Here is a 70994-nt window from a genome sequence, read left to right on the forward strand (position 1 = left end):
GCCTCGTCTTTCACTCAATCTCACTGTGTGCTGTGATATCTTTGTAACATCGCTTGTTGCCGGAAAAAAAGGAAAGGATGGATAGTATTTTTATTCTTTTACAACAAAACCCAAAATGCATCGGCTTGCTTGCTCATTAAGTTTACAAGGCCAGCTGCTTTTGAGATATTATAATTATAGTGGTTATTCGACGTTGTAGGTAAGAGAGTTTTTTTAGGTCTGGTCGTTCCTTCTGCTTCAAATTACTTGAGCTCATGTCAACAAAGTAACAACAAAACATAGCCAACGGTTCGTTGCTCAAGCCTTCCCTACTGCGCCTTCCAATGTCTCTCCTGCCGACCACAGTGCAGGAAATCTGAGTTTGCATTTGCGCGAAGAGACGTACAACACAAGAAGGCGCGCTTTTGTGCGCCGGGCACCACCCGGCCTGTGCATTCCTCACTGTCGTGAGATCAGTTTACTCAGCAGAGCATGACGCTGCAATTGGTTAGTAGGGCAGGCCTGACCAGAATAGTATATTTCGGGTCATGTTTTTGATTGCATTTTTAAAACAGTAACAGAACTTAACTGCAATGTTTAAATAGGTCTAGACATATTTAAACAGTGTCAATTTAATAGAAGAATTGTGGACAATTCAGAGGGGAGGCACCAATGCTTTTTTTCCCCATTGGGTGGATGCGGCATTAAAGAGTTTGAAGACCACTGGTCTAAGTGGACACTAATATACCTGGATGCTCCTGAATCCTCGCAACAGATGGCAGCAAACCTGGCTGGAGAGCTACTGTGTTGGACTGATCCTGTTGATTCAAGTGGTCTTTCCTAGAGAGTCGGAGGTCATGGAAATAGATGGAGTTGATGGTAATCTTCAGGGCTTTGAAGTTTTCCCATCATCATCTGTCTCAAAAAAATGTGCTAGTAAAGACAGAGAATAAGGTAGCTGTCTTTTACATTAACCAACAGTGAAGTATGCATTCAAAATCCCTCAATGCAATAGCAGAACAATTGGGTTATTGGGCAGAGATCAACCTGTTGCACACGTCGGCAGTACACATCAAGGGCACCGACAATGTGATGGCAGACAGCTGGAGGTTTTCCAATTTTGCTGGAGTTGACGTTATCTAGGTCGTTGTTTTGAGAGATATGCCGAGAGTTTGTGAAACCCTTTCTGGATCTCTTTTCAACCAAGGACAATGCTCATCTTTGTCGATTCTGATCCAGGCTTCCGGAACAAGGAGCCTAGGTAGTGGACGTATTGGTGATAAAGTGGCTGAGAAGTCTCCTTTATACATTCCCCCACTTTTTATTGATCCAGATGGATCTCTTCAAGTCTCAGCAGGGGGAGGGAACTTTATTCTTGTGGGCCCTTATTGGCCAGAGATGTCATGGTTTCCTCTTCTGAACCCCTGGCTCTTCTACCTCCTTGAGTACTGCTCACGTGTGTCTCTCTCAGAACGTCGTCCCTGACCTTCTTGCTCCAACTCACTCTATCGCTTTGGAGGTTGAGAAGTCTGGACTGCTAGCAAAGGGTCTTTCCTCTTCCTTAGTGGAATTAATTCAGCACTCCAGCAGGCCTTCTACTTAGAAGTCTTACTCAAAGAACTGGAAGTCTTTTGAGACGTGATGTTCTGCTCATGATTTTTTGGCACCTACCTGTAGTTTGTCTGCTATTTTGCATTTTCTTCTGAATGGGTTTCAGTCGAATCTCTTTCCACTCTGAAAGCTCATTGCTTTGCGATAAAGGTTTTTAGGGACTTTTCTGTACCTTCGTCGATGTTACAATCTTTGGTGTCTAGACTGTTCTGATCTTTTGTCAATTGTAAGAACAGTTGAAAAATCCCTTTTCTCCAACTCAGAATCTTCCTACTCTTTTATAGGCTTTGCAATTTTATCTCTTTGAGGATCTGGACACTGCATACATAAAGATTGTTTCCTATAAAGTTATTTTCCTATTTCCTATCACCTTCCTGAGAACAATTGGGGAGCTGGGAGCCTTAAAATGCTGTCCTCTCTTCAGTTGATACTTTGGAAGATGGGGTAACTTTAAGGCCTAGCCTTACCTTTGCTGCAAAGGTTAAGTCTATTTTTGATAGATCTTAGGAAATAATTCTTCCTTCTTTCATTCCCTCTCCTTCCTCTCCGGAGGAACATTTGCTGAATACACTTGATGTTTAAAGAGCTCTTTTCATTTATGTCACCAGGCCTCTGCAGTTCAGGAAAACCGACTCCTTGTTTGTGACTTTTGGACAGCCTGGAAAAGACAAGAAGGTGACTTTTATGACTCTAAGTAGGTGGATTAAGTTGTCAATTTTTCTGGCTTTGCAAGGCTTTTTAGAATATCTTCCAGTTCAGGGATGGTCTACGAGAGGAATGGCCACCTCCTGGGTTGAATTCCAGTGAGTAACAATCTAGGAAATTCCTAGGGTGGCTACTTGGTCCTCAGAGCATACATTTGTCAAGCATTATGGCTTAATAATTTTTCTGTTTTGCATTTGAGTACCAATGTTTTGAACTCTGCATTACCCTTAGTCCATCTTGTCTTTGTCACAAACATTACATCCTGCCCACCTTCCTATCAGTCCTTTGGCAAGGGCTTGGCACCCAGGTTGGGAGCATGGGGCTAGCATTTAAGGATCCTCCTGTTCTTTCTTCCTGTTGGAAGGTGACATCACCTTACTTTGTAATGACTGTCACAAGGACGCAATGGACTAAGGCTAATGAAGATTACCAATAAGTAACCAACGCATCACCATTCTTTCTGAATGTGCGTGGCTCATTCCGCAGGACTTGTTCTTTGTATGATTCCTGGATTTTCAGAAGCCCTTTGATGGCAGCACCCCCACACTGAAAATTGTTTCAGCACCACTGTACAAGGGTCAGTTGTCATGCTCATCTGCGGCGTAAATTTGCATTGAAGTAGTCTAACTCCCCAGGCTTTGTCTTTTGCTCAATTTGCCTTTGTGAGTTTTCTCTCAATCACTGTCGACTTCCTTTGATCTTTCTTTCTTCTTTTACTTCACCTTCGCCTTCAGTGTATCTTTCGGCCCTCTTAAGAGACACACCCCCTTGTAGCCACTTCTATACTTCTGTCACCTAATTATTTTCCTATCCTTTCCCCTGTAACGTTGCTGATCCTAGCTATAGCATCACTATCCAGAATCTGTTCACCTGAGTTATGTTCCTCTTATCCCCACGCATCTAATAATCAGCTCTTGGTCTCCCTCCACCTCTCACGAGACATAGTCTGAGGCAGTGTCTCCATCTTGGAGAGACAATCCCTTGCACTTGTGTTGTTCTACTGGCACTGCCGGCTTGAGCTTTGGTCAGCAGTGGCAAAAGAAGGACTAATGGAAAGTGAACGTATACTGGAGCAACAGAGTGTATGGATTTATAAGAGCTTGATTAAATGAGAAAAAAAGAGTTTAGTTGAGAGAAAAAATGCAACCTGGCCCATACGGGGATTGAACCCGCGACCTTGGCGTTATTAGCACCATGCTCTAACCAACTGAGCTAACCGGCCATGAGTACTAAATATATCCTTTTTCCATGTAATGCAGATAGATAGAAGAGTTGGTCTCACTATCGCAATTCCTTCCTACTTTTCTCCTTCCGCCCCCTGTCTGCATTTCAATAACAAGAGCTGTGGAGTGCTGCACGCCAGCCTCAGTGCCTCGTCTTTCACTCAATCTCACTGTGTGCTGTGATATCTTTGTAACATCGCTTGTTGCCGGAAAAAAAGGAAAGGATGGATAGTATTTTTATTCTTTTACAACAAAACCCAAAATGCATCGGCTTGCTTGCTCATTAAGTTTACAAGGCCAGCTGCTTTTGAGATATTATAATTATAGTGGTTATTAGGCGTTGGAGGTAAGAGAGTTTTTTTTAGGTCTGGTCGTTCCTTCTGCTTCAAATTACTTGAGCTCATGTCAACAAAGTAACAACAAAACATAGCCAACGGTTCGTTGCTCAAGCCTTCCCTACTGCGCCTTCCCATGTCTCTCCTGCCGACCACAGTGCAGGAAATCTGATTTTGCATTTGCGCGAAGAGACGTACAACACAAGAAGGCGCGCTTTTGTGCGCCGGGCACCACCCGGCCTGTGCATTCCTCACTGTCGTGAGATCACTTTACTCAGCAGAGCATGATGCTGCAATTGGTTAGTAGGGCAGGCCTGACCAGAATAGTATATTTGGGGTCATGTATTTGATTGCATTTTTAAAACAGTAACAGAACTTAACTGCAATGTTTAAATAGGTCTAGACATATTTAAACAGTGTCAATTTAATAGAAGAATTGTGGACAATTCAGAGGGGAGGCACCAATGTTTTTTTTCCCATTGGGTGGATGCGGCATTAAAGAGTTTGAAGACCACTGGTCTAAGTGGACACTAATATACCTGGATGCTCCTGAATCCTCGCAACAGATGCCAGCAAACCTGGCTGGAGAGCTACTGTGTTGGACAGATCCTGTCGATTCAAGTGCTCTTTCCTAGAGAGTCGGAGGTCATGGAAATAGATGGAGTTGATGGAAATCGTCAGGGCTTTGAAGTTTTCCCATCATCATCTGTCTCAAAAAAATGTGCTAGTAAAGACAGAGAATAAGGTAGCTGTCTTTTACATTAACCAACAGTGAAGCATGCATTCAAAATCCCTCAATGCAATAGCAGAACAATTGGGTTATTGGGCAGAGATCAACCTGCTGCACACGTCGGCAGTACACATCAAGGGCACCGACAATGTGATGGCAGACAGCTGGAGGTTTCCAAATTTGCTGGAGTTGACGTTATCCAGGTCGTTGTTTTGAGAGATATGCCGAGAGTTTGTGAAACCCTTTCTGGATCTCTTTTCAAACAAGGACAATGCTCATCTTTGTCGATTCTGATCCAGGCTTCCGGAACAAGGAGCCTAGGTAGTGGACGTATTGGTGATAAAGTGGCTGAGAAGTCTCCTTTATACATTCCCCCACTTTTTATTGATCCAGATGGTTCTCTTCAAGTCTCAGCAGGGGGGAGGGAACTTTATTCTTGTGGGCCCTTATTGGCCAAAGATGTCATGGTTTCCTCTTCTGAACCCCTGGCTCTTCTACCTCCTTGAGTACTGCTCAAGTGTGTCTCTCTCAGAACGTCGTCCCTGACCTTCTTGCTCCAACTCACTCTATCGCTTTGGAGGTTGAGAAGTCTGGACTGCTAGCAAAGGGTCTTTCCTCTTCCTTAGTGGAGTTAATTCAGCACTCCAGCAGGCCTTCTACTTCGAAGTCTTACTCAAGGAACTGGAAGTCTTTTGAGACGTGATGTTCTGCTCATGATCTTTTGGCACCTACCTGTAGTTTGTCTGCTATTTTGCATTTTCTTCTGAATGGGTTTCACTTGAATCTCTTTCCACTCTGAAAGCTCATTGCTTTGCGATAAAGGTTTTTAGGGACTTTTCTGTACCTTCGTCGATGTTACAATCTTTGGTGTCTAGACTGTTCTGATCTTTTATCAATTGTAAGACCAGTTGAAAAATCCCTTTTCTCCAACTCAGAATCTTCCTACTCTTTTATAGGCTTTGCAATTTTATCTCTTTGAGGATCTGGATAGTGTAGACATAAAGATTGTTTCCTATAAAGTTATTTTCCTATTTCCTATCACCTTGCTGAGAACAATTGGGGTGCTGGGAGCCTTAAAATGCTGTCCTCTCTTCATTTGATACTTTGGAAGATGGGGTAACTTTAAGGCCTAGCCTTACCTTTGCTGCAAAGGTTAAGTCTATTTTTGATAGATCTTAGGAAATAATTCTTCCTTCTTTCATTCCCTCTCCTTCCTCTCCGGAGGAACATTTGCTGAATACACTTGATGTTTAAAGAGCTCTTTTCATTCATGTCACCAGGCCTCTGCAATTCAGGAAAACCGACTCCTTGTTTGTGACTTTTGGACAGCCTGGAAAAGACAAGAAGGTGACTTTTATGACTCTGAGTAGGTGGATTAAGTTGTCAATTTTTCTGGCTTTGCAAGGCTTTTTAGAATATCTTCCAGTTCAGGGATGGTCTACGAGAGGAATGGCCACCTCCTGGGTTGAATTCCAGTGAGTAACAATCTAGGAAATTCCTAGGGTGCCTACTTGGTCCTCAGAGCATACATTTGTCAAGCATTATGGCTTAATAATTTTTCGGTTTTGCATTTGAGTACCAATGTTTTGAACTCTGCATTACCCTTAGTCCATCTTGTCTTTGTCACAAACATTACATCCTGCCCACCTTCCCATCAGTCCTTTGGCAAGGGCTTGGCACCCAGGTTGGGTGCATGGGGCTAGCATTTAAGGATCCTCCTGTTCTTTCTTCCTGTTGGAAGGTGACATCACCTTACTTTGTAATGACTGTCACAAGGACGCAATGGACTAAGGCTAATGAAGATTACCAATAAGTAACCAACGCATCACCACTCTTTCTGAATGTGCGTGGCTCATTCCGCAGGACTAGTTCTTTGTATGATTCCTGGATTTTCAGAAGCCCTTTGATGGCAGCACCCCCACACTGAAAATTGTTTCAGCACCACTGTACAAGGGTCAGTTGTCATGCTCATCTGCGGCGTAAATTTGCATTGAAGTAGTCTAACTCCCCAGGCTTTGTCTTTTGCTCAATTTGCCTTTGTGAGTTTTCTCTCAATCACTGTCGACTTCCTTTGATCTTTCTTTCTTCTTTTACTTCACCTTCGCCTTCAGTGTATCTTTCGGCCCTCTTAAGAGACACACCCCCTTGTAGCCACTTCTATACTTCTGTCACCTAATTATTTTCCTATCCTTTCCCCTGTAACGTTGCTGATCCTAGCTATAGCATCACTATCCAGAATCTGTTCACCTGAGTTATGTTCCTCTTATCCCCACGCATCTAATAATCAGCTCTTGGTCTCCCTCCACCTCTCACGAGACATAGTCTGAGGCAGTGTCTCCATCTTGGAGAGACAATCCCTTGCACTTGTGTTGTTCTACTGGCACTGCCGGCTTGAGCTTTGGTCAGCAGTGGCAAAAGAAGGACTAATGGAAAGTGAACGTATACTGGAGCAACAGAGTGTATGGATTTATAAGAGCTTGATTAAATGAGAAAAAAAGAGTTTAGTTGAGAGAAAAAATGCAACCTGGCCCATACGGGGATTAAACCCGCGACCTTGGCGTTATTAGCACCACGCTCTAACCAACTGAGCTAACCGGCCATGAGTACTAAATATATCCTTTTTCCATGTAATGCAGATATATAGAAGAGTTGGTCTCACTATCGCAATTCCTTCATACTTTTCTCCTTCCGCCCCCTGTCTGCATTTCAATAACAAGAGCTGTGGAGTGCTGCACGCCAGCCTCAGTGCCTCGTCTTTCACTCAATCTCACTGTGTGCTGTGATATCTTTGTAACATCGCTTTTTGCCGGAAAAAAAGGAAAGGATGGATAGTATTTTTATTCTTTTACAACAAAACCCAAAATGCATCGGCTTGCTTGCTCATTAAGTTTACAAGGCCAGCTGCTTTTGAGATATTATAATTATAGTGGTTATTCGGCGTTGGAGGTAAGAGAGTTTTTTTTAGGTCTGGTCGTTCCTTCTGCTTCAAATTACTTGAGCTCATGTCAACAAAGTAACAACAAAACATAGCCAACGGTTCGTTGCTCAAGCCTTCCCTACTGCGCCTTCCAATGTCTCTCCTGCCGACCACAGTGCAGGTAATCTGAGTTTGCATTTGCGCGAAGAGACGTACAACACAAGAAGGCGCGCTTTTGTGCGCCGGGCACCACCCGGCCTGTGCATTCCTCACTGTCGTGAGATCAGTTTACTCAGCAGAGCATGACGCTGCAATTGGTTAGTAGGGCAGGCCTGACCAGAATAGTATATTTCGGGTCATGTTTTTGATTGCATTTTTAAAACAGTAACAGAACTTAACTGCAATGTTTAAATAGGTCTAGACATATTTAAACAGTGTCAATTTAATAGAAGAATTGTGGACAATTCAGAGGGGAGGCACCAATGCTTTTTTTCCCCATTGGGTGGATGCGGCATTAAAGAGTTTGAAGACCACTGGTCTAAGTGGACACTAATATACCTGGATGCTCCTGAATCCTCGCAACAGATGGCAGCAAACCTGGCTGGAGAGCTACTGTGTTGGACTGATCCTGTCGATTCAAGTGGTCTTTCCTAGAGAGTCGGAGGTCATGGAAATAGATGGAGTTGATGGTAATCTTCAGGGCTTTGAAGTTTTCCCATCATCATCTGTCTCAAAAAAATGTGCTAGTAAAGACAGAGAATAAGGTAGCTGTCTTTTACATTAACCAACAGTGAAGTATGCATTCAAAATCCCTCAATGCAATAGCAGAACAATTGGGTTATTGGGCAGAGATCAACCTGTTGCACACGTCGGCAGTACACATCAAGGGCACCGACAATGTGATGGCAGACAGCTGGAGGTTTTCCAATTTTGCTGGAGTTGACGTTATCTAGGTCGTTGTTTTGAGAGATATGCCGAGAGTTTGTGAAACTCTTTCTGGATCTCTTTTCAACCAAGGACAATGCTCATCTTTGTCGATTCTGATCCAGGCTTCCGGAACAAGGAGCCTAGGTAGTGGACGTATTGGTGATAAAGTGGCTGAGAAGTCTCCTTTATACATTCCCCCACTTTTTATTGATCCAGATGGATCTCTTCAAGTCTCAGCAGGGGGAGGGAACTTTATTCTTGTGGGCCCTTATTGGCCAGAGATGTCATGGTTTCCTCTTCTGAACCCCTGGCTCTTCTACCTCCTTGAGTACTGCTCACGTGTGTCTCTCTCAGAACGTCGTCCCTGACCTTCTTGCTCCAACTCACTCTATCGCTTTGGAGGTTGAGAAGTCTGGACTGCTAGCAAAGGGTCTTTCCTCTTCCTTAGTGGAATTAATTCAGCACTCCAGCAGGCCTTCTACTTAGAAGTCTTACTCAAAGAACTGGAAGTCTTTTGAGACGTGATGTTCTGCTCATGATTTTTTGGCACCTACCTGTAGTTTGTCTGCTATTTTGCATTTTCTTCTGAATGGGTTTCAGTCGAATCTCTTTCCACTCTGAAAGCTCATTGCTTTGCGATAAAGGTTTTTAGGGACTTTTCTGTACCTTCGTCGATGTTACAATCTTTGGTGTCTAGACTGTTCTGATCTTTTGTCAATTGTAAGACCAGTTGAAAAATCCCTTTTCTCCAACTCAGAATCTTCCTACTCTTTTATAGGCTTTGCAATTTTATCTCTTTGAGGATCTGGACACTGTATACATAAAGATTGTTTCCTATAAAGTTATTTTCCTATTTCCTATCACCTTCCTGAGAACAATTGGGGAGCTGGGAGCCTTAAAATGCTGTCCTCTCTTCAGTTGATACTTTGGAAGATGGGGTAACTTTAAGGCCTAGCCTTACCTTTGCTGCAAAGGTTAAGTCTATTTTTGATAGATCTTAGGAAATAATTCTTCCTTCTTTCATTCCCTCTCCTTCCTCTCCGGAGGAACATTTGCTGAATACACTTGATGTTTAAAGAGCTCTTTTCATTTATGTCACCAGGCCTCTGCAGTTCAGTAAAACCGACTCCTTGTTTGTGACTTTTGGACAGCCTGGAAAAGACAAGAAGGTGACTTTTATGACTCTAAGTAGGTGGATTAAGTTGTCAATTTTTCTGGCTTTGCAAGGCTTTTTAGAATATCTTCCAGTTCAGGGATGGTCTACGAGAGGAATGGCCACCTCCTGGGTTGAATTCCAGTGAGTAACAATCTAGGAAATTCCTAGGGTGGCTACTTGGTCCTCAGAGCATACATTTGTCAAGCATTATGGCTTAATAATTTTTCTGTTTTGCATTTGAGTACCAATGTTTTGAACTCTGCATTACCCTTAGTCCATCTTGTCTTTGTCACAAACATTACATCCTGCCCACCTTCCTATCAGTCCTTTGGCAAGGGCTTGGCACCCAGGTTGGGTGCATGGGGCTAGCATTTAAGGATCCTCCTGTTCTTTCTTCCTGTTGGAAGGTGACATCACCTTACTTTGTAATGACTGTCACAAGGACGCAATGGACTAAGGCTAATGAAGATTACCAATAAGTAACCAACGCATCACCATTCTTTCTGAATGTGCGTGGCTCATTCCGCAGGACTTGTTCTTTGTATGATTCCTGGATTTTCAGAAGCCCTTTGATGGCAGCACCCCCACACTGAAAATTGTTTCAGCACCACTGTACAAGGGTCAGTTGTCATGCTCATCTGCGGCGTAAATTTGCATTGAAGTAGTCTAACTCCCCAGGCTTTGTCTTTTGCTCAATTTGCCTTTGTGAGTTTTCTCTCAATCACTGTCGACTTCCTTTGATCTTTCTTTCTTCTTTTACTTCACCTTCGCCTTCGGTGTATCTTTCGGCCCTCTTAAGAGACACACCCCCTTGTAGCCACTTCTATACTTCTGTCACCTAATTATTTTCCTATCCTTTCCCCTGTAACGTTGCTGATCCTAGCTATAGCATCACTATCCAGAATCTGTTCACCTGAGTTAGGTTCCTCTTATCCCCACGCATCTAATAATCAGCTCTTGGTCTCCCTCCACCTCTCACGAGACATAGTCTGAGGCAGTGTCTCCATCTTGGAGAGACAATCCCTTGCACTTGTGTTGTTCTACAGGCACTGCCGGCTTGAGCTTTGGTCAGCAGTGGCAAAAGAAGGACTAATGGAAAGTGAACGTATACTGGAGCAACAGAGTGTATGGATTTATAAGAGCTTGATTAAATGAGAAAAAAAGAGTTTAGTTGAGAGAAAAAATGCAACCTGGCCCATACGGGGATTGAACCCGCGACCTTGGCGTTATTAGCACCACACTCTAACCAACTGAGCTAACCGGCCATGAGTACTAAATATATCCTTTTTCCATGTAATGCAGATAGATAGAAGAGGTGGTCTCACTATCGCAATTCCTTCCTACTTTTCTCCTTCCGCCCCCTGTCTGCATTTCAATAACAAGAGCTGTGGAGTGCTGCACGCCAGCCTCAGTGCCTCGTCTTTCACTCAATCTCACTGTGTGCTGTGATATCTTTGTAACATCGCTTGTTGCCGGAAAAAAAGGAAAGGATGGATAGTATTTTTATTCTTTTACAACAAAACCCAAAATGCATCGGCTAGCTTGCTCATTAAATTTACAAGGCCAGCTGCTTTTGAGATATTATAATTATATTGGTTATTCGGCGTTGGAGGTAAGAGAGTTTTTTTTAGGTCTGGTCGTTCCTTCTGCTTCAAATTACTTGAGCTCATGTCAACAAAGTAACAACAAAACATAGCCAACGGTTCGTTGCTCAAGCCTTCCCTACTGCGCCTTCCCATGTCTCTCCTGCCGACCACAGTGCAGGAAATCTGATTTTGCATTTGCGCGAAGAGACGTACAACACAAGAAGGCGCGCTTTTGTGCGCCGGGCACCACCCGGCCTGTGCATTCCTCACTGTCGTGAGATCACTTTACTCAGCAGAGCATGACGCTGCAATTGGTTAGTAGGGCAGGCCTGACCAGAATAGTATATTTGGGGTCATGTATTTGATTGCATTTTTAAAACAGTAACAGAACTTAACTGCAATGTTTAAATAGGTCTAGACATATTTAAACAGTGTCAATTTAATAGAAGAATTGTGGACAATTCAGAGGGGAGGCACCAATGTTTTTTTTCCCATTGGGTGGATGCGGCATTAAAGAGTTTGAAGACCACTGGTCTAAGTGGACACTAATATACCTGGATGCTCCTGAATCCTCGCAACAGATGCCAGCAAACCTGGCTGGAGAGCTACTGTGTTGGACAGATCCTGTCGATTCAAGTGGTCTTTCCTAGAGAGTCGGAGGTCATGGAAATAGATGGAGTTGATGGTAATCGTCAGGGCTTTGAAGTTTTCCCATCATCATCTGTCTCAAAAAAATGTGCTAGTAAAGACAGAGAATAAGGTAGCTGTCTTTTACATTAACCAACAGTGAAGCATGCATTCAAAATCCCTCAATGCAATAGCAGAACAATTGGGTTATTGGGCAGAGATCAACCTGTTGCACACGTCGGCAGTACACATCAAGGGCACCGACAATGTGATGGCAGACAGCTGGAGGTTTCCAAATTTGCTGGAGTTGACGTTATCCAGGTCGTTGTTTTGAGAGATATGCCGAGAGATTGTGAAACCCTTTCTGGATCTCTTTTCAAACAAGGACAATGCTCATCTTTGTCGATTCTGATCCAGGCTTCCGGAACAAGGAGCCTAGGTAGTGGACGTATTGGTGATAAAGTGGCTGAGAAGTCTCCTTTATACATTCCCCCACTTTTTATTGATCCAGATGGTTCTCTTCAAGTCTCAGCAGGGGGGAGGGAACTTTATTCTTGTGGGCCCTTATTGGCCAGAGATGTCATGGTTTCCTCTTCTGAACCCCTGGCTCTTCTACCTCCTTGAGTACTGCTCAAGTGTGTCTCTCTCAGAACGTCGTCCCTGACCTTCTTGCTCCAACTCACTCTATCGCTTTGGAGGTTGAGAAGTCTGGACTGCTAGCAAAGGGTCTTTCCTCTTCCTTAGTGGAGTTAATTCAGCACTCCAGCAGGCCTTCTACTTCGAAGTCTTACTCAAAGAACTGGAAGTCTTTTGAGACGTGATGTTCTGCTCATGATTTTTTGGCACCTACCTGTAGTTTGTCTGCTATTTTGCATTTTCTTCTGAATGGGTTTCAGTTGAATCTCTTTCCACTCTGAAAGCTCATTGCTTTGCGATAAAGGTTTTTAGGGACTTTTCTGAACCTTCGTCGATGTTACAATCTTTGGTGTCTAGACTGTTCTGATCTTTTGTCAATTGTAAGACCAGTTGAAAAATCCCTTTTCTACAACTCAGAATCTTCCTACTCTTTTATAGGCTTTGCAATTTTATCTCTTTGAGGATCTGGACACTGTAGACATAAAGATTGTTTCCTATAAAGTTATTTTCCTATTTCCTATCACCTTGCTGAGAACAATTGGGGAGCTGGGAGCCTTAAAATGCTGTCCTCTCTTCATTTGATACTTTGGAAGATGGGGTAACTTTAAGGCCTAGCCTTACCTTTGCTTCAAAGGTTAAGTCTATTTTTGATAGATCTTAGGAAATAATTCTTCCTTCTTTCATTCCCTCTCCTTCCTCTCCGGAGGAACATTTGCTGAATACACTTGATGTTTAAAGAGCTCTTTTCATTTATGTCACCAGGCCTCTGCAGTTCAGGAAAACCGACTCCTTGTTTGTGACTTTTGGACAGCCTGGAAAAGACAAGAAGGTGACTTTTATGACTCTGAGTAGGTGGATTAAGTTGTCAATTTTTCTGGCTTTGTAAGGCTTTTTAGAATATCTTCCAGTTCAGGGATGGTCTACGAGAGGAATGGCCACCTCCTGGGTTGAATTCCAGTGAGTAACAATCTAGGAAATTCCTAGGGTGGCTACTTGGTCCTCAGAGCATACATTTGTCAAGCATTATGGCTTAATAATTTTTCGGTTTTGCATTTGAGTACCAATGTTTTGAACTCTGCATTACCCTTAGTCCATCTTGTCTTTGTCACAAACATTACATCCTGCCCACCTTCCCATCAGTCCTTTGGCAAGGGCTTGGCACCCAGGTTGGGTGCATGGGGCTAGCATTTAAGGATCCTCCTGTTCTTTCTTCCTGTTGGAAGGTGACATCACCTTACTTTGTAATGACTGTCACAAGGACGCAATGGACTAAGGCTAATGAAGATTACCAATAAGTAACCAACGCATCACCACTCTTTCTGAATGTGCGTGGCTCATTCCGCAGGACTAGTTCTTTGTATGATTCCTGGATTTTCAGAAGCCCTTTGATGGCAGCACCCCCACACTGAAAATTGTTTCAGCACCACTGTACAAGGGTCAGTTGTCATGCTCATCTGCGGCGTAAATTTACATTGAAGTAGTCTAACTCCCCAGGCTTTGTCTTTTGCTCAATTTGCCTTTGTGAGTTTTCTCTCAATCACTGTCGACTTCCTTTGATCTTTCTTTCTTCTTTTACTTCACCTTCGCCTTCAGTGTATCTTTCGGCCCTCTTAAGAGACACACCCCATTGTAGCCACTTCTATACTTCTGTCACCTAATTATTTTCCTATCCTTTCCCCTGTAACGTTGCTGATCCTAGCTATAGCATCACTATCCAGAATCTGTTCACCTGAGTTATGTTCCTCTTATCCCCACGCATCTAATAATCAGCTCTTGGTCTCCCTCCACCTCTCACGAGACATAGTCTGAGGCAGTGTCTCCATCTTGGAGAGACAATCCCTTGCACTTGTGTTGTTCTACTGGCACTGCCGGCTTGAGCTTTGGTCAGCAGTGGCAAAAGAAGGACTAATGGAAAGTGAACGTATACTGGAGCAACAGAGTGTATGGATTTATAAGAGCTTGATTAAATGAGAAAAAAAGAGTTTAGTTGAGAGAAAAAATGCAACCTGGCCCATACGGGGATTGAACCCGCGACCTTGGCGTTATTAGCACCACGCTCTAACCAACTGAGCTAACCAGCCATGAGTACTAAATATATCCTTTTTCCATGTAATGCAGATAGATAGAAGAGTTGGTCTCACTATCGCAATTCCTTCATACTTTTCTCCTTCCGCCCCCTGTCTGCATTTCAATAACAAGAGCTGTGGAGTGCTGCACGCCAGCCTCAGTGCCTCGTCTTTCACTCAATCTCACTGTGTGCTGTGATATCTTTGTAACATCGCTTGTTGCCGGAAAAAAAGGAAAGGATGGATAGTATTTTTATTCTTTTACAACAAAACCCAAAATGCATCGGCTTGCTTGCTCATTAAGTTTACAAGGCCAGCTGCTTTTGAGATATTATAATTATAGTGGTTATTCGGCGTTGTAGGTAAGAGAGTTTTTTTTAGGTCTGGTCGTTCCTTCTGCTTCAAATTACTTGAGCTCATGTCAACAAAGTAACAACAAAACATAGCCAACAGTTCGTTGCTCAAGCCTTCCCTACTGCGCCTTCCAATGTCTCTCCTGCCGACCACAGTGCAGGAAATCTGAGTTTGCATTTGCCAGAAGAGACGTACAACACAAGAAGGCGCGCTTTTGTGCGCCGGGCACCACCCGGCCTGTGCATTCCTCACTGTCGTGAGATCAGTTTACTCAGCAGAGCATGACGCTGCAATTGGTTAGTAGGGCAGGCCTGACCAGAATAGTATATTTGGGGTCATGTTTTTGATTGCATTTTTAAATCAGTAACAGAACTTAACTGCAATGTTTAAATAGGTCTACACATATTTAAACAGTGTCAATTTAATAGAAGAATTGTGGACAATTCAGAGGGGAGGCACCAATGCTTTTTTTCCCCATTGGGTGGATGCGGCATTAAAGAGTTTGAAGACCACTGGTCTAAGTGGACACTAATATACCTGGATGCTCCTGAATCCTCGCAACAGATGGCAGCAAACCTGGCTGGAGAGCTACTGTGTTGGACTGATCCTGTCGATTCAAGTGGTCTTTCCTAGAGAGTCGGAGGTCATGGAAATAGATGGAGTTGATGGTAATCTTCAGGGCTTTGAAGTTTTCCCATCATCATCTGTCTCAAAAAAATGTGCTAGTAAAGACAGAGAATAAGGTAGCTGTCTTTTACATTAACCAACAGTGAAGTATGCATTCAAAATCCCTCAATGCAATAGCAGAACAATTGGGTTATTGGGCAGAGATCAACCTGTTGCACACGTCGGCAGTACACATCAAGGGCACCGACAATGTGATGGCAGACAGCTGGAGGTTTTCCAATTTTGCTGGAGTTGACGTTATCTAGGTCGTTGTTTTGAGAGATATGCCGAGAGTTTGTGAAACCCTTTCTGGATCTCTTTTCAACCAAGGACAATGCTCATCTTTGTCGATTCTGATCCAGGCTTCCGGAACAAGGAGCCTAGGTAGTGGACGTATTGGTGATAAAGTGGCTGAGAAGTCTCCTTTATACATTCCCCCACTTTTTATTGATCCAGATGGATCTCTTCAAGTCTCAGCAGGGGGAGGGAACTTTATTCTTGTGGGCCCTTATTGGCCAGAGATGTCATGGTTTCCTCTTCTGAACCCCTGGCTCTTCTACCTCCTTGAGTACTGCTCACGTGTGTCTCTCTCAGAACGTCGTCCCTGACCTTCTTGCTCCAACTCACTCTATCGCTTTGGAGGTTGAGAAGTCTGGACTGCTAGCAAAGGGTCTTTCCTCTTCCTTAGTGGAATTAATTCAGCACTCCAGCAGGCCTTCTACTTAGAAGTCTTACTCAAAGAACTGGAAGTCTTTTGAGACGTGATGTTCTGCTCATGATTTTTTGGCACCTACCTGTAGTTTGTCTGCTATTTTGCATTTTCTTCTGAATGGGTTTCAGTCGAATCTCTTTCCACTCTGAAAGCTCATTGCTTTGCGATAAAGGTTTTTAGGGACTTTTCTGTACCTTCGTCGATGTTACAATCTTTGGTGTCTAGACTGTTCTGATCTTTTGTCAATTGTAAGACCAGTTGAAAAATCCCTTTTCTCCAACTCAGAATCTTCCTACTCTTTTATAGGCTTTGCAATTTTATCTCTTTGAGGATCTGGACACTGCATACATAAAGATTGTTTCCTATAAAGTTATTTTCCTATTTCCTATCACCTTCCTGAGAACAATTGGGGAGCTGGGAGCCTTAAAATGCTGTCCTCTCTTCAGTTGATACTTTGGAAGATGGGGTAACTTTAAGGCCTAGCCTTACCTTTGCTGCAAAGGTTAAGTCTATTTTTGATAGATCTTAGGAAATAATTCTTCCTTCTTTCATTCCCTCTCCTTCCTCTCCGGAGGAACATTTGCTGAATACACTTGATGTTTAAAGAGCTCTTTTCATTTATGTCACCAGGCCTCTGCAGTTCAGGAAAACCGACTCCTTGTTTGTGACTTTTGGACAGCCTGGAAAAGACAAGAAGGTGACTTTTATGACTCTAAGTAGGTGGATTAAGTTGTCAATTTTTCTGGCTTTGCAAGGCTTTTTAGAATATCTTCCAGTTCAGGGATGGTCTACGAGAGGAATGGCCACCTCCTGGGTTGAATTCCAGTGAGTAACAATCTAGGAAATTCCTAGGGTGGCTACTTGGTCCTCAGAGCATACATTTGTCAAGCATTATGGCTTAATAATTTTTCTGTTTTGCATTTGAGTACCAATGTTTTGAACTCTGCATTACCCTTAGTCCATCTTGTCTTTGTCACAAACATTACATCCTGCCCACCTTCCTATCAGTCCTTTGGCAAGGGCTTGGCACCCAGGTTGGGTGCATGGGGCTTGCATTTAAGGATCCTCCTGTTCTTTCTTCCTGTTGGAAGGTGACATCACCTTACTTTGTAATGACTGTCACAAGGACGCAATGGACTAAGGCTAATGAAGATTACCAATAAGTAACCAACGCATCACCATTCTTTCTGAATGTGCGTGGCTCATTCCGCAGGACTTGTTCTTTGTATGATTCCTGGATTTTCAGAAGCCCTTTGATGGCAGCACCCCCACACTGAAAATTGTTTCAGCACCACTGTACAAGGGTCAGTTGTCATGCTCATCTGCGGCGTAAATTTGCATTGAAGTAGTCTAACTCCCCAGGCCTTGTCTTTTGCTCAATTTGCCTTTGTGAGTTTTCTCTCAATCACTGTCGACTTCCTTTGATCTTTCTTTCTTCTTTTACTTCACCTTCGCCTTCAGTGTATCTTTCGGCCCTCTTAAGAGACACACCCCCTTGTAGCCACTTCTATACTTCTGTCACCTAATTATTTTCCTATCCTTTCCCCTGTAACGTTGCTGTTCCTAGCTATAGCATCACTATCCAGAATCTGTTCACCTGAGTTATGTTCCTCTTATCCCCACGCATCTAATAATCAGCTCTTGGCCTCCCTCCACCTCTCACGAGACATAGTCTGAGGCAGTGTCTCCATCTTGGAGAGACAATCCCTTGCACTTGTGTTGTTCTACTGGCGCTGCCGGCTTGAGCTTTGGTCAGCAGTGGCAAAAGAAGGACTAATGGAAAGTGAACGTATACTGGAGCAACAGAGTGTATGGATTTATAAGAGCTTGATTAAATGAGAAAAAAAGAGTTTAGTTGAGAGAAAAAATGCAACCTGGCCCATACGGGGATTGAACCCGCGACCTTGGCGTTATTAGCACCATGCTCTAACCAACTGAGCTAACCGGCCATGAGTACTAAATATATCCTTTTTCCATGTAATGCAGATAGATAGAAGAGTTGGTCTCACTATCGCAATTCCTTCCTACTTTTCTCCTTCCGCCCCCTGTCTGCATTTCAATAACAAGAGCTGTGGAGTGCTGCACGCCAGCCTCAGTGCCTCTTCTTTCACTCAATCTCAATGTGTGCTGTGATATCTTTGTAACATCGCTTGTTGCCGGAAAAAAAGGAAAGGATGGATAGTATTTTTATTCTTTTACAACAAAACCCAAAATGCATCGGCTTGCTTGCTCATTAAGTTTACAAGGCCAGCTGCTTTTGAGATATTATAATTATAGTGGTTATTCGGCGTTGGAGGTAAGAGAGTTTTTTTTAGGTCTGGTCGTTCCTTCTGCTTCAAATTACTTGAGCTCATGTCAACAAAGTAACAACAAAACATAGCCAACGGTTCGTTGCTCAAGCCTTCCCTACTGCGCCTTCCCATGTCTCTCCTGCCGACCACAGTGCAGGAAATCTGATTTTGCATTTGCGCGAAGAGACGTACAACACAAGAAGGCGCGCTTTTGTGCGCCGGGCACCACCCGGCCTGTGCATTCCTCACTGTCGTGAGATCACTTTACTCAGCAGAGCATGACGCTGCAATTGGTTAGTAGGGCAGGCCTGACCAGAATAGTATATTTGGGGTCATGTATTTGATTGCATTTTTAAAACAGTAACAGAACTTAACTGCAATGTTTAAATAGGTCTAGACATATTTAAACAGTGTCAATTTAATAGAAGAATTGTGGACAATTCAGAGGGGAGGCACCAATGTTTTTTTTCCCATTGGGTGGATGCGGCATTAAAGAGTTTGAAGACCACTGGTCTAAGTGGACACTAATATACCTGGATGCTCCTGAATCCTCGCAACAGATGCCAGCAAACCTGGCTGGAGAGCTACTGTGTTGGACAGATCCTGTCGATTCAAGTGGTCTTTCCTAGAGAGTCGGAGGTCATGGAAATAGATGGAGTTGATGGTAATCGTCAGGGCTTTGAAGTTTTCCCATCATCATCTGTCTCAAAAAAATGTGCTAGTAAAGACAGAGAATAAGGTAGCTGTCTTTTACATTAACCAACAGTGAAGCATGCATTCAAAATCCCTCAATGCAATAGCAGAACAATTGGGTTATTGGGCAGAGATCAACCTGTTGCACACGTCGGCAGTACACATCAAGGGCACCGACAATGTGATGGCAGACAGCTGGAGGTTTCCAAATTTGCTGGAGTTGACGTTATCCAGGTCGTTGTTTTGAGAGATATGCCGAGAGATTGTGAAACCCTTTCTGGATCTCTTTTCAAACAAGGACAATGCTCATCTTTGTCGATTCTGATCCAGGCTTCCGGAACAAGGAGCCTAGGTAGTGGACGTATTGGTGATAAAGTGGCTGAGAAGTCTCCTTTATACATTCCCCCACTTTTTATTGATCCAGATGGTTCTCTTCAAGTCTCAGCAGGGGGGAGGGAACTTTATTCTTGTGGGCCCTTATTGGCCAGAGATTTCATGGTTTCCTCTTCTGAACCCCTGGCTCTTCTACCTCCTTGAGTACTGCTCAAGTGTGTCTCTCTCAGAACGTCGTCCCTGACCTTCTTGCTCCAACTCACTCTATCGCTTTGGAGGTTGAGAAGTCTGGACTGCTAGCAAAGGGTCTTTCCTCTTCCTTAGTGGAGTTAATTCAGCACTCCAGCAGGCCTTCTACTTCGAAGTCTTACTCAAAGAACTGGAAGTCTTTTGAGACGTGATGTTCTGCTCATGATTTTTTGGCACCTACCTGTAGTTTGTCTGCTATTTTGCATTTTCTTCTGAATGGGTTTCAGTTGAATCTCTTTCCACTCTGAAAGCTCATTGCTTTGCGATAAAGGTTTTTAGGGACTTTTCTGAACCTTCGTCGATGTTACAATCTTTGGTGTCTAGACTGTTCTGATCTTTTGTCAATTGTAAGACCAGTTGAAAAATCCCTTTTCTACAACTCAGAATCTTCCTACTCTTTTATAGGCTTTGCAATTTTATCTCTTTGAGGATCTGGACACTGTAGACATAAAGATTGTTTCCTATAAAGTTATTTTCCTATTTCCTATCACCTTGCTGAGAACAATTGGGGAGCTGGGAGCCTTAAAATGCTGTCCTCTCTTCATTTGATACTTTGGAAGATGGGGTAACTTTAAGGCCTAGCCTTACCTTTGCTTCAAAGGTTAAGTCTATTTTTGATAGATCTTAGGAAATAATTCTTCCTTCTTTCATTCCCTCTCCTTCCTCTCCGGAGGAACATTTGCTGAATACACTTGATGTTTAAAGAGCTCTTTTCATTTATGTCACCAGGCCTCTGCAGTTCAGGAAAACCGACTCCTTGTTTGTGACTTTTGGACAGCCTGGAAAAGACAAGAAGGTGACTTTTATGACTCTGAGTAGGTGGATTAAGTTGTCAATTTTTCTGGCTTTGTAAGGCTTTTTAGAATATCTTCCAGTTCAGGGATGGTCTACGAGAGGAATGGCCACCTCCTGGGTTGAATTCCAGTGAGTAACAATCTAGGAAATTCCTAGGGTGGCTACTTGGTCCTCAGAGCATACATTTGTCAAGCATTATGGCTTAATAATTTTTCGGTTTTGCATTTGAGTACCAATGTTTTGAACTCTGCATTACCCTTAGTCCATCTTGTCTTTGTCACAAACATTACATCCTGCCCACCTTCCCATCAGTCCTTTGGCAAGGGCTTGGCACCCAGGTTGGGTGCATGGGGCTAGCATTTAAGGATCCTCCTGTTCTTTCTTCCTGTTGGAAGGTGACATCACCTTACTTTGTAATGACTGTCACAAGGACGCAATGGACTAAGGCTAATGAAGATTACCAATAAGTAACCAACGCATCACCACTCTTTCTGAATGTGCGTGGCTCATTCCGCAGGACTAGTTCTTTGTATGATTCCTGGATTTTCAGAAGCCCTTTGATGGCAGCACCCCCACACTGAAAATTGTTTCAGCACCACTGTACAAGGGTCAGTTGTCATGCTCATCTGCGGCGTAAATTTACATTGAAGTAGTCTAACTCCCCATGCTTTGTCTTTTGCTCAATTTGCCTTTGTGAGTTTTCTCTCAATCACTGTCGACTTCCTTTGATCTTTCTTTCTTCTTTTACTTCACCTTCGCCTTCAGTGTATCTTTCGGCCCTCTTAAGAGACACACCCCCTTGTAGCCACTTCTATACTTCTGTCACCTAATTATTTTCCTATCCTTTCCCCTGTAACGTTGCTGATCCTAGCTATAGCATCACTATCCAGAATCTGTTCACCTGAGTTATGTTCCTCTTATCCCCACGCATCTAATAATCAGCTCTTGGTCTCCCTCCACCTCTCACGAGACATAGTCTGAGGCAGTGTCTCCATCTTGGAGAGACAATCCCTTGCACTTGTGTTGTTCTACTGGCACTGCCGGCTTGAGCTTTGGTCAGCAGTGGCAAAAGAAGGACTAATGGAAAGTGAACGTATACTGGAGCAACAGAGTGTATGGATTTATAAGAGCTTGATTAAATGAGAAAAAAAGAGTTTAGTTGAGAGAAAAAATGCAACCTGGCCCATACGGGGATTTAACCCGCGACCTTGGCGTTATTAGCACCACGCTCTAACCAACTGAGCTAACCGGCCATGAGTACTAAATATATCCTTTTTCCATGTAATGCAGATAGATAGAAGAGTTGGTCTCACTATCGCAATTCCTTCATACTTTTCTCCTTCCGCCCCCTGTCTGCATTTCAATAACAAGAGCTGTGGAGTGCTGCACGCCAGCCTCAGTGCCTCGTCTTTCACTCAATCTCACTGTGTGCTGTGATATCTTTGTAACATCGCTTGTTGCCGGAAAAAAAGGAAAGGATGGATAGTATTTTTATTCTTTTACAACAAAACCCAAAATGCATCGGCTTGCTTGCTCATTAAGTTTACAAGGCCAGCTGCTTTTGAGATATTATAATTATAGTGGTTATTCGGCGTTGTAGGTAAGAGAGTTTTTTTTAGGTCTGGTCGTTCCTTCTGCTTCAAATTACTTGAGCTCATGTCAACAAAGTAACAACAAAACATAGCCAACAGTTCGTTGCTCAAGCCTTCCCTACTGCGCCTTCCAATGTCTCTCCTGCCGACCACAGTGCAGGAAATCTGAGTTTGCATTTGCCAGAAGAGACGTACAACACAAGAAGGCGCGCTTTTGTGCGCCGGGCACCACCCGGCCTGTGCATTCCTCACTGTCGTGAGATCAGTTTACTCAGCAGAGCATGACGCTGCAATTGGTTAGTAGGGCAGGCCTGACCAGAATAGTATATTTCGGGTCATGTTTTTGATTGCATTTTTAAAACAGTAACAGAACTTAACTGCAATGTTTAAATAGGTCTAGACATATTTAAACAGTGTCAATTTAATAGAAGAATTGTGGACAATTCAGAGGGGAGGCACCAATGCTTTTTTTCCCCATTGGGTGGATGCGGCATTAAAGAGTTTGAAGACCACTGGTCTAAGTGGACACTAATATACCTGGATGCTCCTGAATCCTCGCAACAGATGGCAGCAAACCTGGCTGGAGAGCTACTGTGTTGGACTGATCCTGTCGATTCAAGTGGTCTTTCCTAGAGAGTCGGAGGTCATGGAAATAGATGGAGTTGATGGTAATCTTCAGGGCTTTGAAGTTTTCCCATCATCATCTGTCTCAAAAAAATGTGCTAGTAAAGACAGAGAATAAGGTAGCTGTCTTTTACATTAACCAACAGTGAAGTATGCATTCAAAATCCCTCAATGCAATAGCAGAACAATTGGGTTATTGGGCAGAGATCAACCTGTTGCACACGTCGGCAGTACACATCAAGGGCACCGACAATGTGATGGCAGACAGCTGGAGGTTTTCCAATTTTGCTGGAGTTGACGTTATCTAGGTCGTTGTTTTGAGAGATATGCCGAGAGTTTGTGAAACCCTTTCTGGATCTCTTTTCAACCAAGGACAATGCTCATCTTTGTCGATTCTGATCCAGGCTTCCGGAACAAGGAGCCTAGGTAGTGGACGTATTGGTGATAAAGTGGCTGAGAAGTCTCCTTTATACATTCCCCCACTTTTTATTGATCCAGATGGATCTCTTCAAGTCTCAGCAGGGGTAGGGAACTTTATTCTTGTGGGCCCTTATTGGCCAGAGATGTCATGGTTTCCTCTTCTGAACCCCTGGCTCTTCTACCTCCTTGAGTACTGCTCACGTGTGTCTCTCTCAGAACGTCGTCCCTGACCTTCTTGCTCCAACTCACTCTATCGCTTTGGAGGTTGAGAAGTCTGGACTGCTAGCAAAGGGTCTTTCCTCTTCCTTAGTGGAATTAATTCAGCACTCCAGCAGGCCTTCTACTTAGAAGTCTTACTCAAAGAACTGGAAGTCTTTTGAGACGTGATGTTCTGCTCATGATTTTTTGGCACCTACCTGTAGTTTGTCTGCTATTTTGCATTTTCTTCTGAATGGGTTTCAGTCGAATCTCTTTCCACTCTGAAAGCTCATTGCTTTGCGATAAAGGTTTTTAGGGACTTTTCTGTACCTTCGTCGATGTTACAATCTTTGGTGTCTAGACTGTTCTGATCTTTTGTCAATTGTAAGAACAGTTGAAAAATCCCTTTTCTCCAACTCAGAATCTTCCTACTCTTTTATAGGCTTTGCAATTTTATCTCTTTGAGGATCTGGACACTGCATACATAAAGATTGTTTCCTATAAAGTTATTTTCCTATTTCCTATCACCTTCCTGAGAACAATTGGGGAGCTGGGAGCCTTAAAATGCTGTCCTCTCTTCAGTTGATACTTTGGAAGATGGGGTAACTTTAAGGCCTAGCCTTACCTTTGCTGCAAAGGTTAAGTCTATTTTTGATAGATCTTAGGAAATAATTCTTCCTTCTTTCATTCCCTCTCCTTCCTCTCCGGAGGAACATTTGCTGAATACACTTGATGTTTAAAGAGCTCTTTTCATTTATGTCACCAGGCCTCTGCAGTTCAGGAAAACCGACTCCTTGTTTGTGACTTTTGGACAGCCTGGAAAAGACAAGAAGGTGACTTTTATGACTCTAAGTAGGTGGATTAAGTTGTCAATTTTTCTGGCTTTGCAAGGCTTTTTAGAATATCTTCCAGTTCAGGGATGGTCTACGAGAGGAATGGCCACCTCCTGGGTTGAATTCCAGTGAGTAACAATCTAGGAAATTCCTAGGGTGGCTACTTGGTCCTCAGAGCATACATTTGTCAAGCATTATGGCTTAATAATTTTTCTGTTTTGCATTTGAGTACCAATGTTTTGAACTCTGCATTACCCTTAGTCCATCTTGTCTTTGTCACAAACATTACATCCTGCCCACCTTCCTATCAGTCCTTTGGCAAGGGCTTGGCACCCAGGTTGGGTGCATGGGGCTAGCATTTAAGGATCCTCCTGTTCTTTCTTCCTGTTGGAAGGTGACATCACCTTACTTTGTAATGACTGTCACAAGGACGCAATGGACTAAGGCTAATGAAGATTACCAATAAGTAACCAACGCATCACCATTCTTTCTGAATGTGCGTGGCTCATTCCGCAGGACTTGTTCTTTGTATGATTCCTGGATTTTCAGAAGCCCTTTGATGGCAGCACCCCCACACTGAAAATTGTTTCAGCACCACTGTACAAGGGTCAGTTGTCATGCTCATCTGCGGCGTAAATTTGCATTGAAGTAGTCTAACTCCCCAGGCTTTGTCTTTTGCTCAATTTGCCTTTGTGAGTTTTCTCTCAATCACTGTCGACTTCCTTTGATCTTTCTTTCTTCTTTTACTTCACCTTCGCCTTCAGTGTATCTTTCGGCCCTCTTAAGAGACACACCCCCTTGTAGCCACTTCTATACTTCTGTCACCTAATTATTTTCCTATCCTTTCCCCTGTAACGTTGCTGATCCTAGCTATAGCATCACTATCCAGAATCTGTTCACCTGAGTTATGTTCCTCTTATCCCCACGCATCTAATAATCAGCTCTTGGTCTCCCTCCACCTCTCACGAGACATAGTCTGAGGCAGTGTCTCCATCTTGGAGAGACAATCCCTTGCACTTGTGTTGTTCTACTGGCACTGCCGGCTTGAGCTTTGGTCAGCAGTGGCAAAAGAAGGACTAATGGAAAGTGAACGTATACTGGAGCAACAGAGTGTATGGATTTATAAGAGCTTGATTAAATGAGAAAAAAAGAGTTTAGTTGAGAGAAAAAATGCAACCTGGCCCATACGGGGATTGAACCCGCGACCTTGGCGTTATTAGCACCACGCTCTAACCAACTGAGCTAACCGGCCATGAGTACTAAATATATCCTTTTTCCATGTAATGCAGATAGATAGAAGAGTTGATCTCACTATCGCAATTCCTTCCTACTTTTCTCCTTCCGCCCCCTGTCTGCATTTCAATAACAAGAGCTGTGGAGTGCTGCACGCCAGCCTCAGTGCCTCGTCTTTCACTCAATCTCACTGTGTGCTGTGATATCTTTGTAACATCGCTTGTTGCCGGAAAAAAAGGAAAGGATGGATAGTATTTTTATTCTTTTACAACAAAACCCAAAATGCATCGGCTTGCTTGCTCATTAAGTTTACAAGGCCAGCTGCTTTTGAGATATTATAATTATAGTGGTTATTCGGCGTTGGAGGTAACAGAGTTTTTTTTAGGTCTGGTCGTTCCTTCTGCTTCAAATTACTTGAGCTCATGTCAACAAAGTAACAACAAAACATAGCCAACGGTTCGTTGCTCAAGCCTTCCCTACTGTGCCTTCCCATGTCTCTCCTGCCGACCACAGTGCAGGAAATCTGATTTTGCATTTGCGCGAAGAGACGTACAACACAAGAAGGCGCGCTTTTGTGCGCCGGGCACCACCCGGCCTGTGCATTCCTCACTGTCGTGAGATCACTTTACTCAGCAGAGCATGATGCTGCAATTGGTTAGTAGGGCAGGCCTGACCAGAATAGTATATTTGGGGTCATGTATTTGATTGCATTTTTAAAACAGTAACAGAACTTAACTGCAATGTTTAAATAGGTCTAGACATATTTAAACAGTGTCAATTTAATAGAAGAATTGTGGACAATTCAGAGGGGAGGCACCAATGTTTTTTTTCCCATTGGGTGGATGCGGCATTAAAGAGTTTGAAGACCACTGGTCTAAGTGGACACTAATATACCTGGATGCTCCTGAATCCTCGCAACAGATGCCAGCAAACCTGGCTGGAGAGCTACTGTGTTGGACAGATCCTGTCGATTCAAGTGCTCTTTCCTAGAGAGTCGGAGGTCATGGAAATAGATGGAGTTGATGGAAATCGTCAGGGCTTTGAAGTTTTCCCATCATCATCTGTCTCAAAAAAATGTGCTAGTAAAGACAGAGAATAAGGTAGCTGTCTTTTACATTAACCAACAGTGAAGCATGCATTCAAAATCCCTCAATGCAATAGCAGAACAATTGGGTTATTGGGCAGAGATCAACCTGCTGCACACGTCGGCAGTACACATCAAGGGCACCGACAATGTGATGGCAGACAGCTGGAGGTTTCCAAATTTGCTGGAGTTGACGTTATCCAGGTCGTTGTTTTGAGAGATATGCCGAGAGTTTGTGAAACCCTTTCTGGATCTCTTTTCAAACAAGGACAATGCTCATCTTTGTCGATTCTGATCCAGGCTTCCGGAACAAGGAGCCTAGGTAGTGGACGTATTGGTGATAAAGTGGCTGAGAAGTCTCCTTTATACATTCCCCCACTTTTTATTGATCCAGATGGTTCTCTTCAAGTCTCAGCAGGGGGGAGGGAACTTTATTCTTGTGGGCCCTTATTGGCCAAAGATGTCATGGTTTCCTCTTCTGAACCCCTGGCTCTTCTACCTCCTTGAGTACTGCTCAAGTGTGTCTCTCTCAGAACGTCGTCCCTGACCTTCTTGCTCCAACTCACTCTATCGCTTTGGAGGTTGAGAAGTCTGGACTGCTAGCAAAGGGTCTTTCCTCTTCCTTAGTGGAGTTAATTCAGCACTCCAGCAGGCCTTCTACTTCGAAGTCTTACTCAAGGAACTGGAAGTCTTTTGAGACGTGATGTTCTGCTCATGATCTTTTGGCACCTACCTGTAGTTTGTCTGCTATTTTGCATTTTCTTCTGAATGGGTTTCACTTGAATCTCTTTCCACTCTGAAAGCTCATTGCTTTGCGATAAAGGTTTTTAGGGACTTTTCTGTACCTTCGTCGATGTTACAATCTTTGGTGTCTAGACTGTTCTGATCTTTTATCAATTGTAAGACCAGTTGAAAAATCCCTTTTCTCCAACTCAGAATCTTCCTACTCTTTTATAGGCTTTGCAATTTTATCTCTTTGAGGATCTGGATAGTGTAGACATAAAGATTGTTTCCTATAAAGTTATTTTCCTATTTCCTATCACCTTGCTGAGAACAATTGGGGTGCTGGGAGCCTTAAAATGCTGTCCTCTCTTCATTTGATACTTTGGAAGATGGGGTAACTTTAAGGCCTAGCCTTACCTTTGCTGCAAAGGTTAAGTCTATTTTTGATAGATCTTAGGAAATAATTCTTTCTTCTTTCATTCCCTCTCCTTCCTCTCCGGAGGAACATTTGCTGAATACACTTGATGTTTAAAGAGCTCTTTTCATTCATGTCACCAGGCCTCTGCAATTCAGGAAAACCGACTCCTTGTTTGTGACTTTTGGACAGCCTGGAAAAGACAAGAAGGTGACTTTTATGACTCTGAGTAGGTGGATTAAGTTGTCAATTTTTCTGGCTTTGCAAGGCTTTTTAGAATATCTTCCAGTTCAGGGATGGTCTACGAGAGGAATGGCCACCTCCTGGGTTGAATTCCAGTGAGTAACAATCTAGGAAATTCCTAGGGTGCCTACTTGGTCCTCAGAGCATACATTTGTCAAGCATTATGGCTTAATAATTTTTCGGTTTTGCATTTGAGTACCAATGTTTTGAACTCTGCATTACCCTTAGTCCATCTTGTCTTTGTCACAAACATTACATCCTGCCCACCTTCCCATCAGTCCTTTGGCAAGGGCTTGGCACCCAGGTTGGGTGCATGGGGCTAGCATTTAAGGATCCTCCTGTTCTTTCTTCCTGTTGGAAGGTGACATCACCTTACTTTGTAATGACTGTCTCAAGGACGCAATGGACTAAGGCTAATGAAGATTACCAATAAGTAACCAACGCATCACCACTCTTTCTGAATGTGCGTGGCTCATTCCGCAGGACTAGTTCTTTGTATGATTCCTGGATTTTCAGAAGCCCTTTGATGGCAGCACCCCCACACTGAAAATTGTTTCAGCACCACTGTACAAGGGTCAGTTGTCATGCTCATCTGCGGCGTAAATTTGCATTGAAGTAGTCTAACTCCCCAGGCTTTGTCTTTTGCTCAATTTGCCTTTGTGAGTTTTCTCTCAATCACTGTCGACTTCCTTTGATCTTTCTTTCTTCTTTTACTTCACCTTCGCCTTCAGTGTATCTTTCGGCCCTCTTAAGAGACACACCCCCTTGTAGCCACTTCTATACTTCTGTCACCTAATTATTTTCCTATCCTTTCCCCTGTAACGTTGCTGATCCTAGCTATAGCATCACTATCCAGAATCTGTTCACCTGAGTTATGTTCCTCTTATCCCCACGCATCTAATAATCAGCTCTTGGTCTCCCTCCACCTCTCACGAGACATAGTCTGAGGCAGTGTCTCCATCTTGGAGAGACAATCCCTTGCACTTGTGTTGTTCTACTGGCACTGCCGGCTTGAGCTTTGGTCAGCAGTGGCAAAAGAAGGACTAATGGAAAGTGAACGTATACTGGAGCAACAGAGTGTATGGATTTATAAGAGCTTGATTAAATGAGAAAAAAAGAGTTTAGTTGAGAGAAAAAATGCAACCTGGCCCATACGGGGATTGAACCCGCGACCTTGGTGTTATTAGCACCACTCTCTAACCAACTGAGCTAACCGGCCATGAGTACTAAATATATCCTTTTTCCATGTAATGCAGATAGATAGAAGAGTTGGTCTCACTATCGCAATTCCTTCATACTTTTCTCCTTCCGCCCCCTGTCTGCATTTCAATAACAAGAGCTGTGGAGTGCTGCACGCCAGCCTCAGTGCCTCGTCTTTCACTCAATCTCACTGTGTGCTGTGATATCTTTGTAACATCGCTTGTTGCCGGAAAAAAAGGAAAGGATGGATAGTATTTTTATTCTTTTACAACAAAACCCAAAATGCATCGGCTTGCTTGCTCATTAAGTTTACAAGGCCAGCTGCTTTTGAGATATTATAATTATAGTGGTTATTCGGCGTTGGAGGTAAGAGAGTTTTTTTTAGGTCTGGTCGTTCCTTCTGCTTCAAATTACTTGAGCTCATGTCAACAAAGTAACAACAAAACATAGCCAACGGTTCGTTGCTCAAGCCTTCCCTACTGCGCCTTCCAATGTCTCTCCTGCCGACCACAGTGCAGGTAATCTGAGTTTGCATTTGCGCGAAGAGACGTACAACACAAGAAGGCGCGCTTTTGTGCGCCGGGCACCACCCGGCCTGTGCATTCCTCACTGTCGTGAGATCAGTTTACTCAGCAGAGCATGACGCTGCAATTGGTTAGTAGGGCAGGCCTGACCAGAATAGTATATTTCGGGTCATGTTTTTGATTGCATTTTTAAAACAGTAACAGAACTTAACTGCAATGTTTAAATAGGTCTAGACATATTTAAACAGTGTCAATTTAATAGAAGAATTGTGGACAATTCAGAGGGGAGGCACCAATGCTTTTTTTCCCCATTGGGTGGATGCGGCATTAAAGAGTTTGAAGACCACTGGTCTAAGTGGACACTAATATACCTGGATGCTCCTGAATCCTCGCAACAGATGGCAGCAAACCTGGCTGGAGAGCTACTGTGTTGGACTGATCCTGTCGATTCAAGTGGTCTTTCCTAGAGAGTCGGAGGTCATGGAAATAGATGGAGTTGATGGTAATCTTCAGGGCTTTGAAGTTTTCCCATCATCATCTGTCTCAAAAAAATGTGCTAGTAAAGACAGAGAATAAGGTAGCTGTCTTTTACATTAACCAACAGTGAAGTATGCATTCAAAATCCCTCAATGCAATAGCAGAACAATTGGGTTATTGGGCAGAGATCAACCTGTTGCACACGTCGGCAGTACACATCAAGGGCACCGACAATGTGATGGCAGACAGCTGGAGGTTTTCCAATTTTGCTGGAGTTGACGTTATCTAGGTCGTTGTTTTGAGAGATATGCCGAGAGTTTGTGAAACCCTTTCTGGATCTCTTTTCAACCAAGGACAATGCTCATCTTTGTCGATTCTGATCCAGGCTTCCGGAACAAGGAGCCTAGGTAGTGGACGTATTGGTGATAAAGTGGCTGAGAAGTCTCCTTTATACATTCCCCCACTTTTTATTGATCCAGATGGATCTCTTCAAGTCTCAGCAGGGGGAGGGAACTTTATTCTTGTGGGCCCTTATTGGCCAGAGATGTCATGGTTTCCTCTTCTGAACCCCTGGCTCTTCTACCTCCTTGAGTACTGCTCACGTGTGTCTCTCTCAGAACGTCGTCCCTGACCTTCTTGCTCCAACTCACTCTATCGCTTTGGAGGTTGAGAAGTCTGGACTGCTAGCAAAGGGTCTTTCCTCTTCCTTAGTGGAATTAATTCAGCACTCCAGCAGGCCTTCTACTTAGAAGTCTTACTCAAAGAACTGGAAGTCTTTTGAGACGTGATGTTCTGCTCATGATTTTTTGGCACCTACCTGTAGTTTGTCTGCTATTTTGCATTTTCTTCTGAATGGGTTTCAGTCGAATCTCTTTCCACTCTGAAAGCTCATTGCTTTGCGATAAAGGTTTTTAGGGACTTTTCTGTACCTTCGTCGATGTTACAATCTTTGGTGTCTAGACTGTTCTGATCTTTTGTCAATTGTAAGACCAGTTGAAAAATCCCTTTTCTCCAACTCAGAATCTTCCTACTCTTTTATAGGCTTTGCAATTTTATCTCTTTGAGGATCTGGACACTGTATACATAAAGATTGTTTCCTATAAAGTTATTTTCCTATTTCCTATCACCTTCCTGAGAACAATTGGGGAGCTGGGAGCCTTAAAATGCTGTCCTCTCTTCAGTTGATACTTTGGAAGATGGGGTAACTTTAAGGCCTAGCCTTACCTTTGCTGCAAAGGTTAAGTCTATTTTTGATAGATCTTAGGAAATAATTCTTCCTTCTTTCATTCCCTCTCCTTCCTCTCCGGAGGAACATTTGCTGAATACACTTGATGTTTAAAGAGCTCTTTTCATTTATGTCACCAGGCCTCTGCAGTTCAGTAAAACCGACTCCTTGTTTGTGACTTTTGGACAGCCTGGAAAAGACAAGAAGGTGACTTTTATGACTCTAAGTAGGTGGATTAAGTTGTCAATTTTTCTGGCTTTGCAAGGCTTTTTAGAATATCTTCCAGTTCAGGGATGGTCTACGAGAGGAATGGCCACCTCCTGGATTGAATTCCAGTGAGTAACAATCTAGGAAATTCCTAGGGTGGCTACTTGGTCCTCAGAGCATACATTTGTCAAGCATTATGGCTTAATAATTTTTCTGTTTTGCATTTGAGTACCAATGTTTTGAACTCTGCATTACCCTTAGTCCATCTTGTCTTTGTCACAAACATTACATCCTGCCCACCTTCCTATCAGTCCTTTGGCAAGGGCTTGGCACCCAGGTTGGGTGCATGGGGCTAGCATTTAAGGATCCTCCTGTTCTTTCTTCCTGTTGGAAGGTGACATCACCTTACTTTGTAATGACTGTCACAAGGACGCAATGGACTAAGGCTAATGAAGATTACCAATAAGTAACCAACGCATCACCATTCTTTCTGAATGTGCGTGGCTCATTCCGCAGGACTTGTTCTTTGTGATGGCAGCACCCCCACACTGAAAATTGTTTCAGCACCACTGTACAAGGGTCAGTTGTCATGCTCATCTGCGGCGTAAATTTGCATTGAAGTAGTCTAACTCCCCAGGCTTTGTCTTTTGCTCAATTTGCCTTTGTGAGTTTTCTCTCAATCACTGTCGACTTCCTTTGATCTTTCTTTCTTCTTTTACTTCACCTTCGCCTTCAGTGTATCTTTCGGCCCTCTTAAGAGACACACCCCCTTGTAGCCACTTCTATACTTCTGTCACCTAATTATTTTCCTATCCTTTCCCCTGTAACGTTGCTGATCCTAGCTATAGCATCACTATCCAGAATCTGTTCACCTGAGTTATGTTCCTCTTATCCCCACGCATCTAATAATCAGCTCTTGGTCTCCCTCCACCTCTCACGAGACATAGTCTGAGGCAGTGTCTCCATCTTGGAGAGACAATCCCTTGCACTTGTGTTGTTCTACAGGCACTGCCGGCTTGAGCTTTGGTCAGCAGTGGCAAAAGAAGGACTAATGGAAAGTGAACGTATACTGGAGCAACAGAGTGTATGGATTTATAAGAGCTTGATTAAATAAGAAAAAAAGAGTTTAGTTGAGAGAAAAAATGCAACCTGGCCCATACGGGGATTGAACCCGCGACCTTGGCGTTATTAGCACCACACTCTAACCAACTGAGCTAACCAGCCATGAGTACTAAATATATCCTTTTTCCATGTAATGCAGATAGATAGAAGAGGTGGTCTCACTATCGCAATTCCTTCCTACTTTTCTCCTTCCGCCCCCTGTCTGCATTTCAATAACAAGAGCTGTGGAGTGCTGCACGCCAGCCTCAGTGCCTCGTCTTTCACTCAATCTCACTGTGTGCTGTGATATCTTTGTAACATCGCTTGTTGCCGGAAAAAAAGGAAAGGATGGATAGTATTTTTATTCTTTTACAACAAAACCCAAAATGCATCGGCTAGCTTGCTCATTAAGTTTACAAGGCCAGCTGCTTTTGAGATATTATAATTATATTGGTTATTCGGCGTTGGAGGTAAGAGAGTTTTTTTTAGGTCTGGTCGTTCCTTCTGCTTCAAATTACTTGAGCTCATGTCAACAAAGTAACAACAAAACATAGCCAACGGTTCGTTGCTCAAGCCTTCCCTACTGCGCCTTCCCATGTCTCTCCTGCCGACCACAGTGCAGGAAATCTGAGTTTGCATTTGCGCGAAGAGACGTACAACACAAGAAGGCGCGCTTTTGTGCGCCGGGCACCACCCGGCCTGTGCATTCCTCACTGTCGTGAGATCACTTTACTCAGCAGAGCATGACGCTGCAATTGGTTAGTAGGGCAGGCCTGACCAGAATAGTATATTTGGGGTCATGTATTTGATTGCATTTTTAAAACAGTAACAGAACTTAACTGCAATGTTTAAATAGGTCTAGACATATTTAAACAGTGTCAATTTAATAGAAGAATTGTGGACAATTCAGAGGGGAGGCACCAATGTTTTTTTTCCCATTGGGTGGATGCGGCATTAAAGAGTTTGAAGACCACTGGTCTAAGTGGACACTAATATACCTGGATGCTCCTGAATCCTCGCAACAGATGCCAGCAAACCTGGCTGGAGAGCTACTGTGTTGGACAGATCCTGTCGATTCAAGTGGTCTTTCCTAGAGAGTCGGAGGTCATGGAAATAGATGGAGTTGATGGTAATCGTCAGGGCTTTGAAGTTTTCCCATCATCATCTGTCTCAAAAAAATGTGCTAGTAAAGACAGAGAATAAGGTAGCTGTCTTTTACATTAACCAACAGTGAAGCATGCATTCAAAATCCCTCAATGCAATAGCAGAACAATTGGGTTATTGGGCAGAGATCAACCTGCTGCACACGTCGGCAGTACACATCAAGGGCACCGACAATGTGATGGCAGACAGCTGGAGGTTTCCAAATTTGCTGGAGTTGACGTTATCCAGGTCGTTGTTTTGAGAGATATGCCGAGAGTTTGTGAAACCCTTTCTGGATCTCTTTTCAAACAAGGACAATGCTCATCTTTGTCGATTCTGATCCAGGCTTCCGGAACAAGGAGCCTAGGTAGTGGACGTATTGGTGATAAAGTGGCTGAGAAGTCTCCTTTATACATTCCCCCACTTTTTATTGATCCAGATGGTTCTCTTCAAGTCTCAGCAGGGGGGAGGGAACTTTATTCTTGTGGGCCCTTATTGGCCAAAGATGTCATGGTTTCCTCTTCTGAACCCCTGGCTCTTCTACCTCCTTGAGTACTGCTCAAGTGTGTCTCTCTCAGAACGTCGTCCCTGACCTTCTTGCTCCAACTCACTCTATCGCTTTGGAGGTTGAGAAGTCTGGACTGCTAGCAAAGGGTCTTTCCTCTTCCTTAGTGGAGTTAATTCAGCACTCCAGCAGGCCTTTTACTTCGAAGTCTTACTCAAGGAACTGGAAGTCTTTTGAGACGTGATGTTCTGCTCATGATCTTTTGGCACCTACCTGTAGTTTGTCTGCTATTTTGCATTTTCTTCTGAATGGGTTTCACTTGAATCTCTTTCCACTCTGAAAGCTCATTGCTTTGCGATAAAGGTTTTTAGGGACTTTTCTGTACCTTCGTCGATGTTACAATCTTTGGTGTCTAGACTGTTCTGATCTTTTGTCAATTGTAAGACCAGTTGAAAAATCCCTTTTCTCCAACTCAGAATCTTCCTACTCTTTTATAGGCTTTGCAATTTTATCTCTTTGAGGATCTGGATACTGTAGACATAAAGATTGTTTCCTATAAAGTTATTTTCCTATTTCCTATCACCTTGCTGAGAACAATTGGGGAGCTGGGAGCCTTAAAATGCTGTCCTCTCTTCATTTGATACTTTGGAAGATGGGGTAACTTTAAGGCCTAGCCTTACCTTTGCTGCAAAGGTTAAGTCTGTTTTTGATAGATCTTAGGAAATAATTCTTCCTTCTTTCATTCCCTCTCCTTCCTCTCCGGAGGAACATTTGCTGAATACACTTGATGTTTAAAGAGCTCTTTTCATTCATGTCACCCGGCCTCTGCAGTTCAGGAAAACCGACTCCTTGTTTGTGACTTTTGTACAGCCTGGAAAAGACAAGAAGGTGACTTTTATGACTCTGAGTAGGTGGATTAAGTTGTCAATTTTTCTGGCTTTGCAAGGCTTTTTAGAATATCTTCCAGTTCAGGGATGGTCTACGAGAGGAATGGCCACCTCCTGGGTTGAATTCCAGTGAGTAACAATCTAGGAAATTCCTAGGGTGGCTACTTGGTCCTCAGAGCATACATTTGTCAAGCATTATGGCTTAATAATTTTTCGGTTTTGCATTTGAGTACCAATGTTTTGAACTCTGCATTACCCTTAGTCCATCTTGTCTTTGTCACAAACATTACATCCTGCCCACCTTCCCATCAGTCCTTTGGCAAGGGCTTGGCACCCAGTTTGGGTGCATGGGGCTAGCATTTAAGGATCCTCCTGTTCTTTCTTCCTGTTGGAAGGTGACATCACCTTACTTTGTAATGACTGTCACAAGGACGCAATGGACTAAGGCTAATGAAGATTACCAATAAGTAACCAACGCATCACCACTCTTTCTGAATGTGCGTGGCTCATTCCGCAGGACTAGTTCTTTGTATGATTCCTGGATTTTCAGAAGCCCTTTGATGGCAGCACCCCCACACTGAAAATTGTTTCTGCACCACTGTACAAGGGTCAGTTGTCATGCTCATCTGCGGCGTAAATTTGCATTGAAGTAGTCTAACTCCCCAGGCTTTGTCTTTTGCTCAATTTGCCTTTGTGAGTTTTCTCTCAATCACTGTCGACTTCCTTTGATCTTTCTTTCTTCTTTTACTTCACCTTCGCCTTCAGTGTATCTTTCGGCCCTCTTAAGAGACACACCCCCTTGTAGCCACTTCTATACTTCTGTCACCTAATTATTTTCCTATCCTTTCCCCTGTAACGTTGCTGATCCTAGCTATAGCATCACTATCCAGAATCTGTTCCCTGAGTTATGTTCCTCTTATCCCCACGCATCTAATAATCAGCTCTTGGTCTCCCTCCACCTCTCACGAGACATAGTCTGAGGCAGTGTCTCCATCTTGGAGAGACAATCCCTTGCACTTGTGTTGTTCTACTGGCACTGCCGGCTTGAGCTTTGGTCAGCAGTGGCAAAAGAAGGACTAATGGAAAGTGAACGTATACTGGAGCAACAGAGTGTATGGATTTATAAGAGCTTGATTAAATGAGAAAAAAAGAGTTTAGTTGAGAGAAAAAATGCAACCTGGCACATACGGGGATTGAACCCGCGACCTTGGCGTTATTAGCACCACGCTCTAACCAACTGAGCTAACCAGCCATGAGTACTAAATATATCCTTTTTCCATGTAATGCAGATAGATAGAAGAGTTGGTCTCACTATCGCAATTCCTTCATACTTTTCTCCTTCCGCCCCCTGTCTGCATTTCAATAACAAGAGCTGTGGAGTGCTGCACGCCAGCCTCAGTGCCTCGTCTTTCACTCAATCTCACTGTGTGCTGTGATATCTTTGTAACATCGCTTGTTGCCGGAAAAAAAGGAAAGGAGGGATAGTATTTTTATTCTTTTACAACAAAACCCAAAATGCATCGGCTTGCTTGGTCATTAAGTTTACAAGGCCAGCTGCTTTTGAGATATTATAATTATAGTGGTTATTCGGCGTTGGAGGTAAGAGAGTTTTTTTTAGGTCTGGTCGTTCCTTCTGCTTCAAATTACTTGAGCTCATGTCAACAAAGTAACAACAAAACATAGCCAACGGTTCGTTGCTCAAGCCTTCCCTACTGCGCCTTCCAATGTCTCTCCTGCCGACCACAGTGCAGGAAATCTGAGTTTGCATTTGCGCGAAGAGACGTACAACACAAGAAGGCGCGCTTTTGTGCGCCGGGCACCACCCGGCCTGTGCATTCCTCACTGTCGTGAGATCAGTTTACTCAGCAGAGCATGACGCTGCAATTGGTTAGTAGGGCAGGCCTGACCAGAATAGTATATTTCGGGTCATGTTTTTGATTGCATTTTTAAAACAGTAACAGAACTTAACTGCAATGTTTAAATAGGTCTAGACATATTTAAACAGTGTCAATTTAATAGAAGAATTGTGGACAATTCAGAGGGGAGGCACCAATGCTTTTTTTCCCCATTGGGTGGATGCGGCATTAAAGAGTTTGAAGACCACTGGTCTAAGTGGACACTAATACACCTGGATGCTCCTGAATCCTCGCAACAGATGGCAGCAAACCTGGCTGGAGAGCTACTGTGTTGGACTGATCCTGTCGATTCAAGTGGTCTTTCCTAGAGAGTCGGAGGTCATGTAAATAGATGGAGTTGATGGTAATCTTCAGGGCTTTGAAGTTTTACCATCATCATCTGTCTCAAAAAAATGTGCTAGTAAAGACAGAGAATAAGGTAGCTGTCTTTTACATTAACCAACAGTGAAGTATGCATTCAAAATCCCTCAATGCAATAGCAGAACAATTGGGTTATTGGGCAGAGATCAACCTGTTGCACACGTCCGCAGTACACATCAAGGGCACCGACAATGTGATGGCAGACAGCTGGAGGTTTTCCAATTTTGCTGGAGTTGACGTTATCTAGGTCGTTGTTTTGAGAGATATGCCGAGAGTTTGTGAAACCCTTTCTGGATCTCTTTTCAACCAAGGACAATGCTCATCTTTGTCGATTCTGATCCAGGCTTCCGGAACAAGGAGCCTAGGTAGTGGACGTATTGGTGATAAAGTGGCTGAGAAGTCTCCTTTATACATTCCCCCACTTTTTATTGATCCAGATGGATCTCTTCAAGTCTCAGCAGGGGGAGGGAACTTTATTCTTGTGGGCCCTTATTGGCCAGAGATGTCATGATTTCCTCTTCTGAACCCCTGGCTCTTCTACCTCCTTGAGTACTGCTCACGTGTGTCTCTCTCAGAACGTCGTCCCTGACCTTCTTGCTCCAACTCACTCTATCGCTTTGGAGGTTGAGAAGTCTGGACTGCTAGCAAAGGGTCTTTCCTCTTCCTTAGTGGAATTAATTCAGCACTCCAGCAGGCCTTCTACTTAGAAGTCTTACTCAAAGAACTGGAAGTCTTTTGAGACGTGATGTTCTGCTCATGATTTTTTGGCACCTACCTGTAGTTTGTCTGCTATTTTGCATTTTCTTCTGAATGGGTTTCAGTCGAATCTCTTTCCACTCTGAAAGCTCATTGCTTTGCGATAAAGGTTTTTAGGGACTTTTCTGTACCTTCGTCGATGTTACAATCTTTGGTGTCTAGACTGTTCTGATCTTTTGTCAATTGTAAGACCAGTTGAAAAATCCCTTTTCTCCAACTCAGAATCTTCCTACTCTTTTATAGGCTTTGCAATTTTATCTCTTTGAGGATCTGGACACTGTATACATAAAGATTGTTTCCTATAAAGTTATTTTCCTATTTCCTATCACCTTCCTGAGAACAATTGGGGAGCTGGGAGCCTTAAAATGCTGTCCTCTCTTCAGTTGATACTTTGGAAGATGGGGTAACTTTAAGGCCTAGCCTTACCTTTGCTGCAAAGGTTAAGTCTATTTTTGATAGATCTTAGGAAATAATTCTTCCTTCTTTCATTCCCTCTCCTTCCTCTCCGGAGGAACATTTGCTGAATACACTTGATGTTTAAAGAGCTCTTTTCATTTATGTCACCAGGCCTCTGCAGTTCAGGAAAACCGACTCCTTGTTTGTGACTTTTGGACAGCCTGGAAAAGACAAGAAGGTGACTTTTATGACTCTAAGTAGGTGGATTAAGTTGTCAATTTTTGTGGCTTTGCAAGGCTTTTTAGAATATCTTCCAGTTCAGGGATGGTCTACGAGAGGAATGGCCACCTCCTGGGTTGAATTCCAGTGAGTAACAATCTAGGAAATTCCTAGGGTGGCTACTTGGTCCTCAGAGCATACATTTGTCAAGCATTATGGCTTAATAATTTTTCTGTTTTGCATTTGAGTACCAATGTTTTGAACTCTGCATTACCCTTAGTCCATCTTGTCTTTGTCACAAACATTACATCCTGCCCACCTTCCTATCAGTCCTTTGGCAAGGGCTTGGCACCCAGGTTGGGTGCATGGGGCTTGCATTTAAGGATCCTCCTGTTCTTTCTTCCTGTTGGAAGGTGACATCACCTTACTTTGTAATGACTGTCACAAGGACGCAATGGACTAAGGCTAATGAAGATTACCAATAAGTAACCAACGCATCACCATTCTTTCTGAATGTGCGTGGCTCATTCCGCAGGACTTGTTCTTTGTATGATTCCTGGATTTTCAGAAGCCCTTTGATGGCAGCACCCCCACACTGAAAATTGTTTCAGCACCACTGTACAAGGGTCAGTTGTCATGCTCATCTGCGGCGTAAATTTGCATTGAAGTAGTCTAACTCCCCAGGCTTTGTCTTTTGCTCAATTTGCCTTTGTGAGTTTTCTCTCAATCACTGTCGACTTCCTTTGATCTTTCTTTCTTCTTTTACTTCACCTTCGCCTTCAGTGTATCTTTCGGCCCTCTTAAGAGACACACCCCCTTGTAGCCACTTCTATACTTCTGTCACCTAATTATTTTCCTATCCTTTCCCCTGTAACGTTGCTGATCCTAGCTATAGCATCACTATCCAGAATCTGTTCACCTGAGTTATGTTCCTCTTATCCCCACGCATCTAATAATCAGCTCTTGGTCTCCCTTCACCTCTCACGAGACATAGTCTGAGGCAGTGTCTCCATCTTGGAGAGACAATCCCTTGCACTTGTGTTGTTCTACTGGCACTGCCGGCTTGAGCTTTGGTCAGCAGTGGCAAAAGAAGGACTAATGGAAAGTGAACGTATACTGGAGCAACAGAGTGTATGGATTTATAAGAGCTTGATTAAATGAGAAAAAAAGAGTTTAGTTGAGAGAAAAAATGCAACCTGGCCCATACGGGGATTGAACCCGCGACCTTGGCGTTATTAGCACCACGCTCTAACCAACTGAGCTAACCAGCCATGAGTACTAAATATATCCTTTTTCCATGTAATGCAGATAGATAGAAGAGTTGGTCTCACTATCGCAATTCCTTCCTACTTTTCTCCTTCCGCCCCCTGTCTGCATTTCAATAACAAGAGCTGTGGAGTGCTGCACGCCAGCCTCAGTGCCTCGTCTTTCACTCAATCTCACTGTGTGCTGTGATATCTTTGTAACATCGCTTGTTGCCGGAAAAAAAGGAAAGGATGGATAGTATTTTTATTCTTTTACAACAAAACCCAAAATGCATCGGCTTGCTTGCTCATTAAGTTTACAAGGCCAGCTGCTTTTGAGATATTATAATTATAGTGGTTATTCGGCATTGGAGGTAAGAGAGTTTTTTTTAGGTCTGGTCGTTCCTTCTGCTTCAAATTACTTGAGCTCATGTCAACAAAGTAACAACAAAACATAGCCAACGGTTCGTTGCTCAAGCCTTCCCTACTGCGCCTTCCCATGTCTCTCCTGCCGACCACAGTGCAGGAAATCTGATTTTGCATTTGGACGAAGAGACGTACAACACAAGAAGGCGCGCTTTTGTGCGCCGGGCACCACCCGGCCTGTGCATTCCTCACTGTCGTGAGATCACTTTACTCAGCAGAGCATGACGCTGCAATTGGTTAGTAGGGCAGGCCTGACCAGAATAGTATATTTGGGGTCATGTATTTGATTGCATTTTTAAAACAGTAACAGAACTTAACTGCAATGTTTAAATAGGTCTAGACATATTTAAACAGTGTCAATTTAATAGAAGAATTGTGGACAATTCAGAGGGGAGGCACCAATGTTTTTTTCCCATTGGGTGGATGCGGCATTAAAGAGTTTGAAGACCACTGGTCTAAGTGGACACTAATATACCTGGATGCTCCTGAATCCTCGCAACAGATGCCAGCAAACCTGGCTGGAGAGCTACTGTGTTGGACAGATCCTGTCGATTCAAGTGGTCTTTCCTAGAGAGTCGGAGGTCATGGAAATAGATGGAGTTGATGGTAATCGTCAGGGCTTTGAAGTTTTCCCATCATCATCTGTCTCAAAAAAATGTGCTAGTAAAGACAGAGAATAAGGTAGCTGTCTTTTACATTAACCAACAGTGAAGCATGCATTCAAAATCCCTCAATGCAATAGCAGAACAATTGGGTTATTGGGCAGAGATCAACCTGCTGCACACGTCGGCAGTACACATCAAGGGCACTGACAATGTGATGGCAGACAGCTGGAGGTTTCCAAATTTGCTGGAGTTGACGTTATCCAGGTCGTTGTTTTGAGAGATATGCCGAGAGTTTGTGAAACCCTTTCTGGATCTCTTTTCAAACAAGGACAATGCTCATCTTTGTCGATTCTGATCCAGGCTTCCGGAACAAGGAGCCTAGGTAGTGGACGTATTGGTGATAAAGTGGCTGAGAAGTCTCCTTTATACATTCCCCCACTTTTTATTGATCCAGATGGTTCTCTTCAAGTCTCAGCAGGGGGGAGGGAACTTTATTCTTGTGGGCCCTTATTGGCCAAAGATGTCATGGTTTCCACTTCTGAACCCCTGGCTCTTCTACCTCCTTGAGTACTGCTCAAGTGTGTCTCTCTCAGAACGTCGTCCCTGACCTTCTTGCTCCAACTCACTCTATCGCTTTGGAGGTTGAGAAGTCTGGACTGCTAGCAAAGGGTCTTTCCTCTTCCTTAGTGGAGTTAATTCAGCACTCCAGCAGGCCTTCTACTTCGAAGTCTTACTCAAGGAACTGGAAGTCTTTTGAGACGTGATGTTCTGCTCATGATCTTTTGGCACCTACCTGTAGTTTGTCTGCTATTTTGCATTTTCTTCTGAATGGGTTTCACTTGAATCTCTTTCCACTCTGAAAGCTCATTGCTTTGCGATAAAGGTTTTTAGGGACTTTTCTGTACCTTCGTCGATGTTACAATCTTTGGTGTCTAGACTGTTCTGATCTTTTGTCAATTGTAAGACCAGTTGAAAAATCCCTTTTCTCCAACTCAGAATCTTCCTACTCTTTTATAGGCTTTGCAATTTTATCTCTTTGAGGATCTGGATAGTGTAGACATAAAGATTGTTTCCTATAAAGTTATTTTCCTATTTCCTATCACCTTGCTGAGAACAATTGGGGAGCTGGGAGCCTTAAAATGCTGTCCTCTCTTCATTTGATACTTTGGAAGATGGGGTAACTTTAAGGCCTAGCCTTACCTTTGCTGCAAAGGTTAAGTCTATTTTTGATAGATCTTAGGAAATAATTCTTCCTTCTTTCATTCCCTCTCCTTCTTCTCCGGAGGAACATTTGCTGAATACACTTGATGTTTAAAGAGCTCTTTTCATTTATGTCACCAGGCCTCTGCAGTTCAGGAAAACCGACTCCTTGTTTGTGACTTTTGGACAGCCTGGAAAAGACAAGAAGGTTACTTTTATGACTCTGAGTAGGTGGATTAAGTTGTCCATTTTTCCTGCTTTGCAAGGCTTTTTAGAATATCTTCCAGTTCAGGGATGGTCTACGAGAGGAATGGCCACCTCCTGGGTTGAATTCCAGTGAGTAACAATCTAGGAAATTCCTAGGGTGGCTACTTGGTCCTCAGAGCATACATTTGTCAAGCATTATGGCTTAATAATTTTTCTGTTTTGCATTTGAGTACCAATGTTTTGAGCTCTGCATTACCCTTAGTCCATCTTGTCTTTGTCACAAACATTACATCCTGCCCACCTTCCCATCAGTCCTTTGGCAAGGGCTTGGCACCCAGGTTGGGTGCATGGGGCTAGCATTTAAGGATCCTCCTGTTCTTTCTTCCTGTTGGAAGGTGACATCACCTTACTTTGTAATGACTGTCACAAGGACGCAATGGACTAAGGCTAATGAAGATTACCAATAAGTAACCAACGCATCACCATTCTTTCTGAATGTGCGTGGCTCATTCCGCAGGACTTGTTCTTTGTATGATTCCTGGATTTTCAGAAGCCCTTTGATGGCAGCACCCCCACACTGAAAATTGTTTCAGCACCACTGTACAAGGGTCAGTTGTCATGCTCATCTGCGGCGTAAATTTGCATTGAAGTAGTCTAACTCCCCAGGCTTTGTCTTTTGCTCAATTTGCCTTTGTGAGTTTTCTCTCAATCACTGTCGACTTCCTTTGATCTTTCTTTCTTCTTTTACTTGACCTTCGCCTTCAGTGTATCTTTCGGCCCTCTTAAGAGACACACCCCCTTGTAGCCACTTCTATACTTCTGTCACCTACTTATATTCCTATCCTTTCCCCTGTAACGTTGCTGATCCTAGCTATAGCATCACTATCCAGAATCTGTTCACCTGAGTTATGTTCCTCTTATCCCCACGCATCTAATAATCAGCTCTTGGTCTCCCTCCACCTCTCACGAGACATAGTCTGAGGCAGTGTCTCCATCTTGGAGAGACAATCCCTTGCACTTGTGTTGTTCTACTGGCACTGCCGGCTTGAGCTTTGGTCAGCAGTGGCAAAAGAAGGACTAATGGAAAGTGAACGTATACTGGAGCAACAGAGTGTATGGATTTATAAGAGCTTGATTAAATGAGAAAAAAAGAGTTTAGTTGAGAGAAAAAATGCAACCTGGCCCGTACGGGGATCGAACTCGCGACCTTGGCGTTATTAGCACTACACTCTAACCAACTGAGCTAACAGGCCTTGAGTACTAAATATGTCCTTTTTCCATGTAATGCAGATAGATAGAAGAGTTGGTCTCACTATCGCAATTCCTTCATACTTTTCTCCTTCCGCCCCCTGTCTGGATTTCAAGAACAAGAGCTGTGGAGTGCTGCACGCCAGCCTCAGTGCCTCTTCTTTCACTCAATCTCACTGTGTGCTGTGATATCTTTGTAACATCGCTTGTTGCCGGAAAAAAAGGAAAGGATGGATGGTATTTTTATTCTTTTATAACAAAACCCAAAATGCATCGGCTTGCTTGTTCATTAAGTTTACAAGGCCAGCTGCTTTTGAGATATTATAATTATAGTGGTTATTCGGCGTTGGAGGTAAGAGAGTTTTTTTAGGTCTGGCCGTTCCTTCTGCTTCAAATTACTTGAGCTCATGTCAACAAAGTAACAACAAAACATAGCCAACGGTTCGTTGCTCAAGCCTTCCCTACTGCGCCTTCCCATGTCTCTCCTGCCGACCACAGTGCAGGAAATCTGAGTTTGCATTTGCGCGAAGAGACGTACAACACAAGAAGGCGCGCTTTTGTGCGCCGGGCACCACCCGGTCTGTGCATTCCTCACTGTCGTGAGATCAGTTTACTCAGCAGAGCATGACGCTGCAATTGGTTAGTAGGGCAGGCCTGACCAGAATAGTATATTTGGGGTCATGTATTTGATTGCATTTTTAAAACAGTAACAGAACTTAACTGCAATGTTTAAATAGGTCTAGACATATTTAAACAGTGTCAATTTAATAGAAGAATTGTGGACAATTCAGAGGGGAGGCACCAATGTTTTTTTTTCCCATTGGGTGGATGCGGCATTAAAGAGTTTGAAGACCACTGGTCTAAGTGGACACTAATATACCTGGATGCTCCTGAATCCTCGCAACAGATGCCAGCAAACCTGGCTGAAGAGCTACTGTGTTGGACTGATCCTGTCGATTCAAGTAATCTTTCCTAGAGAGTCGGAGGTCATCGAAATAGATGGAGTTGATGGTAATCTTCAGGGCTTTGAAGTTTTCCCATCATCATCTGTCTCAAAAAAATGTGCTAGTAAAGACAGAATAAGGTAGCTGTCTTTTACATTAACCAACAGTGAAGCATGCATTCAAAATCCCTCAATGCAATAGCAGAACAATTGGGTTATTGGGCAGAGATCAACCTGCTGCACACGTCGGCAGTACACATCAAGGGCACCGACAATGTGATGGCAGACAGCTGGAGGTTTCCAAATTTGCTGGAGTTGTAGTTATCCAGGTCTGTGTTTTGAGAGATATGCCGAGAGTTTGTGAAACCCTTTCTGGATCTCTTTTCAAACAAGGACAATGCTCATCTTTGTCGATTCTGATCCAGGCTTCCGGAACAAGGAGCCTAGGTAGTGGACGTATTGGTGATAAAGTGGCTGAGAAGTCTCCTTTATACATTCCCCCACTTTTTATTGATCCAGATGGTTCTCTTCAAGTCTCAGCAGGGGGGAGGGAACTTTATTCTTGTGGGCCCTTATTGGCCAGAGATGTCATGGTTTCCTCTTCTGAACCCCTGGCTCTTCTACCTCCTTGGGTACTGCTCATGTGTGTCTCTCTCAGAACGTCGTCCCTGACCTTCTTGCTCCAACTCACTCTATCGCTTTGGAGGTTGAGAAGTCTGGACTGCTAGCAAAGGGTCTTTCCTCTTCCTTAGTGGAGTTAATTCAGCACTCCAGCAGGCCTTCTACTTCGAAGTCTTACTCAAAGAACTGGAAGTCTTTTGAGACGTGATGTTCTGCTCATGATCTTTTGGCACCTACCTGTAGTTTGTCTGCTATTTTGCATTTTCTTCTGAATGGGTTTCACTTGAATCTCTTTCCACTCTGAAAGCTCATTGCTTTGCGATAAAGTTTTTTAGGGACTTTTCTGTACCTTCGAAGATGTTACAATCTTTGGTGTCTAGACTGTTCTGATCTTTTGTCAATTGTAAGACCAGTTGAAAAATCCCTTTTCTCCAACTCAGAATCTTCCTACTCTTTTATAGGCTTTGCAATTTTATCTCTTTGAGGATCTGGATACTGTAGACATAAAGATTGTTTCCTATAAAGTTATTTTCCTATTTCCTATCACCTTGCTGAGAACAATTGGGGAGCTGGGAGCCTTAAAATGCTGTCCTCTCTTCATTTGATACTTTGGAAGATGGGGTAACTTTAAGGCCTAGCCTTACCTTTGCCGCAAAGGTTAAGTCTATTTTTGATAGATCTTAGGAAATAATTCTTCCTTCTTTCATTCCCTCTCCTTCCTATCCGGAGAAACATTTTCTGAATACACTTGATGTTTAAAGAGCTCTTTTCATTTATGTCACCAGGCCTCTGCAGTTCAGGAAAACCGACTCCTTGTTTGTGACTTTTGGACAGCCTGGAAAAGACAAGAAGGTGACTTTTATGACTCTGAGTAGGTGGATTAAGTTGTCAATTTTTCTGGCTTTGCAAGGCTTTTTAGAATATCTTCCAGTTCAGGGATGGTCTACGAGAGGAATGGCCACCTCCTGGGTTGAATTCCAGTGAGTAACAATCTAGGAAATTCCTAGGGAGGCTACTTGGTCCTCAGAGCATACATTTGTCAAGCATTATGGCTTAATAATTTTTCTGTTTTGCATTTGAGTACCAATGTTTTGAACTCTGCATTACCCTTAGTCCATCTTGTCTTTGTCACAAACATTACATCCTGCCCACCTTCCCATCAGTCCTTTGGCAAGGGCTTGGCACCCAGGTTGGGTGCATGGGGCTAGCATTTAAGGATCCTCCTGTTCTTTCTTCCTGTTGGAAGGTGACATCATCTTACTTTGTAATGACTGTCACAAGGACGCAATGGACTAAGGCTAATGAAGATTACCAATAAGTAACCAACGCATCACCATTCTTTCTGAATGTGCGTGGCTCATTCCGCAGGACTTGTTCTTTGTATGATTCCTGGATTTTCAGAAGCCCTTTGATGGCAGCACCCCCACACTGAAAATTGTTTCAGCACCACTGTACAAGGGTCAGTTGTCATGCTCATCTGCGGCGTAAATTTGCATTGAAGTAGTCTAACTCCCCAGGCTTTGTCTTTTGCTCAATTTGCCTTTGTGAGTTTTCTCTCAATCACTGTCGACTTCCTTTGATCTTTCTTTCTTCTTTTACTTCACCTTCGCCTTCAGTGTATCTTTCGGCCCTCTTAAGAGACACACCCCCTTGTAGCCACTTCTATACTTCTGTCACCTAATTATTTTCCTATCCTTTCCCCTGTAACGTTGCTGATCCTAGCTATAGCATCACTATCCAGAATCTGTTCACCTGAGTTATGTTCCTCTTATCCCCACGCATCTAATAATCAGCTCTTGGTCTCCCTCCACCTCTCACGAGACATAGTCTGAGGCAGTGTCTCCATCTTGGAGAGACAATCCCTTGCACTTGTGTTGTTCTACTGGCACTGCCGGCTTGAGCTTTGGTCAGCAGTGGCAAAAGAAGGACTAATGGAAAGTGAACGTATACTGGAGCAACAGAGTGTATGGATTTATAAGAGCTTGATTAAATGAGAAAAAAAGAGTTTAGTTGAGAGAAAAAATGCAACCTGGCCCATACGGGGATTGAACCCGCGACCTTGGCGTTATTAGCACCACGCTCTAACCAACTGAGCTAACTGGCCATGAGCACTAAATATATCCTTTTTCCATGTAATGCAGATAGATAGAAGAGTTGGTCTCACTATCGCAATTCCTTCATACTTTTCTCCTTCCGCCCCCTGTCTGCATTTCAATAACAAGAGCTGTGGAGTGCTGCACGCCAGCCTCAGTGCCTCGTCTTTCACTCAATCTCACTGTGTGCTGTGATATCTTTGTAACATCGCTTGTTGCCGGAAAAAAAGGAAAGGATGGATAGTATTTTTATTCTTTTACAACAAAATCCAAAATGCATCGGATTGCTTGCTCATTAAGTTTACAAGGCCAGCTGCTTTTGAGATATTATAATTATAGTGGTTATTCGGCGTTGGAGGTAAGAGAGTTTTTTTTAGGTCTGGTCATTCCTTCTGCTTCAAATGACTTGAGCTCATGTCAACAAAGTAACAACAAAACATAGCCAACGGTTCGTTGCTCAAGCCTTCCCTACTGCGCCTTCCCATGTCTCTCCTGCCGACCACAGTGCAGGAAATCTGATTTTGCATTTGCGCGAAGAGACGTACAACACAAGAAGGCGCGCTTTTGTGCGCCGGGCACCACCCGGCCTGTGCATTCCTCACTGTCGTGAGATCACTTTACTCAGCAGAGCATGACGCTGCAATTGGTTAGTAGGGCAGGCCTGACCAGAATAGTATATTTGGGGTCATGTATTTGATTGCATTTTTAAAACAGTAACAGAACTTAACTGCAATGTTTAAATAGGTCTAGACATATTTAAACAGTGTCAATTTAATAGAAGAATTGTAGACAATTCAGAGGGGAGGCACCAATGTTTTTTTTCCCATTGGGTGGATGCGGCATTAAAGAGTTTGAAGACCTCTGGTCTAAGTGGACACTAATATACCTGGATGCTCCTGAATCCTCGCAACAGATGCCAGCAAACCTGGCTGGAGAGCTACTGTGTTGGACAGATCCTGTCGATTCAAGTGGTCTTTCCTAGAGAGTCGGAGGTCATGGAAATAGATGGAGTTGATGGTAATCGTCAGGGCTTTGAAGTTTTCCCATCATCATCTGTCTCAAAAAAATGTGCTAGTAAAGACAGAGAATAAGGTAGCTGTCTTTTACATTAACCAACAGTGAAGCATGCATTCAAAATCCCTCAATGCAATAGCAGAACAATTGGGTTATTGGGCAGAGATCAACCTGCTGCACACGTCGGCAGTACACATCAAGGGCACCGACAATGTGATGGCAGACAGCTGGAGGTTTCCAAATTTGCTGGAGTTGACGTTATCCAGGTCGTTGTTTTGAGAGATATGCCGAGAGTTTGTGAAACCCTTTCTGGATCTCTTTTCAAACAAGGACAATGCTCATCTTTGTCGATTCTGATCCAGGCTTCCGGAACAAGGAGCCTAGGTAGTGGACGTATTGGTGATAAAGTGGCTGAGAAGTCTCCTTTATACATTCCCCCACTTTTTATTGATCCAGATGGTTCTCTTCAAGTCTCAGCAGGGGGGAGGGAACTTTATTCTTGTGGGCCCTTATTGGCCAAAGATGTCATGGTTTCCTCTTCTGAACCCCTGGCTCTTCTACCTCCTTGAGTACTGCTCAAGTGTGTCTCTCTCAGAACGTCGTCCCTGACCTTCTTGCTCCAACTCACTCTATCGCTTTGGAGGTTGAGAAGTCTGGACTGCTAGCAAAGGGTCTTTCCTCTTCCTTAGTGGAGTTAATTCAGCACTCCAGCAGGCCTTCTACTTCGAAGTCTTACTCAAGGAACTGGAAGTCTTTTGAGACGTGATGTTCTGCTCATGATCTTTTGGCACCTACCTGTAGTTTGTCTGCTATTTTGCATTTTCTTCTGAATGGGTTTCACTTGAATCTCTTTCCACTCTGAAAGCTCATTGCTTTGCGATAAAGGTTTTTAGGGACTTTTCTGTACCTTCGTCGATGTTACAATCTTTGGTGTCTAGACTGTTCTGATCTTTTGTCAATTGTAAGACCAGTTGAAAAATCCCTTTTCTCCAACTCAGAATCTTCCTACTCTTTTATAGGCTTTGCAATTTTATCTCTTTGAGGATCTGGATAGTGTAGACATAAAGATTGTTTCCTATAAAGTTATTTTCCTATTTCCTATCACCTTGCTGAGAACAATTGGGGTGCTGGGAGCCTTAAAATGCTGTCCTCTCTTCATTTGATACTTTGGAAGATGGGGTAACTTTAAGGCCTAGCCTTACCTTTGCTGCAAAGGTTAAGTCTATTTTTGATAGATCTTAGGAAATAATTCTTCCTTCTTTCATTCCCTCTCCTTCTTCTCCGGAGGAACATTTGCTGAATACACTTTATGTTTAAAGAGCTCTTTTCATTTATGTCACCAGGCCTCTGCAGTTCAGGAAAACCGACTCCTTGTTTGTGACTTTTGGACAGCCTGGAAAAGACAAGAAGGTGACTTTTATGACTCTGAGTAGGTGGATTAAGTTGTCAATTTTTCTGGCTTTGCAAGGCTTTTTAGAATATCTTCCAGTTCAGGGATGGTCTACGAGAGGAATGGCCACCTCCTGGGTTGAATTCCAGTGAGTAACAATCTAGGAAATTCCTAGGGTGGCTACTTGGTCCTCAGAGCATACATTTGTCAAGCATTATGGCTTAATAATTTTTCTGTTTTGCATTTGAGTACCAATGTTTTGAACTCTGCATTACCCTTAGTCCATCTTGTCTTTGTCACAAACATTACATCCTGCCCACCTTCCCATCAGTCCTTTGGCAAGGGCTTGGCACCCAGGTTGGGTGCATGGGGCTAGCATTTAAGGATCCTCCTGTTCTTTCTTCCTGTTGGAAGGTGACATCATCTTACTTTGTAATGACTGTCACAAGGACGCAATGGACTAAGGCTAATGAAGATTACCAATAAGTAACCAACGCATCACCATTCTTTCTGAATGTGCGTGGCTCATTCCGCAGGACTTGTTCTTTGTATGATTCCTGGATTTTCAGAAGCCCTTTGATGGCAGCACCCCCACACTGAAAATTGTTTCAGCACCACTGTACAAGGGTCAGTTGTCATGCTCATCTGCGGCGTAAATTTGCATTGAAGTAGTCTAACTCCCCAGGCTTTGTCTTTTGCTCAATTTGCCTTTGTGAGTTTTCTCTCAATCACTGTCGACTTCCTTTGATCTTTCTTTCTTCTTTTACTTCACCTTCGCCTTCAGTGTATCTTTCGGCCCTCTTAAGAGACACACCCCCTTGTAGCCACTTCTATACTTCTGTCACCTAATTATTTTCCTATCCTTTCCCCTGTAACGTTGCTGATCCTAGCTATAGCATCACTATCCAGAATCTGTTCACCTGAGTTATGTTCCTCTTATCCCCACGCATCTAATAATCAGCTCTTGGTCTCCCTCCACCTCTCACGAGACATAGTCTGAGGCAGTGTCTCCATCTTGGAGAGACAATCCCTTGCACTTGTGTTGTTCTACTGGCACTGCCGGCTTGAGCTTTGGTCAGCAGTGGCAAAAGAAGGACTAATGGAAAGTGAACGTATACTGGAGCAACAGAGTGTATGGATTTATAAGAGCTTGATTAAATGAGAAAAAAAGAGTTTAGTTGAGAGAAAAAATGCAACCTGGCCCATACGGGGATTGAACCAGCGACCTTGGCGTTATTAGCACCACGCTCTAACCAACTGAGCTAACTGGCCATGAGTACTAAATATTTCCTTTTTCCATGTAATGCAGATAGATAGAAGAGTTGGTCTCACTATCGCAATTCCTTCATACTTTTCTCCTTCCGCCCCCTGTCTGCATTTCAATAACAAGAGCTGTGGAGTGCTGCACGCCAGCCTCAGTGCCTCGTCTTTCACTCAATCTCACTGTGTGCTGTGATATCTTTGTAACATCGCTTGTTGCCGGAAAAAAAGGAAAGGATGGATAGTATTTTTATTCTTTTACAACAAAACCCAAAATACATCGGCTTGCTTGCTCATTAAGTTTACAAGGCCAGCTGCTTTTGAGATATTATAATTATAGTGGTTATTCGGCGTTGGAGGTAAGAGAGTTTTTTTTAGGTCTGGTCGTTCCTTCTGCTTCAAATTACTTGAGCTCATGTCAACAAAGTAACAACAAAACATAGCCAACGGTTCGTTGCTCAAGCCTTCCCTACTGCGCCTTCCCATGTCTCTCCTGCCGACCACAGTGCAGGAAATCTGAGTTTGCATTTGCGCGAAGAGACGTACAACACAAGAAGGCGCGCTTTTGTGCGCCGGGCACCACCCGGCCTGTACATTCCTCACTGTCGTGAGATCAGTTTACTCAGCAGAGCATGATGCTGCAATTGGTTAGTAGGGCAGGCCTGACCAGAATAGTATATTTGGGGTCATGTATTTGATTGCATTTTTAAAACAGTAACAGATCTTAACTGCAATGTTTAAATAGGTCTAGACATATTTAAACAGTGTCAATTTAATAGAAGAATTGTGGACAATTCAGAGGGGAGGCACCAATGTTTTTTTTCCCCATTGGGTGGATGCGGCATTAAAGAGTTTGAAGACCACTGGTCTAAGTGGACACTAATATACCTGGATGCTCCTGAATCCTCGCAACAGATGCCAGCAAACCTGGCTGGAGAGCTACTGTGTTGGACTGATCCTGTCGATTCAAGTGGTCTTTCCTAGAGAGTCGGAGGTCATGGAAATAGATGGAGTTGATGGTAATCTTCAGGGCTTTGAAGTTTTCCCATCATCATCTGTCTCAAAAAAATGTGCTAGTAAAGACAGAATAAGGTAGCTGTCTTTTACATTAACCAACAGTGAAGCATGCATTCAAAATCCCTCAATGCAATAGCAGAACAATTGGGTTATTGGGCAGAGATCAACCTGTTGCACACGTCGGCAGTACACATCAAGGGCACCGACAATGTGATGGCAGACAGCTGGAGGTTTCCAAATTTGCTGGAGTTGACGTTATCCAGGTCGTTGTTTTGAGAGATATGCCGAGAGTTTGTGAAACCCTTTCTGGATCTCTTTTCAAACAAGGACAATGCTCATCTTTGTCGATTCTGATCCAGGCTTCCGGAACAAGGAGCCTAGGTAGTGGACGTATTGGTGATAAAGTGGCTGAGAAGTCTCCTTTATACATTCCCCCACTTTTTATTGATCCAGATGGTTCTCTTCAAGTCTCAGCAGGGGGGAGGGAACTTTATTCTTGTGGGCCCTTATTGGCCAGAGATGTCATGGTTTCCTCTTCTGAACCCCTGGCTCTTCTACCTCCTTGAGTACTGCTCAAGTGTGTCTCTCTCAGAACGTCGTCCCTGACCTTCTTGCTCCAACTCACTCTATCGCTTTGGAGGTTGAGAAGTCTGGACTGCTAGCAAAGGGTCTTTCCTCTTCCTTAGTGGAGTTAATTCAGCACTCCAGCAGGCCTTCTACTTCGAAGTCTTACTCAAAGAACTGGAAGTCTTTTGAGACGTGATGTTCTGCTCATGATTTTTTGGCACCTACCTGTAGTTTGTCTGCTATTTTGCATTTTCTTCTGAATGGGTTTCAGTTGAATCTCTTTCCACTCTGAAAGCTCATTGCTTTGCGATAAAGGTTTTTAGGGACTTTTCTGTACCTTCGTCGATGTTACAATCTTTGGTGTCTAGACTGTTCTGATCTTTTGTCAATTGTAAGACCAGTTGAAAAATCCCTTTTCTCCAACTCAGAATCTTCCTACTCTTTTATAGGCTTTGCAATTTTATCTCTTTGAGGATCTGGACACTGTAGACATAAAGATTGTTTCCTATAAAGTTATTTTCCTATTTCCTATCACCTTGCTGAGAACAATTGGGGAGCTGGGAGCCTTAAAATGCTGTCCTCTCTTCATTTGATACTTTGGAAGATGGGGTAACTTTAAGGCCTAGCCTTACCTTTGCTGCAAAGGTTAAGTCTATTTTTGATAGATCTTAGGAAATAATTCTTCCTTCTTTCATTCCCTCTCCTTCCTCTCCGGAGGAACATTTTCTGAATACACTTGATGTTTAAAGAGCTCTTTTCATTTATGTCACCAGGCCTCTGCAGTTCAGGAAAACCGACTCCTTGTTTGTGACTTTTGGACAGCCTGGAAAAGACAAGAAGGTGACTTTTATGACTCTGAGTAGGTGGATTACGGTGTCAATTTTTCTGGCTTTGCAAGGCTTTTTAGAATATCTTCCAGTTCAGGGATGGTCTACGAGAGGAATGGCCACCTCCTGGGTTGAATTCCAGTGAGTAACAATCTAGGAAATTCCTAGGGTGGGTACTTGGTCCTCAGAGCATACATTTGTCAAGCATTATGGCTTAATAATTTTTCTGTTTTGCATTTGAGTACCAATGTTTTGAACTCTGCATTACCCTTAGTCCATCTTGTCTTTGTCACAAACATTACATCCTGCCCACCTTCCCATCAGTCCTTTGGCAAGGGCTTGGCACCCAGGTTGGGTGCATGGGGCTAGCATTTAAGGATCCGCCTGTTCTTTCTTCCTGTTGGAAGGTGACATCACCTTACTTTGTAATGACTGTCACAAGGACGCAATGGACTAAGGCTAATGAAGATTACCAATAAGTAACCAACGCATCACCACTCTTTCTGAATGTGCGTGTCTCATTCCGCAGGACTAGTTCTTTGTATGATTCCTGGATTATCAGAAGCCCTTTGATGGCAGCACCCCCACACTGAAAATTGTTTCAGCACCACTGTACAAGGGTCAGTTGTCATGCTCATCTGCGGCGTAAATTTGCATTGAAGTAGTCTAACTCCCCAGGCCTTGTCTTTTGCTCAATTTGCCTTTGTGAGTTTTCTCTCAATCACTGTCGACTTCCTTTGATCTTTCTTTCTTCTTTTACTTCACCTTCGCCTTCAGTGTATCTTTCGGCCCTCTTAAGAGACACACCCCCTTGTAGCCACTTCTATACTTCTGTCACCTAATTATTTTCCTATCCTTTCCCCTGTAACGTTGCTGATCCTAGCTATAGCATCATTATCCAGAATCTGTTCACCTGAGTTATGTTCCTCTTATCCCCACGCATCTAATAATCAGCTCTTGGTCTCCCTCCACCTCTCACGAGACATAGGGGGTTATTACAACTTTGGAGGAGGTGTTAATCCGTCCCAAAAGTGACGGTAAAGTGACGGATATACCACCAGCCGTATTACGAGTCCATTATATCCTATGGAACTCGTAATACGGCTGGTGGTATATCCGTCACATTTGGGACGGATTAAGCCCTCCTCCAAAGTTGTAATAACCCCCATAGTCTGAGGCAGTGTCTCCATCTTGGAGAGACAATCCCTTGCACTTGTGTTGTTCTACTGGCGCTGCCGGCTTGAGCTTTGGTCAGCAGTGGCAAAAGAAGGACTAATGGAAAGTGAACGTATACTGGAGCAACAGAGTGTATGGATTTATAAGAGCTTGATTAAATGAGAAAAAAAGAGTTTAGTTGAGAGAAAAAATGCAACCTGGCCCGTACGGGGATCGAACCCACGACCTTGGCGTTATTAGCACCACGCTCTAACCAACTGAGCTAACCCACCAGGAGTACTACAGATATCCTTTTTCCATGAAATGCAGATAGATATAAGAGTCGGTCTCACTATCGCAATTCCTTCATACTTTTCTCATTCCGCCCCCTGTCTGGATTACAATAACAAGAGCTGTGGAGTGCTGCACGCCAGCCTCAGTGCCTCTTCTTTCACTAAATCTCACTGTGTGCTGTGATATCTTTGTAACATCGCTTGTTGCCGGAAAAAAAGGAAAGGATGGATAGTATTTTTATTCTTTTACAACAAAACCCAAAATGCATTGGCTTGCTTGCTCATTAAGTTTACAAGGCCAGCTGCTTTTGAGATATTATAATTATAGTGGTTATTCGGCGTTGGAGGTAAGAGAGTTTTTTTTAGGTCTGGCTGTTCCTTCTGCTTCAAATTACTTGAGCTCATGTCAACAAAGTAACAACAAAACATAGCCAACGGTTCGTTGCTCAAGCCTTCCCTACTGCGCCTTTCCATGTCTCTCCTGCCGACCACAGTGCAGGAAATCTGAGTTTGCATTTGCGCGAAGAGACGTACAACACAAGAAGGCGCGCTTTTGTGCGCCGGGCACCACCCGGCCTGTGCATTCCTCACTGTCGTGAGATCAGTTTACTCAGCAGAGCATGACGCTGCAATTGGTTAGTAGGGCAGGCCTGACCAGAATAGTATATTTGGGGTCATGTTTTTGATTGCATTTTTAAAACAGTAACAGAACTTAACTGCAATGTTTAAATAGGTCTAGACATATTTAAACAGTGTCAATTTAATAGAAGAATTGTGGACAATTCAGAGGGGAGGCAGCAATGTTTTTTTTTCCCATTGGGTGGATGCGGCATTAAAGAGTTTGAAGACCACTGGTCTAAGTGGACACTAATATACCTGGATGCTCCTGAATCCTCGCAACAGATGCCAGCAAACCTGGCTGAAGAGCTACTGTGTTGGACTGATCCTGTCGATTCAAGTGGTCTTTCCTAGAGAGTCGGAGGTCATGGAAATAGATGGAGTTTATGGTAATCTTCAGGGCTTTGAAGTTTTCCCATCATCATCTGTCTCAAAAAAATGTGCTAGTAAAGACAGAGATTAAGGTAGCTGTCTTTTACATTAACCAACATTGAAGCATGCATTCAAAATCCCTCAATGCAATAGCAGAACAATTGGGTTATTGGGCAGAGATCAACCTGCTGCACACGTCGGCAGTACACATCAAGGGCACCGACAATGTGATGGCAGACAGCTGGAGGTTTCCAAATTTGCTGGAGTTGACGTTATCCAGGTCGTTGTTTTGAGAGATATGCCGAGAGTTTGTGAAACCCTTTCTGGATCTCTTTTCAAACAAGGCCAATGCTCATCTTTGTCGATTCTGATCCAGACTTCCGGAACAAGGAGCCTAGGTAGTGGACGTATTGGTGATAAAGTGGCTGAGAAGTCTCCTTTATACATTCCCCCACTTTTTATTGATCCAGATGGTTCTCTTCAAGTCTCAGCAGGGGGGAGGGAACTTTATTCTTGTGGGCCCTTATTGGCCAGAGATGTCATGGTTTCCTCTTCTGAACCCCTGGCTCTTCTACCTCCTTGAGTACTGATCAAGTGTGTCTCTCTCAGAACGTCGTCCCTGACCTTCTTGCTCCAACTCACTCTATCGCTTTGGAGGTTGAGAAGTCTGGACTGCTAGCAAAGGGTCTTTCCTCTTCCTTAGTGGAGTTAATTCAGCACTCCAGCAGGCCTTCTACTTCGAAGTCTTACTCAAAGAACTGGAAGTCTTTTGAGACGTGATGTTCTGCTCATGATCTTTTGGCACCTACCTGTAGTTTGTCTGCTATTTTGCATTTTCTTCTGAATGGGTTTCAGTTGAATCTCTTTCCACTCTGAAAGCTCATTGCTTTGCGATAAAGGTTTTTAGGGACTTTTCTGTACCTTCGTCGATGTTATAATCTTTGGTGACTAGACTGTTCTGATCTTTTGTCAATTGTAAGACCAGTTGAAAAATCCCTTTTCTCCAACTCAGAATCTTCCTACTCTTTTATAGGCTTTGCAATTGTATCTCTTTGAGGATCTGGACACTGTAGACATAAAGATTGTTTCCTATAAAGTTATTTTCCTATTTCCTATCACCTTGCTGAGAACAATTGGGGAGCTGGGAGCCTTAAAATGCTGTCCTCTCTTCATTTGATACTTTGGAAGATGGGGTAACTTTAAGGCCTAGCCTTACCTTTCCTGCAAAGGTTAAGTCTATTTTTGATAGATCTTAGGAAATAATTCTTCCTTCTTTCATTCCCGCTCCTTCCTCTCCGGAGGAATATGTGCTGAATACACTTGATGTTTAAAGAGCTCTTTTCATTTATGTCACCAGGCCTCTGCAGTTCAGGAAAACCGACTCCTTGTTTGTGACTTTTGGACAGCCTGGAAAAGACAAGAAGGTTACTTTTATGACTCTGAGTAGGTGGATTAAGTTGTCAATTTTTCTGGCTTTGCAAGGCTTTTTAGAATATCTTCCAGTTCAGGGATGGTCTACGAGAGGAATGGCCACCTCCTGGGTTGAATTCCAGTGAGTAACAATCTAGGAAATTCCTAGGGTGGCTACTTGGTCCTCAGAGCATACATTTGTCAAGCATTATGGCTTAATAATTTTTCTGTTTTGCATTTGAGTACCAATGTTTTGAGCTCTGCATTACCCTTAGTCCATCTTGTCTTTGTCACAAACATTACATCCTGCCCACCTTCCCATCAGTCCTTTGGCAAGGGCTTGCCACCCAGGTTGGGTGCATGGGGCTAGCATTTAAGGATCCTCCTGTTCTTTCTTCCTGTTGGAAGGTGACATCACCTTACTTTGTAATGACTGTCACAAGGACGCAATGGACTAAGGCTAATGAAGATTACCAATAAGTAACCAACGCATCACCATTCTTTCTGAATGTGCGTGGCTCATTCCGCAGGACTTGTCCTTTGTATGATTCCTGGATTTTCAGAAGCCCTTTGATGGCAGCACCCCCACACTGAAAATTGTTTCAGCACCACTGTACAAGGGTCAGTTGTCATGCTCATCTGCGGCGTAAATTTGCATTGAAGTAGTCTAACTCCCCAGGCCTTGTCTTTTGCTCAATTTGCCTTTGTGAGTTTTCTCTCAATCACTGTCGACTTCCTTTGATCTTTCTTTCTTCTTTTACTTGACCTTCGCCTTCAGTGTATCTTTCGGCCCTCTTAAGAGACACACCCCCTTGTAGCCACTTCTATACTTCTGTCACCTACTTATATTCCTATCCTTTCCCCTTTAACGTTGCTGATCCTAGCTATAGCATCACTATCCAGAATCTGTTCACCTGAGTTATGTTCCTCTTATCCCCACGCATCTAATAATCAGCTCTTGGTCTCCCTCCACCTCTCACGAGACATAGTCTGAGGCAGTGTCTCCATCTTGGAGAGACAATCCCTTGCACTTGTGTTGTTCTACTGGCACTGCCGGCTTGAGCTTTGGTCAGCAGTGGCAAAAGAAGGACTAATGGAAAGTGAACGTATACTGGAGCAACAGAGTGTATGGATTTATAAGAGCTTGATTAAATGAGAAAAAAGAGTTTAGTTGAGAGAGAAAAAATGCAACCTGGCCCGTACGGTGATAGAACCCGTGACCTTGGCGTTATTAGCACCACGCTCTAACCAACTGAGGTAACCGGCCATGAGTACTAAATATATCCTTTTTCCATGTAATGCAGATAGATAGAAGAGTTGGTCTCACTATCGCAATTCCTTCATACTTTTCTCCTTCCGCCCCCTGTCTGGATTTCAATAACAAGAGCTGTGGAGTGCTGCACGCCAGCCTCAGTGCCTCTTCTTTCACTCAATCTCACTGTGTGCTGTGATATCTTTGTAACATCGCTTGTTGCCGGAAAAAAAGGAAAGGATGGATAGTATTTTTATTCTTTTACAACAAAACCCAAAATGCATCGGCTTGCTTGCTCATTAAGTTTACAAGGCCAGCTGCTTTTGAGATATTATAATTATAGTGGTTATTCGGCGTTGGAGGTAAGAGAGTTTTTTTTAGGTCTGGCCGTTCCTTCTGCTTCAAATTACTTGAGCTCATGTCAACAAAGTAACAACAAAACATAGCCAACGGTTCGTTGCTCAAGCCTTCCCTACTGCGCCTTCCCATGTCTCTCCTGCCGACCACAGTGCAGGAAATCTGAGTTTGCATTTGCGCGAAGAGACGTACAACACAAGAAGGCGCGCTTTTGTGCGCCGGGCACCACCCGGCCTGTGCATTCCTCACTGTCGTGAGATCAGTTTACTCAGCAGAGCATGACGCTGCAATTGGTTAGTAAGGCAGGCCTGACCAGAATAGTATATTTGGGGTCATGAATTTGATTGCATTTTTAAAACAGTAACAGAACTTAACTGCAATGTTTAAATAGGTCTAGACATATTTAAACAGTGTCAATTTAATAGAAGAATTGTGGACAATTCAGAGGGGAGGCACCAATGTTTTTTTTCCCCATTGGGTGGATGCGGCATTAAAGAGTTTGAAGACCACTGCTCTAAGTGGACACTAATATACCTGGATGCTCCTGAATCCTCTCAACAGATGCCAGCAAACCTGGCTGGAGAGCTACTGTGTTGGACTGATCCTGTCGATTCAAGTGGTCTTTCCTAGAGAGTCGGAGATCATGGAAATAGATGGAGTTGATGGTAATCTTCAGGGCTTTGAAGTTTTCCCATCATCATCTGTCTCAAAAAAATGTGCTAGTAAAGACAGAGAATAAGGTAGCTGTCTTTTACATTAACCAACAGTGAAGCATGCATTCAAAATCCCTCAATGCAATAGCAGAACAATTGGGTTATTGGGCAGAGATCAACATGTTGCACACGTCGGCAGTACACATCAAGGGCACCGACAATGTGATGGCAGACAGCTGGAGGTTTCCAAATTTGCTGGAGTTGACGTTATCCAGGTCGTTGTTTTGAGAGATATGCCGAGAGTTTGTGAAACCCTTTCTGGATCTCTTTTCAAACAAGGCCAATGCTCATCTTTGTCGATTCTGATCCAGACTTCCGGAACAAGGAGCCTAGGTAGTGGACGTATTGGTGATAAAGTGGCTGAGAAGTCTCCTTTATACATTCCCCCACTTTTTATTGATCCAGATGGTTCTCTTCAAGTCTCAGCAGGGGGGAGGGAACTTTATTCTTGTGGGCCCTTATTGGCCAGAGATGTCATGGTTTCCTCTTCTGAACCCCTGGCTCTTCTACCTCCTTGAGTACTGATCAAGTGTGTCTCTCTCAGAACGTCGTCCCTGACCTTCTTGCTCCAACTCACTCTATCGCTTTGGAGGTTGAGAAGTCTGGACTGCTAGCAAAGGGTCTTTCCTCTTCCTTAGTGGAGTTAATTCAGCACTCCAGCAGGCCTTCTACTTCGAAGTCTTACTCAAAGAACTGGAAGTCTTTTGAGACGTGATGTTCTGCTCATGATCTTTTGGCACCTACCTGTAGTTTGTCTGCTATTTTGCATTTTCTTCTGAATGGGTTTCAGTTGAATCTCTTTCCACTCTGAAAGCTCATTGCTTTGCGATAAAGGTTTTTAGGGACTTTTCTGTACCTTCGTCGATGTTACAATCTTTGGTGTCTAGACTGTTCTGATCTTTTGTCAATTGTAAGACCAGTTGAAAAATCCCTTTTCTCCAACTCAGAATCTTCCTACTCTTTTATAGGCTTTGCAATTTTATCTCTTTGAGGATCTGGACACTGTAGACATAAAGATTGTTTCCTATAAAGTTATTTTCCTATTTCCTATCACCTTGCTGAGAACAATTGGGGAGCTGGGAGCCTTAAAATGCTGTCCTCTCTTCATTTGATACTTTGGAAGATGGGGTAACTTTAAGGCCTAGCCTTACCTTTCCTGCAAAGGTTAAGTCTATTTTTGATAGATCTTAGGAAATAATTCTTCCTTCTTTCATTCCCTCTCCTTCCTCTCCGTAGGAACATTTGCTGAATACACTTGATGTTTAAAGAGCTCTTTTCATTCATGTCACCAGGCCTCTGCAGTTCAGGAAAACCGACTCCTTGTTTGTGACTTTTGGACAGCCTGGAAAAGACTAGAAGGTGACTTTTATGACTCTGAGTAGGTGGATTAAGTTGTCAACTTTTCTGGCTTTGCAAGGCTTTTTAGAATATCTTCCAGTTCAGGGATGGTCTACGAGAGGAATGGCCACCTCGTGGGTTGAATTCCAGTGAGTAACAATCTAGGAAATTCCTAGGGTGGCTACTTGGTCCTCAGAGCATACATTTGTCAAGCATTATGGCTTAATAATTTTTCTGTTTTGCATTTGAGTACCAATGTTTTGAACTCTGCATTACCCTTAGTCCATCTTGTCTTTGTCACAAACATTACATCCTGCCCACCTTCCCATCAGTCCTTTGGCAAGGGCTTGGCACCCAGGTTGGGTGCATGGGGCTAGCATTTAAGGATCCTCCTGTTCTTTCTTCCTGTTGGAAGGTGACATCACCTTACTTTGTAATGACTGTCACAAGGACGCAATGGACTAAGGCTAATGAAGATTACCAATAACTAACCAACGCATCACCACTCTTTCTGAATGTGCGTGGCTCATTCCGCAGGACTAGTTCTTTGTATGATTCCTGGATTTTCAGAAGCCCTTTGATGGCAGCACCCCCACACTGAAAATTGTTTCAGCACCACTGTACAAGGGTCAGTTGTCATGCTCATCTGCGGCGTAAATTTGCATTGAAGTAGTCTAACTCCCCAGGCCTTGTCTTTTGCTCAATTTGCCTTTGTGGGTTTTCTCTCAATCACTGTCGACTTCCTTTGATCTTTCTTTCTTCTTTCACTTCACCTTCGCCTTCAGTGTATCTTTCGGCCCTCTTAAGAGACACACCCCCTTGTAACCACTTCTATACTTCTGTCACCTAATTATTTTCCTATCCTTTCCCCTGTAACGTTGCTGATCCTAGCTATAGCATCACTATCCAGAATCTGTTCACCTGAGTTATGTTCCTCTTATCCCCACGCATCTAATAATCAGCTCTTGGTCTCCCTCCACCTCTCACGAGACATAGTGTGAGGCAGTGTCTCCATCTTGGAGAGACAATCCCTTGCACTTGTGTTGTTCTACTGGCGCTGCCGGCTTGAGCTTTGGTCAGCAGTGGCAAAAGAAGGACTAATGGAAAGTGAACGTATACTGGAGCAACAGAGTGTATGGATTTATGAGAGCTTGATTAAATGAGAAAAAAAGAGTTTAGTTGAGAGAAAAAATGCAACCTGGCCCGTACAGAGATCAAACCCACGACCTTGGCGTTATTAGCACCACCCTTTAACCAACTGAGCTAACCGGCCATGAGTACTAAAGATATCCTTTTTCCATGTAATGCAGATAGATAGAAGAGTTGGTCTCACTATCGCAATTCCTTCATACTTTTCTCCTTCCGCCCCCTGTCTGGATTACAATAACAAGAGCTGTGGAGTGCTGCACGCCAGCCTCAGTGCCTCTTATTTCAGTCAATCTCACTGTGTGCTGTGATATCTTTGTAACATCGCTTGTTGCTGGAAAAAAAGTAAAGGAGGGATAGTATTTTTATTCTTTTACAACAAAACCCAAAATGCATCGGCTTGCTTGCTCATTAAGTTTACAAGGCCAGCTGCTTTTGAGATATTATAATTATAGTGGTTATTCGGCGTTGGAGGTAAGAGAGTTTTTTTTAGGTCTGGCCGTTCCTTCTGCTTCAAATTACTTGAGCTCATGTCAACAAAGTAACAACAAAACATAGCCAACGGTTCGTTGCTCAAGCCTTCCCTACTGCGCCTTCCCATGTCTCTCCTGCCGACCACAGTGCAGGAAATCTGAGTTTGCATTTGCGCGAAGAGACGTACAACACAAGAAGGCGCGCTTTTGTGCGCCGGGCACCACCCGGCCTGTGCATTCCTCACTGTCGTGAGATCAGTTTACTCAGCAGAGCATGACGCTGCAATTGGTTAGTAGGGCAGGCCTGACCAGAATAGTATATTTGGGGTCATGTATTTGATTGCATTTTTAAAACAGTAACAGAACTTAACTGCAATGTTTAAATAGGTCTAGACATATTTAAACAGTGTCAATTTAATAGAAGAATTGTGGACAATTCAGAGGGGAGGCACCAATGTTTTTTTTTCCCATTGGGTGGATGCGGCATTAAAGAGTTTGAAGACCACTGGTCTAAGTGGACACTAATATACCTGGATGCTCCTGAATCCTCGCAACAGATGCCAGCAAACCTGGCTGGAGAGCTACTGTGTTGGACTGATCCTGTCAATTCAAGTGGTCTTTCCTAGAGAGTCGGAGGTCATGGAAATAGATGGAGTTGATGGTAATCTACAGGGCTTTGAAGTTTTCCCATCATCATCTGTCTCAAAAAAATGTGCTAGTAAAGACAGAGAATAAGGTAGCTTTCTTTTACATTAACCAACAGTGAAGCATGCATTCAAAATCCTTCAATGCAATAGCAGAACAATTGGGTTATTGGGCAGAAATCAACCTGTTGCACACGTCGGCAGTACACATCAAGGGCACCGACAATGTGATGGCAGACAGCTGGAGGTTTCCAAATTTGCTGGAGTTGACGTTATCCAGGTCGTTGTTTTGAGAGATATGCCGAGAGTTTGTGAAACCCTTTCTGGATCTCTTTTCAAACAAGGACAATGCTCATCTTTGTCGATTCTGATCCAGGCTTCCGGAACAATGAGCCTAGGTAGTGGACGTATTGGTGATAAAGTGGCTGAGAAGTCTCCTTTATACATTCCCCCACTTTTTATTGATCCAGATGGTTCTCTTCAAGTCTCAGCAGGGGGGAGGGAACTTTATTCTTGTGGGCCCTTATTGGCCAGAGATGTCATGGTTTCCTCTTCTGAACCCCTGGCTCTTCTACCTCCTTGAGTACTGCTCAAGTGTGTCTCTGTCAGAACGTCGTCCCTGACCTTCTTGCTCCAACTCACTCTATCGCTTTGGAGGTTGAGAAGTCTGGACTGCTAGCAAAGGGTCTTTCCTCTTCCTTAGTGGAGTTAATTCAGCACTCCAGCAGGCCTTCTACTTCGAAGTCTTACTCAAAGAACTGGAAGTCTTTTGAGACGTGATGTTCTGCTCATGATCTTTTGGCACCTACCTGTAGTTTGTCTGCTATTTTGCATTTTCTTCTGAATGGGTTTCACTTGAATCTCTTTCCACTCTGAAAGCTCATTGCTTTGTGATAAAGGTTTTTAGGGACTTTTCTCTACCTTCGTCGATGTTACAATCTTTGGTGTCTAGACTGTTCTGATCTTTTGTCAATTGTAAGACAAGTTGAAAAATCCCTTTTCTCCAACTCAGAATCTTCCTACTCTTTTATAGGCTTTGCAATTTTATCTCTTTGAGGATCTGGATACTGTAGACATAAAGATTGTTTCCTATAAAGTTATTTTCCTATTTCCTATCACCTTGCTGAGAACAATTGGGGAGCTGGGAGCCTTAAAATGCTGTCCTCTCTTCATTTGATACTTTGGAAGATGGGGTAACTTTAAGGCCTAGCCTTACCTTTGCTGCAAAGGTTAAGTCTATTTTTGATAGATCTTAGGAAATAATTCTTCCTTCTTTCATTCCCTCTCCTTCCTCTCCGGAGGAACATTTGCTGAATACACTTGATGTTTAAAGAGCTCTTTTCATTCATGTCACCAGGCCTCTGCAGTTCAGGAAAACCGACTCCTTGTTTGTGACTTTTGGACTGCCTGGAAAAGACAAGAAGGTGACTTTTATGACTCTGAGTAGGTGGATTAAGTTGTCAATTTTTCTGGCTTTGCAAGGCTTTTTAGAATATCTTCCAGTTCAGGGATGGTCTACGAGAGGAATGGCCACCTCCTGGGTTGAATTCCAGTGAGTAACAATCTAGGAAATTCCTAGGGTGGCTACTTGGTCCTCAGAGCATACATTTTTCAAGCATTATGGCTTAATAATTTTTCTGTTTTGCATTTGAGTACCAATGTTTTGAACTCTGCATTACCCTTAGTCCATCTTGTCTTTGTCACAAACATTACATCCTGCCCACCTTCCCATCAGTCCTTTGGCAAGGGCTTGGCACCCAGGTTGGGTGCATGGGGCTAGCATTTAAGGATCCTCCTGTTCTTTCTTCCTGTTGGAAGGTGACATCACCTTACTTTGTAATGACTGTCACAAGGACGCAATGGACTAAGGCTAATGAAGGTTACCAATAAGTAACCAACGCATCACCACTCTTTCTGAATGTGCGTGGCTCATTCCGCAGGACTAGTTCTTTGTATGATTCCTGGATTTTCAGAAGCCCTTTGATGGCAGCACCCCCACACTGAAAATTGTTTCAGCACCACTGTACAAGGGTCAGTTGTCATGCTCATCTGCGGCGTAAATTTGCATTGAAGTAGTCTAACTCCCCAGGCCTTGTCTTTTGCTCAATTTGCCTTTGTGAGTTTTCTCTCAATCACTGTCGACTTCCTTTGATCTTTCTTTCTTCTTTCACTTCACCTTTGCCTTCAGTGTATCTTTCGGCCCTCTTAAGAGACACACCCCCTTGTAGCCACTTCTATACTTCTGTCACCTAATTATTTTCCTATCCTTTCCCCTGTAACGTTGCTGATCCTAGCTATAGCATCACTATCCAGAATCTGTTCACCTGAGTTATGTTCCTCTTATCCCCACGCATCTAATAATCAGCTCTTGGTCTCCCTCCACCTCTCACGAGACATAGTCTGAGGCAGTGTCTCCATCTTGGAGAGACAATCCCTTGCACTTGTGTTGTTCTACTGGCGCTGCCGGCTTGAGCTTTGGTCAGCAGTGGCAAAAGAAGGACTAATGGAAAGTGAACGTATACTGGAGCAACAGAGTGTATGGATTTATGAGAGCTTGATTAAATGAGAAAAAAAGAGTTTAGTTGAGAGAAAAATTGCAACCTGGCCCATACGGTGATCGAACCCACGACCTTGGCGTTATTAGCACCACGCTTTAACCAACTGAGCTAACCAGCCATGAGTACTAAAGATATCCTTTTTCCATGTAATGCAGATAGATAGAAGAGTTGGTCTCACTATTGCAATTCCTTCATACTTTTCTCCTTCCGCCCCCTGTCTGGATTACAATAACAAGAGCTGTGGAGTGCTGCACGCCAGCCTCAGTGCCTCTTCTTTCACTCAATCTCACTGTGTGCTGTGATATCTTTGTAACATCGCTTGTTGCCGGAAAAAAAGGAAAGGAGGGATAGTATTTTTATTCTTTTACAACAAAACCCAAAATGCATCGGCTTGCTTGCTCATTAAGTTTACAAGGCCAGCTGCTTTTGAGATATTATAATTATAGTGGTTATTCGGCGTTGGAGGTAAGAAAGTTTTTTTTAGGTCTGGCCGTTCCTTCTGCTTCAAATTACTTGAGCTCATGTCAACAAAGTAACAACAAAACATAGCCAACGGTTCGTTGCTCAAGCCTTCCCTACTGTGCCTTCCCATGTCTCTCCTGCCGACCACAGTGCAGGAAATCTGAGTTTGCATTTGCGCGAAGAGACGTACAACACAAGAAGGCGCGCTTTTGTGCTCCGGGCACCACCCGGCCTATTCATTCCTCACTGTCGTGAGATCAGTTTACTCAGCAGAGCATGACGCTGCAATTGGTTAGTAGGCCAGGCCTGACCAGAATAGTATATTTGGGGTCATGTATTTGATTGCATTTTTAAAACAGTAACAGAACTTAACTGCAATGTTTAAATAGGTCTAGACATATTTAAACAGTGTCAATTTAATAGAAGAATTGTGGACAAATCAGAGGGGAGGCACCAATGTTTTTTTTCCCATTGGGTGGATGCGGCATTAAAGAGTTTGAAGACCACTGGTCTAAGTGGACACTAATATACCTGGATGCTCCTGAATCCTCGCAACAGATGCCAGCAAACCTGGCTGGAGAGCTACTGTGTTGGACTGATCCTGTCGATTCAAGTGGTCTTTCCTAGAGAGTCGGAGGTCATGGAAATAGATGGAGTTGATGGTAATCTACAGGGCTTTGAAGTTTTCCCATCATCATCTGTCTCAAAAAAATGTGCTAGTAAAGACAGAGAATAAGGTAGCTGTCTTTTACATTAACCAACAGTGAAGCATGCATTCAAAATCCTTCAATGCAATAGCAGAACAATTGGGTTATTGGGCAGAGATCAACCTGTTGCACACGTCGGCAGTACACATCAAGGGCACCGACAATGTGATGGCAGACAGCTGGAGGTTTCCAAATTTGCTGGAGTTGACGTTATCCAGGTCGTTGTTTTGAGAGATATGTCGAGAGTTTGTGAAACCCTTTCTGGATCTCTTTACAAACAAGGACAATGCTCATCTTTGTCGATTCTGATCCAGGCTTCTGGAACAAGGAGCCTAGGTAGTGGACGTATTGGTGATAAAGTGGCTGAGAAGTCTCCTTTATACATTCCCCCACTTTTTATTGATCCAGATGGTTCTCTTCAAGTCTCAGCAGGGGGGAGGGAACTTTATTCTTGTGGGCCCTTATTGGCCAGAGATGTCATGGTTTCCTCTTCTGAACCCCTGGCTCTTCTTCCTCCTTGAGTACTGCTCAAGTGTGTCTCTGTCAGAACGTCGTCCCTGACCTTCTTGCTCCAACTCACTCTATCGCTTTGGAGGTTGAGAAGTCTGGACTGCTAGCAAAGGGTCTTTCCTCTTCCTTAGTGGAGTTAACTCAGCACTCCAGCAGGCCTTCTACTTCGAAGTCTTACTCAAAGAACTGGAAGTCTTTTGAGACGTGATGTTCTGCTCATGATCTTTTGGCACCTACCTGTAGTTCGTCTGCTATTTTGCATTTTCTTCTGAATGGGTTTCACTTGAATCTCTTTCCACTCTGAAAGCTCATTGCTTTGCGATAAAGGTTTTTAGGGACTTTTCTGTACCTTTGTCGATGTTACAATCTTTGGTGTCTAGACAGTTCTGATCTTTTGTCAATTGTAAGACCAGTTGAAAAATCCCTTTTCTCCAACTCAGAATCTTCCTACTCTTTTATAGGCTTTGCAATTTTATCTCTTTGAGGATCTGGATACTGTAGACATAAAGATTGTTTCCTATAAAGTTATTTTCCTATTTCCTATCACCTTGCTGAGAACAATTGGGGAGCTGGGAGCCTTAAAATGCTGTCCTCTCTTCATTTGATACTTTGGAAGATGGGGTAACTTTAAGGCCTAGCCTTACCTTTGCTGCAAAGGTTAAGTCTATTTTTGATAGATCTTAGGAAATAATTCTTCCTTCTTTCATTCCCTCTCCTTCCTCTCCGGAGGAACATTTGCTGAATACACTTGGGGGGTTATTCTAACTTTGGAGGAGGTGTTAATCCGTCCCAAAAGTGACGGAAAAGTGACAGATTTACCACCAGCCGTATTACGAGTCCATTATATCCTATGGAACTCGTAATACGGCTGGTGGTATATCCGTCACTTTACCGTCACTTTTGGGACGGATTAACACTCCTCCAAAGTTAGAATAACCCCCTTGATGTTTAAAGAGCTCTTTTCATTCATGTCACCAGGCCTCTGCAGTTCAGGAAAACCGACTCCTTGTTTGTGACTTTTGGACAGCCTGGAAAAGACAAGAAGGTGACTTTTATGACTCTGAGTAGGTGGATTAAGTTGTCAATTTTTCTGGCTTTGCAAGGCTTTTTAGAATATCTTCCAGTTCAGGGATGGTCTACGAGAGGAATGGCCACCTCCTGGGTTGAATTCCAGTGAGTAACAATCTAGGAAATTCCTAGGGTGGCTACTTGGTCCTCAGAGCATACATTTGTCAAGCATTATGGCTTAATAATTTTTCTGTTTTGCATTTGAGTACCAATGTTTTGAACTCTGCATTACCCTTAGTCCATCTTGTCTTTGTCACAAACATTACATCCTGCCCACCTTCCCATCAGTCCTTTGGCAAGGGCTTGGCACCCAGGTTGTGTGCATGGGGCTAGCATTTAAGGATCCTCCTGTTCTTTCTTCCTGTTGGAAGGTGACATCACCTTACTTTGTAATGACTGTCACAAGGACGCAATGGACTAAGGCTAATAAAGATTACCAATAAGTAACCAACGCATCACCACTCTTTCTGAATGTGCGTGTGTCATTCCGCAGGACTAGTTCTTTGTATGATTCCTGGATTTTCAGAAGCCCTTTGATGGCAGCACCCCCACACTGAAAATTGTTTCAGCGCCACTGTACAAGGGTCAGTTGTCATGCTCATCTGCGGCGTAAATTTGCATTGAAGTAGTCTAACTCCCCAGGCCTTGTCTTTTGCTCAATTTGCCTTTGTGAGTTTTCTCTCAATCACTGTCGACTTCCTTTGATCTTTCTTTCTTCTTTCACTTCACCTTTGCCTTCAGTGTATCTTTCGGCCCTCTTAAGAGACACACCCCCTTGTAGCCACTTCTATACTTCTGTCACCTAATTATTTTCCTATCCTTTCCCCTGTAACGTTGCTGATCCTAGCTATAGCATCACTATCCAGAATCTGTTTACCTGAGTTATGTTCCTCTTATCCCCACGCATCTAATAATCAGCTCTTTTTTTTTTCCTCCACCTCTCACGAGACATAGTCTGAGGCAGTGTCTTCATCTTGGAGAGACAATCCCTTGCACTTGTGTTGTTCTACTGGCGCTGCCGGCTTGAGCTTTGGTCAGCAGTGGCAAAAGAAGGACTAATGGAAAGTGAACGTATACTGGAGCAACAGAGTGTATGGATTTATGAGAGCTTGATTAAATGAGAAAAAAAGAGTTTAGTTGAGAGAAAAAATGCAACCTGGCCCGTACGGGGATCGAACCCACGACCTTGGCGTTATTAGCACCACGCTCTAACCAACTGAGCTAACCTGCTATGAGTACTAAAGATATCCATTTTCCATGTAATGCAGATAGATAGAAGAGTTGGTCTCACTATCGCAATTCCTTCATACTTTTCTCCTTCCGCCCCCTGTCTGGATTACAATAACAAGAGCTGTGGAGTGCTGCACGCCAGCATCAGTGCCTCTTCTTTCACTCAATCTCACTGTGTGCTGTGATATCTTTGTAACATCGCTTGTTGCCGGAAAAAAAGGAAAGGAGGGATAGTATTTTTATTCTTTTACAACAAAACCCAAAATGCATCGGCTTGCTTGCTCATTAAGTTTACAAGGCCAGCTGCTTTTGAGATATTATAATTATAGTGGTTATTCGGCATTGGAGGTAAGAGAGTTTTTTTTAGGTCTGGCCGTTCCTTCTGCTTCAAATTACTTGAGCTCATGTCAACAAAGTAACAACAAAACATAGCCAACGGTTCGTTGCTCAAGCCTTCCCTACTGCGCCTTCCCATGTCTCTCCTGCCGACCACAGTGCAGGAAATCTGAGTTTGCATTTGCGCGAAGAGACGTACAACCGAAGAAGGCGCGCTTTCGTGCGCCGGGCACCACCCGGCCTGTGCATTCCTCACTGTCGTGAGATCAGTTTACTCAGCAGAGCATGACGCTGCAATTGGTTAGTAGGGCAGGCCTGACCAGAATAGTATATTTGGGGTCATATATTTGATTGCATTTTTAAAACAGTAACAGAACTTAACTGCAATGTTTAAATAGGTCTAGACATATATAAACAGTGTCAATTTAATAGAAGAATTGTGGACAATTCAGAGGGGATGCACCAATGTTTTTTTTTCCCATTGGGTGGATGCGGCATTAAAGAGTTTGAAGACCACTGGTCTAAGTGGACACTAATACACCTGGATGCTCCTGAATTCCTCGTAACAGATGCCAGCAAACCTGGCTGGAGAGCTACTGTGTTGGACTGATCCTGTCGATTCAAGTGGTCTTTCCTAGAGAGTCGAAGGTCATGGAAATAGATGGAGTTGATGGTAATCTTCAGGGCTTTGAAGTTTTCCCATCATCATCTGTCTCAAAAAAATGTGCTAGTAAAGACAGAGAATAAGGTAGCTGTCTTTTACATTAACCAACAGTGAAGCATGCATTCAAAATCCCTCAATGCAATAGCAGAACAAT

The 70994-nt window shown here is 43.4% G+C and overlaps 11 non-coding genes across 11 annotated transcripts; all 11 read right to left on the bottom strand.

Annotated features, from left to right (window-relative positions):
• Window positions 1-3443: 3443 nt before the first annotated feature.
• Window positions 3444-3517, bottom strand: TRNAI-AAU (transfer RNA isoleucine (anticodon AAU)). Its single transcript has one exon. It is a non-coding gene; the product is annotated as a tRNA-Ile (tRNA).
• A 3591-nt stretch (window positions 3518-7108) lies between these two features.
• TRNAI-AAU (transfer RNA isoleucine (anticodon AAU)) lies at window positions 7109-7182 on the bottom strand. The gene has a single exon. It is a non-coding gene; the product is annotated as a tRNA-Ile (tRNA).
• Window positions 7183-10774: 3592 nt separating this feature from the next.
• TRNAI-AAU (transfer RNA isoleucine (anticodon AAU)) lies at window positions 10775-10848 on the bottom strand. The gene has a single exon. It is a non-coding gene; the product is annotated as a tRNA-Ile (tRNA).
• A 3591-nt stretch (window positions 10849-14439) lies between these two features.
• TRNAI-AAU (transfer RNA isoleucine (anticodon AAU)) lies at window positions 14440-14513 on the bottom strand. The gene has a single exon. It is a non-coding gene; the product is annotated as a tRNA-Ile (tRNA).
• A 3592-nt stretch (window positions 14514-18105) lies between these two features.
• TRNAI-AAU (transfer RNA isoleucine (anticodon AAU)) lies at window positions 18106-18179 on the bottom strand. Its single transcript has one exon. It is a non-coding gene; the product is annotated as a tRNA-Ile (tRNA).
• Window positions 18180-21770: 3591 nt separating this feature from the next.
• On the bottom strand, window positions 21771-21844 carry TRNAI-AAU (transfer RNA isoleucine (anticodon AAU)). The gene has a single exon. It is a non-coding gene; the product is annotated as a tRNA-Ile (tRNA).
• A 3592-nt stretch (window positions 21845-25436) lies between these two features.
• On the bottom strand, window positions 25437-25510 carry TRNAI-AAU (transfer RNA isoleucine (anticodon AAU)). The gene has a single exon. It is a non-coding gene; the product is annotated as a tRNA-Ile (tRNA).
• A 7229-nt stretch (window positions 25511-32739) lies between these two features.
• TRNAI-AAU (transfer RNA isoleucine (anticodon AAU)) lies at window positions 32740-32813 on the bottom strand. The gene has a single exon. It is a non-coding gene; the product is annotated as a tRNA-Ile (tRNA).
• Window positions 32814-36403: 3590 nt separating this feature from the next.
• Window positions 36404-36477, bottom strand: TRNAI-AAU (transfer RNA isoleucine (anticodon AAU)). The gene has a single exon. It is a non-coding gene; the product is annotated as a tRNA-Ile (tRNA).
• A 3592-nt stretch (window positions 36478-40069) lies between these two features.
• On the bottom strand, window positions 40070-40143 carry TRNAI-AAU (transfer RNA isoleucine (anticodon AAU)). Its single transcript has one exon. It is a non-coding gene; the product is annotated as a tRNA-Ile (tRNA).
• A 7253-nt stretch (window positions 40144-47396) lies between these two features.
• TRNAI-AAU (transfer RNA isoleucine (anticodon AAU)) lies at window positions 47397-47470 on the bottom strand. Its single transcript has one exon. It is a non-coding gene; the product is annotated as a tRNA-Ile (tRNA).
• Window positions 47471-70994: the final 23524 nt, after the last annotated feature.

This window comes from Pleurodeles waltl, chromosome 12 (assembly GCF_031143425.1).
Source record: "Pleurodeles waltl isolate 20211129_DDA chromosome 12, aPleWal1.hap1.20221129, whole genome shotgun sequence".
Lineage (NCBI taxonomy): Eukaryota > Metazoa > Chordata > Amphibia > Caudata > Salamandridae > Pleurodeles > Pleurodeles waltl.